We start from the raw sequence: 72089 nt of genomic DNA, 5'->3' as shown, positions 1-72089 counted from the left end.
AAGGCAGGATTCTATGTACAAGAAGAAGAACCCACAGCAAAAGCATGGGATGTCAAGGAAGCCACTAGAGATATGAAAGACATGGATATTGATTGAGTTGCTTAGAGGATGAGAAACACTTTCAGTACGGGGGTGATGATGAGCCTCATCATTGGGTAACTATATGGACCTTCATTCACCTCCTAGATTAGTCAAATCAACTCTTCTCACAACTTATTACATGTTTTGATTATAATTTGTTTAATGAGATGAATCAAAGTGAGATATTATGCCTAGTGGACTAATGTGCATTAAATGTAGGTTTGTGAGAGAAAATTAGGGATTTTTGGCAATATTAAAGGCTGAAACTCGAATGAGACAAGGAAGAGAGATTGTAAAGGTAAAATCCTCCTCATTTACTCCTCCCTCATTCGAATATTCCTCCATCAACCACACTAGCTCGGAGTACAAGCCGCCAAGTCATGGAGATCAAAAGGCAGTGGAGCAAATGATAGTTAAAGAGTTAGTTCATCTCGAGTTTGGGAGATGAGCCTCCCTAGATTTAAGGAAGTCATTGGAGACTTTAGTTGTATAAATAAAGAGGCCTAGAGCCTCATTAGGATTCAAATTTTTGTTCTAAAAACACTAGTTAGTTTGGAGCTCCAGACTTGTGGAAGACATTGCTATGTAATTTTTTGTTTTGATAATGAGAATGATATTTTTCATGATCCAGTACTGAGTTAACTCAGAGGGCTGAAGCTCTTGGGTTAGGGCCCAACCCTAGTAGCAAAGTCTCCTCTTCTTGTATCTGTATTCTTATATTAGTTTCATAGATTCATGGTTAAATTGTCCTTAAAAGTTGTCAATAGGTGTCTTGGCCTCACTTCCTCCTTCAGGGATCATGATTTGAGGAAAGGACCCCTATGCAGCCCCAAAAAGACAGATTTCTACTTTCTCATAGAATTTAGTGTTTATTGTACTTGAACCAACATTTGATCAGTTTACAAGTGTAGGATTTAATTACCATTTCTTCCAATTTTAGTCTTACAGTATATCTCATCAATGACTTCATCTTATTCTGCAAATTTTCCTCATGTATGAAGTAGACAGCTAGCTCATTAAACTCTATTTTTCTAGCTCATTGAAATTATTCTCGTTTACATGATTTTTGGGCAAATATCATTGTTTGATGCAATACAGGTTTTTTAGAAGTAGAGAAAGATTTCATAGCAAGAAACCTCCTTCCAACTTCATCCATCCATAATCATTCCTTGCTTTCACTAAGACCTTCACCAATTTCATCATTTTACATGGAAACTTCTACAAGCATGTTGAGCAAATCCAACCATCTCCCAACTTTGGTTTTGAGTTATGATTGATCCTAGGAATTTTCTCACTCCATTGCATCCACCAACCACCTTCCCTAAGCCTTCCATCACCTCCCGCACCCATCATTTTTCTCTCGGCTGTATCCTGTAGAAATACAGGGAATCATGTAGGTTTTTAGAACATCGTGTAGGTTTTCTTGTAGTGACTTGTTTTGAGGCCGAATTGAGGGAAAACCTCCAGGAAGCCACACAAGGTCACCTAAGGGTCTCTCAAACCTTCCAACCATCCACCAACATCCCTAAGTAACCTACCACATCACCAAAATAGATTAGCTTTCACACTTGTTTTTCCATAAAAATGATAAAAAGAAAAAAATGGATTTAGTTTGGTCCTTTACATGCACAGTAGTGATGTTTGATCTTTTGAACTTTCATGCTTAGGACAGTAGCATTTCATACATGTTAGCTTGGAATTCTTGTAAAGCATAGTTTCTCAGCAGTTAGTTAGGAAATGGTGTGTTTTTAACTTTGGATTTCAATCCTTTTCCTTATTATAGTAGACAAGCTTTCTCCTAGAGTAGATTTCTCTTTCTTTCATCAGTAATCAAGCTTCTTCCGAATCCACAGAAGTCTGGCTTGAAAACCCTAGTGGTCTCTCGCCAGCTGAATAATGAAAAAAGGTAGAACCGTCACTTTTACTTCTGTATACAGCCTTGTCACCTCCAAGTTTGTATGAACCCTGGGTTGATAAAGTAAAGCTGGTATCCCCAGGAGTTGCAACATTCTTGCTGCAATACTGGTGCTCATCATCTACCTTCTTCATTTTGTGGCTCTGCATGACATGCGCTAACCCATACATATAGTTCAAACATATTAGTTTTGTAAAGAATTTACAAAGAACTTGCCTTATCCGCTTTTCTCGATGTGTTATTAGTATTTTTGATACCTGACACTTTCTCATACATTTTTTTATCAATATTAAACTTGTACCATTCAATACAAAAGCCATTAAATATGTTTTATACATAAATCAAATCATTTTTAGCCATAAAGAGCTTTGGTAACCTGTGTGTTTATTTGAATCAACGCACTGATGTGTTTAAGCCATTAGATGCATCAGGCATTTAATTGTTCAGTATCGTCAGCGAACTTTTTTTTAATTTTAAATTATTTTGGTGTGATTTGTAACAATAAAAGCACCACAATGACTTAATGGTGTTATTTGGAAAAGGTGCATCAGCATGTTATACTGTACCAAGAGAACCGCTAAACAGATTGGACATAGCCGACAAGGTTATAATACAACAATGCATTGCATTACACATGGTGCACCAGTGCATTATATTACATTAGCGCACCACGAAACATACGCCATTTTTGTAGATTTTAACCACGTATAGAAATTACCTGTATACGAATTCTAAAAAACAGAAAATAAACAATAGCGAGAGCATAACACATTAAACAAATATACACAAATATTTTCCCCTGGATCCCAAAACTGGGACTATCATATTCATTTTTCATTATGTTCCTTTCAATGTTACAATACATATATATACATGTCGAAGCATCCATTAACCCTAGATTAGAACATAATCGTAGTTCCCTTGACCGGATCTACATAATACCATCGACCGAAAAACCATCGCACCCAAAACCATGTGCAAAATCCATGCACAAAACCATAGGTAATATAGGGTCTGAAAAAAAAAAATCGTGCAGAGGAGACTCTTGCATACCCCCTGACAGGGGGTTTGCCGCCCCTCGCTAGTCATGAAAGAATATAAGACAACCCAACATTCTCCCACTTGTTGTTTTATTTCCATAGGGGGCCACAGGAGAGCTTAGTTGTTTATCCCCTGCAATGCCCATTGTTTCTCTACACCAAGAGAACTTCTCAGAGCTCACAGATTTTGTCAATGCATTTACAGTATTCTTCAAAATGTCCACCTTTACCAGCAACACCTTTTTTTCTTCTATCATATCCCTCACAAAGTGATACTAAAGATCAATGTGCTTTGTCTTTGAATGATAAGCAGTATTCTATGGCAAGAAAATTGCACTTTGGTTGTCACAGTTTATCCTTATAGCTCCCTGTACTAACCCATTACTTAAACATAATCTCTACAACCAAACTTCTTCTTTGCTTTCATGAGTGGTTGTCATGTGTTTTGCCTCTGTAGTTGATAGTTCCACTATAGATTGTTTCTTACTCATCAAAATGACTACACCTCCAAATAGGTTAAACACATACCCACTTGTAGATCTTCTCTTATCCAAATCTCCAGCCCAGTCTGCATCAACAAAGCCATGGATATCCAAAACTCTGTCCAATCTTGGTCTTCCTTGGTAGCACAAACCATAATCACTAATTCCATGCAAATACCCGAAAACCCGCTTCACTATTTTCCAATTCTCCCTCCCTGGTTTTGACGTAAACCTGCTCAATACTCCCACCGCATGTGCAATGTCTGGTCTAGTACAGACCATCGCATACAACAGGATACCGACTGCACTTGCATATGGAGCATGGGACATTTCCTCTTCCTCTTCTTGTTTCTTGGGACACTATTCAGCGGATAACTTTACACCTACACGAATAGGAACCTTCATCAATTTACTATCCTGCATATTAACCTTTTCAGTATTGTCTCAACATACTTCCACTGGTTTAACCAGAGCTTCCTCTTTCCCCGATCTCTTTTAATTTCCATGCCCAAAATATAGTTTGTAGCACCAAGATCTTTCATGTTGAATTTGGAGGACAAATGGGTCTTAAAATCTGGATAATTTCTTTGTCATTTCCAACCAGCAACATATCATCCACATACAAGACCAGATAAATAACACGGTCACCAATTAATTTAAAATACACACCGTGATCTGCCTTGCTTTTGGTGAAGGCAAGTCCCCGTATAAATGTATCAAATTTCTGATACGACATCCTTGGTGACTGTTTTAACCCATACAAATACTTTTTTAACTTTCATACCAGTTCTTTCTTACCCTTCACCGCAAAGCCTTTGTGTTGTTTCATGTAGATCTCTTCTTCCAGATCCCCGTGAAGAAATGTTGTCTTCATATCCATTTGTTCTACCTCAAAATCAAAAGCAACAACAATAGATAAAATTAATCTAATAGAAGCTACCTTGGCAACAGGAGAAAAAATATCACCAAAATCAATTCCTGATACCTGGGAATAAACTTTTGCTACCAACCGAGCTTTGTATTTCTCCACCTTTCCTTTTGCATTTATCTTCTTCTTGAACACCCATTTGCTGCCAATGGGTTTCCTTCCAGCCAGCACCTCCACCAGATCCCAAGCCTCATTTTTGTGTAAAGATGTCATTTCATCAACCGTGGTCTCTTTCAAGAGTTTTCCATCCTCTGAATCCACTGCTTCCTTCACAATTCTAGGATCATCATCAGTAATAGATAAAGCAAAATTTGAACAAAAATCAGATGGACTATACCTTTCTAGCTCCCTTCTTTCTCGAACTGATCTTCTCACAACCGAAGATTGTGGATCTTCATCTTCGGATTCCTCTTTTGCTGTAGAGTCTGATTCTTCCTCCTTAAGCTCAAACTCTATCTTCTCAAGTTCCTTTGGTTGGACTACATGTTTAATAACATCTTTCACCTCTCTGAACACCACATCTTGACTTTACACAACCTTCCTTGTATTGGGTTCCAAAGCTTATAACCCTTTAAACCATCCTTATACCCAATAAAGATGCACTTTTCAAATTTACTGTCCAACTTTGTTCTTTTCTCCTTTGGAACATGTACATATGCATCACATCCAAATACCCTCAGATGTGAAAGAGAAGGTTTCTTACTAGCGCATACTTCTTGTGGAGTCTTATCCTCCAACGCTCATGAAGGTGATCTGTTGACTAGGTAACATGCAGTCTCCACCACCTCTGCCTATAATTCCTGTCCTAACCCGACACCACTAAGCATGCTTCTTTCCCTTTCCATCAACATCTTGTTCATTCTTTCTGCAACTCCATTTTGCTAAGGTGTGTATGGAGTATACTTTTGTTGTGCTATACCACAATTCTTACAGAACTCCTCAAATTCCTTCTTGCAAAACTCTCCACCATTATCTGTCCTCAACACCTTTATCTTCTTCTATGTCTGGTTTTCCACCAAAGCCTTAAATTCTTCAAACCTGTCAAAGACTTTAGGTTTCTTCTTGAGGAAATATATCCATGTATTCTTTGAGAAGTCATCATCTATAAATGATACATAGTACACATACTTACCCACTATTGAAACCTTCATAAGTCCAAACACATCATTGTGCACAAGATCTAATATATGTTTCGCCCTCTTACCACCAGAGGGGAAACTCACCCGATTCTGCTTCCCATATACAAAATTTTCACAGAAATCAAAATCCAAAGAGCTATTAGTCATACCTTCTACCATACCTCTACCATGAAGTATTCCAAGACCCTTCTCTCCAATATGTCCAAGCTTTTGACGCCATAGCATGGTCTTTTCTTTAGAGGCCTCTAGATTTTCTGCTCCACTTTCAGGAACTACAGATCTGTTGCACCCATCAATAACAGTGCTACCTTACATCTTGTACAGAATTCCAATCTGAACTCCCCACATCAATACCAGTGCTCCTCGAACCATCTTTCAGGTATATTTCTCGAACACTGTTTTTACACCTGCATCATCCTGCTTGCTTATAGAAATCATATTTCTCGCCAATGCATGAAAATTCAGAACACCCAGAACTGTTCTAACCCTTCCACCTTGCAACTTCAACTTTACTTTTTTGCGACCAATGATTCTAGCCTTCCTATCATCCCCTAAGATGACATCACGACCATCATATTTGTCATACTCACAGAACCACTCTCTATGGGGAGTGAAGTGAAAGGATGCACCTGAGTCAATCAACCATGCCTCATGATCTAGATGTGTACTTGAAGAAGAAGCCAAGTACACATCCCCACCTTCATCTGAGGTGGTTTTCGCCTCTGTAGAAGGAGCATCATCAGATTCCTTTCCTTTTTCAGGAGCTTAATATTTTGTTGGAAATAATACTGAGACAGGGGGTGAATCATTATTATCAGTTCAATAATTTAATTTTCAAAACTGGTTTGTATACGCTACTCCAGCTCAGTGAACTAGCGTGTATATGCAACTGTACTTAATGCAACCAGCGTATATGCAGAGATCTTTAGATTTACCCAAATTATCATGTATTGAACTTTAATCAGTATATAAGGAATTCATTAGACAGTGTAATAAAATCAGAATAAAGCATCACACATAAGAAACACACAAGAACACCAAGATATAAGGTGGAAACCCAATGTGGGTAAAAACCACATGTTGCTGTCATCTCTGTCTTCTTTTAATAATAAGAAAATTCTATTTACAATTCTTGTACTGGTGCGGTCTTATACCAGTACGTAGGCTTCTACCTACAGAAGGCTACAACCTTCTCTCATTCTCTAGCTTCTACTGTAAGGGAGCTACAACCCCCTAGCTCTTGTACTAACTGATATGTTTACTAGTACGTAGGTGCCGGTCTACAAAAGGCTACAACCTTCTCTTTTCATCCAGGGACCACGTTTCATAAATTTTCAGACTGGATCCATCAGCAACATCATTCAATCATCAAATATATCTACATCAACCAATCTCCTTTTGAACCAACCACAACCGAATCAATCAATCACTCATCAATCTGATCTTTGAGAATGTTGTTACCAGAACCCAAAACACTGCAACAGCAACTAAAACATATTTTATAAGGTATACGCTACTTCCATGTGTCGAACCTGCGTGCATACGTGCTTTCCTCAAAGCGAACCAGCGTACAGATCTGTAAATCAAATTTATGATGTATATGGTCCTTTGATATGCAGAACCAGTGTGTGTACGCTCCTTTTCTAAAGTGAACCTGCGTACAAATCTGTAAATGATGATTTAAACATTACAACTATTCCAGACTTTAGTCATACCCAGATCATCATATTTACAGACTACAACATGCGCCAGTTATTCAGATACATGATCAAACCACATAAAGATAATACACTTCAAGCCTAAAGATCCTGATACACCGTTAGATCTTATCCTTCATCAAATTCTAAGGTTCATCCTTGGTTCAAATCAAGCACAGCACCATAAGCCAATAACCTGCATATTAGATCTCACACTTCATCAGATATTTGATACTTGAACACCTTGGCCTAATGATCTTCTCCTCCTTTTATAGTTTTATGCCTTTCTCAATACCATGGACCAAAACCACTTAGGACCAATACCTTGGACCAAATACCTAGGGTCAATACCTCGGACCAAATACCTTGGATTAATACCATGGATCAAAATACCATGGACCAAATACTTCAGACCAAAAATTTAGTTTTCCAAGGTATACGCGCTTTTCCTTCTGTGAAAGTGCGTGTGTACGTATACGCGACTTGTATACAGTGAACCTCCATGTATACACAGCTTGGTTAATGGTGAACCTGCGTATACCTCTCTTTCTTCATTCTATGAAGACTGATATGTTATTCTTTGTTGTTTACTTGCTATACTGTGATCTTTCATCTGAGTGAGTTGCCTTCTGAACTGATTCAGTGAAGCTACCCTGCATTTAATCACATCTGTAAACACTACCGTCATGCATTCTATCACATCTGATATCTCTTCTATATATTCATCACATCTATAAACGCTACTTTCATGCATTCTGTCACATTTGATATCTCTTTGTTGAGAATGCAACAAGATGATGGAGCTTAGTGGAAAGGAGTTGCCTTCACTAAGTGGGCCCGTAGGCAAAATTATGGCGCAAAGTCTATTTTTAGACTATGTCTATTTTTAGACATATGGATCATGGTCTATGAGTTGCAAGACGCTGTTTATGGATGATTGGTCATGTTGGGAAAAATAGATGGACTTCTATTTCTGGTTCACAGCAGTGTGATCAAAGTCTATTTTTAGACTGCTAGGCTAAAAATAGAAAAGTCAAATATCGTTGTCTCATAATAGTATTTAGACTATAAACTTTATCTTATCCTCTTGGAGCACTTCAGTTTGAGCTACAAATGTGGCACATGTAGCTGTCAGAAGGAAATACGCTTTTCTTATGAGTCAGTTGAGCTATTGCATGCAGGACATCAGTTAGAACTCATGCATGTGAGTTCTGTGGAGTTGGATGTGGAGTTGATGGAGTTGTGTTCAGTTTGACTTTGTTAAACTAGTTGTAATTAGTCTAACTGCAAATAGACTAGTGATGATTTGTGTGAATTTAACTCATAATGCAACTGAAGAATACATTAGTTAACTCAGTGCATGTACAATTCAGTGGAGACAGGTGTTAGAGGTTGATTATCAGTTACATGTAGATGGATGCGCAACAATGGCATGCAAGGCAGAAGGATCGGTGAGCCGGGATGATGGCGAGTTGTGGCACAGGAGATTGGGTCACCTTCACCATGGAGCCTTGAAGATACTGCAGCAGATCACTACAGGGCTTCCTACAGGCACTCTTGCGCAGTCAGATCAGTGCAAGGGGTGTACTTTGGGAAAGTTTGTGAAAGCCACCTTTCACGAGAAGGATAGTCGCGCCACGAAAATCCTTGAGAGAATTCACACAGACGTGTGTGGACCTTTCTCAGTAGCTTCGACAGCAAAACATAGGTATTATGTGATCTTTGTTGATGATTTCTCTCGTAAGTGTTGGATCTTCTTCATGCAGAAGAAGAGCGAGACATACTCAAAGTTCTGTGAGTTCAAAGCACTGGTCGAGAAGGAGTCGGGGAAGAAGGTGAAGGCTCTTAGGAGTGATAATGGTGGTGAATACATCTCTAGTGAGTTCAAGGACTTTTGCAGTGCAGAAGGGATTCGAAGAGAGCTCATAGCTCCCCATAACCCACAGCAGAACGGGGTTGCTGAGCGGAAGAATAGAACGATCGTGGGTGTTGCACGGACGATGTTGCATGATCAAGGCCTACCCCTTCACTTGTGGGCGGAAGCATGCAATACAGCAGTTTATGTGCAGAACAGTTGTCCTCACAGGATACTTGGAATGAGTACACCCGAGGAGGCTTATTCTGGTAAGAAGCCTGATCTTTCTCATTTGAGGATTTTTGGTGCTAACTTTTACATACATGTGACGAAGGATGCCAGGAAGTTGGAGCCGACCGCAGAGGTTGGGATATTTGTGGGGTACACTGATACGCCCCACAACTATCGTGTGTATTTTCCAGACAGTGGTAAGACTGTTGTGCGACAGGATATAAAATTTCAGCAGGAGAAAGCCATGAAGTGTTCGCTTGAGAGGGAGCCACACTTGCATGCAGATGAGGAGCTATTAGTTCCTAAGGATGAGCTTCAGGACGTGGATCAGCCACAGGATGAGGTTCATGGAGTGGAAGAGACCACTCATGCAGCGCCAACCATCAGATGGCGAAAGCGCTTGACAGAAGCTGAGCGACTGGCTCAAGATGCAGAGAAAGTTGTAGGACCACCTACAGCCCAACGCAAGCAGAGACAGTCACCTAATCAATACACTGGATACATGGTTCTTACGAGCAAATGTTTTGTGACTGAGCCATCCACTTTCGAGGAAGCTATGGAGGATCCCGCATGGGTAGATGCCATGGTGGAAGAGTATGATTCGATTGTCAGAAACAGTGCATGGGAGATTGTTCCTAGACCGGAAGGGAAATCAGTGGTGGGTTCGAGATGGATCTGCAAAGTTAAGCAGGCAGCTGACGAGAGTGTGGAGAAGTACAAGGCAAGATTTGTTGCCCGAGGCTTTTCACAGATAGAGGGGACCGATTATGAGGAGACCTTTGCACCTGTTGCAAGGTATTCTTCCATACGGACGATTCTTGCTCTCTCAGCATAGATGGGATGGCACATTCGTCAGATGGATGTGAAGACTGTGTTCCTCAACGGAGTCATTGAGGAGGAGGTGTACATTGAGCAGCCCGAAGGTTTTGAGATCTTCAGCAGCGAGTCGCATGTGTGCAGTCTCAAGAGAGCGTTGTATGGGTTGAAACAAGCACCACGTGCTTGGTACACACGGATAGACAGTTATTTCACCGGACTTGGATTCTCCAAGAGTGAGGCGGATCCTAACCTATACCAGATTGCGGTGGAGGGTAAGTTGCTTATCATTTTACTTTATGTAGATGATTTGATTCTAAAGGGTGATGAGTTGTTGATACTTTCATTCAAGGATGATCTTGTTAAGGAGTTTGAAATGAAGGACTTGGGCCTCCTTCATTATTTCCTGGGATTGGAAATTTGGCAGCTCAGTGATGGACTATTTGTTTCTCGGGGTAAGTATGCTCGGGAGATACTAGAGAAGTTCAACATGCATGGCTGCAAGCCTGTTGATACTCCTCTTCCTGGAGGTTGGAGGAAGGAGGGTGCCACTTCGGCAGAAGAAGTGGATGCCACTGTTTATTGACAGTTGGTGAGGTCGCTTATGTATCTGGTCATACACGACCCGATATATGCTATTCTGTTAACCAACTTTTACAAGCTATGGTTAAGCCAACCAAGCTCTTCTGGAAGGCAAGCAAGCATGTATTGCATTATTTGAGAGGCACATCAGGATATGGTTTGTGGTACAGACAGGAGGATGAGGTGAAGCTATGTGGCTTCACGGATGCAGATTGGGCAGGGAGCCCAACGGACAGAAAGAGCACATCAGGAGGGGTCTTCAATATCAGGTCGACAGCAGTCCCTTGGTACAGCAGGAAGCAGAGATCCGTGGCACTCAGTTCAGCGGAGGCCGAGTATATGGCAGCAATTTTGGCTGCATGCGAGGCTATATGGATGAGGAAGATTCTGGTCGGTTTGTTCGGCTCTCACTTGGATCCTACTGTGATTTACTGCGATAACCAAGTTGCATTAAACTCTCAGATAATCATGTATTTCATGATAGATCTAAGCACATTGACATCAGGTACCATCATATCATAGATTTTGTGTAGTGGAGAATCACGTTACTTTCATACATTCCAACGGAGGATCAGGATGCTGATATCTTGACGAAGGCGCTCACCAGGAGAAAATTCGAATACCATCGAGGCAAGATAGGGGTTGCTGATAATCCATATCTTGTTGAGAGGGAGTGTTGAGAATGCAACAAGATGATGGAGCTTAGTGGAAAGGAGTCGCCTTCACTAAGTGGGCCCGCAGGCAAATTATGGCGCAAAGTCTATTTTTAGACATATGGATCATGGTCTATGAGTTGCAGGATGTTGTTTATGGATGATTGGTCATGTTGGGAAAAATAGATGGACTTCTATTTCTGGTTCACAGCGGTGTGATCAAAGTCTATTTTTAGACTGCCAGGCTAAAAATAGAAAAGTCAAATATTATTGTCTCATAATAATATTTAGACTATAAACTTTATCTTATCCTCTTGGAGCACTTCAGTTTGAGCTACAGATGTGGCACATGCAGCTGTCAAAAGGAATTACGCTTTTCTTATGAGTCAGTTGAGCTATTGCATGCAGGACATCAGTTAGAACTCATGCATGTGAGTTCTGTGGAGTTGGATGTGAAGTTGATGGAGTTTTGTTTAGTTTGACTTTGTTAAACTAGTTGTAGTTAGTCTAACTGCAAATAGACTAGTGATGAGTTGTGTGAATTAAATACTAACTCATAATGCAACTGAAGAATACATTAGTTAACTCAGTGCATGTACAGTTCAGTGGAGACAGGTGTTAGAGGTTGAGATTGCTATCAGTTGTGACTATAGTTGTGCATGAGATCTTGCACAATCAAAGGGATTGAGTAATGCCAATGAAGACTGCATAGTGTGGGCCAATACCAAGTATTATAGCCTATGCTCACGTGATTTCCAGGGTGAGTGATTCTCAACGGGTATTGTGCAATAGAGGCAGGCAAAGCAGCAGAGGAGATTTGAACCTGTGACTTGTTCGGATCTGAGCTAGTTTTGTGTGTAACAGGTGGAGATAGTGCTGGATACTTCTGAGGAGTATTGTACTATGTAATGTTACATGTTCTCAATCATTAATATACAGATAGTGTGGGGTTTTCAGCTGTAAACTTTCCCCGGGTTACATACTGTGTTAATGTGTGCATGCTATTGATGTTTCATTGTTTTTCTGATGCTGCTAAATTGATGATCAACATAGAGGAGATTATGTATTATGCATGTATTCTGAAATAGTGTATAATCGGGATAATATCTGTGAATAAGTGTCATATTATTCAAAATTTCTACACTCTTCTGTAGATTCATCACATCTGTAAACACTACTGTCATGCATTCTGTCACATCTGATATCTCTTCTGTAGATTCATCTAGTTACCATATACAGGTGAGTTGTTCTGCTACAAGTGGGTTGCCATCAAGTACAACACATATATCATGATGCCAACATATTTATATTCCCTTTTGTAGTGCCCTTCCTTTTCGCATTTCCAGCACATCTTTACAAATTTTCCTGGAGATTTAGATCTCCCTCTAGATTTAGATCTCCCACTCGATGACTTATTGTTGTTTATGTTTTAGGACCGTCTTCGTACAGAAAAGGCATCACCATTCTGGCTCTCCATATTTTTCCATTTCATCTCCTTCGTCAGCAAGGATGAAACTATTTCATAAAACTGCAAGGCAGTTGCATTGCTACCTATTGAAATAACCATATTATCCCACGAATCTGGTAGAGAACACAAAAAATTAATGCACTTATCTTCATTTAAAATTTTAATATCAACAGATAATAATTGGCTTACCACAGTGTTAAATGCATTCAGATGCTCTATCACCGAGTATCCATCTTTCATCCTCAGGTTATACAACTTTTTCTGTAGGAACAGTTTATTCACCAGAGACTTAGATTGGTACAAATTCCCTAACTTGTCCCACAAAACCTTCACCGTAGCTTCCCCTGATACATTCATCAATACTAAATCTAAGACACACAATTGTATTGTGCTTTTGCCCTTCCGATCCAACTTCTTCCATTATTCATCAGACACTCCCATTGGTTTAGTACCTGGATGTATCGCAACCCAGTTTTCTTTATCCACCAACAAATCCTCCATCTTGAGTTTCCACAACTCAAAACTCTAACCATTAAATTTCTCTATCTCTATCTTTCCACTGCTCGCCATCTTCTTTCACCACCAGAATCAATCCCGCAAATCTCCCACTGAACAAGGTCTACCACAGGCCCAAGAAAAACCCCTCAGCAACAAAGGCGTCTCCTTGAAGCCAAAACAGCTCCGATACCAAATGTAGGTTTTAACCCCGTACAGAAATTACCTGCATATGAATTCTAAAAAAAATAAATAAACAATAGCGAGAGCATAACACATAAAACAAATATACACAGATATTTTCCCCTAGATCTCAAAATCAGGACTACCATATTGATTTTTCATTATGTTCCTTTCAACTTTACAATACATAAATATACATGGTGAATCATCTATAAACCTTAATCCATTAACCCTGGATTATAACATAACAGTAGTTCCCTTGACTGGATCTACATAATACCATGGACCGAAAACCAATTTGCCCAAAACTATGTGCGAAATCCATGCACAAAACCATAGGTAATATAGGGTACGAAAAAAATGCAGGGGAGACCCCTGCATACCCCCTAACAGGGGGGCTGCCGCCCCCCCCTGTGACCCCCCGCTAGTCATGAAAGAATATAACACAACCCAACAATTTTTTCAAAAAACAGAAAGGGTCAACAAGGTTTGGATCTAAGTCAATAATTGATCCCCTACTTTACATGTCAAATGCCTCATATATAGTAAGTACACAAACCCATTAGATCTAAAATGCTTAAAATGAAAAAAAACCCTAATTGTGTAGTGGTAGAGAGAGTTAAACCCTAAAGTGAAATTTTACAGTCACATAACTAAGAAGAAGCAAGGGTTTAAGGTAAGTATTGTTTTTTTTGTTTTTATTTTGAATTTTAATTAAATCTAAATAGAAACAGAGATCGTAAAAATTTTACTAGTAAAATCAATAGCATTTTTTTTATTATAGAGGGTTTTCTATTTTTTTTCCTGAATTTTGAATAAATCTAACAAAAACTATAAAATAAACAGTAAATTTAAAAAAAAAAATGATATGCAAGGTTTTGTGTGAATAACCATACCTTTTAAATTTTGATATTTCTACGGTTCCAAAATATTTTGCTGCTCCACTGTTCTCCCAGCATGTCTCTCTTGCAAATGATCTCTCTTTTAATTAAACACTAACAGAAATTGTAAACAATTTTATTGGTAAAATCAATAATAAAGTTTAAAATTTTCACTATGTGAGGTTTTGAGTGAGTCACCATACCTTTAAGCTTCTGATCTTTTGAATATTTCTGCTGCCCCAAAATACTCTGCTATTGCACATTGCTCTTATTATTTCTCTCTTGCAAATCACTCCCTTGAAATTTTGGGAAAAATAATGAAATAGTGAATAACTTTTTACTATTTAAAAGACTTAATGAAATTAGATTTCAGAAAATCAATTGCCACTCATTTTTCAATTTAAAAAAAAAAAAAAAAAAAAAAAAAAACTCTCGCTTTTCCTTTTTTACTTAATCTGAACATCAGTGCGTTCAATCATAAAGAGAACTGGTGCATTTACAAGTAAAGCGCACCAAAATTGTCAGGGCACCAAAATTTTTCAACACACCAACATGATAGAATTCATTTTATTTTTTTTTGATTCTGAAATCCCTAAACAGTGCGGTTATTATTTTAATGCAATTTTGTGGTTTGTATTTAGATGCATTAGTGTTGTAATTGTTATAAGAGCACCAACATGGTAGAATTTGTTTTTATTTTCAAAAATCCTGGAAACAAGTATGCACTGGTGTTGTTTTACTTAAATGCATTGGCGTGGTTTTCTGTAAGAGCACCGATATGATAACATATTTTATATTTTCAGAATGACGAACTAGTGCAGGTATTTTTTTTTCCTCTGGAAAAATCCATAAATATTGCATTAATAGTCAAAAATTTACATGAGAGTGTCTATTTGCCAGTATTATCAGTTTTGTTGTTAAGTCGCATTACCACGCAGGGTATGCTCAGCTGTTACAGTGTTCTGTACATCTTTTTCAAAATATCAAAAAACATTCCAGTATGAGTCTATATTAGATCTGTTAAATAAAAGCAGTTCCTAATGAGCTATTTGCTTACCCAAGGTTGGGTATCCTGGGTCTATATACGGTCGATGAAAAAACTTTTGTTCCTGTTGATCTTTCACCTCTGTAATCTCCCAGATGCCTCTGTCCATCAGCGCTGCCTCCTTGGATAATTTGTCGGCACCCTTGTTGTGTTCCCTGTAGATGTGAGAGATAGAAATATTGTTAAAAGCTGATTTGAGTGTCAGTGCTTCATGTAATATAATGCTGAGTGAGTGCATGTGACAAGTAGCTGTGCCATTTATCCAATTTATGATGATCTGTGAGTCCCCAAATATATTGATGCTAGTGCAGTGGTGCCTCAAAGCAAAGTGAAGTAAGTGGCGGAGAGTGATGAGTTCTGCGTAGTTATTGGTTCCAGATCCCAGTCCAGCCTTGATTCTGTAGTGATGATTCTCAGAAATATGAAGGATGATGCCTCCTCCACAACTTTGCAGGTTTGCCGCCCCATCGAAAAAAGCCCAAGGCGTACCAGGGTCGATGGGAGGAGGAGGGGTAGGTTGGCGAGATGAGGGAGGGGGTGGGTCGGGTAGTTCCCTCAGGGCAGCTACAATACTAGCCTCGAGCAGTGGCCATTGTATGGGCTTGTTGTCAAATATCACTCTGTTTCTAGTTTTCCAAATAGCCCAGTTTACAATAATGGGAAGATTAATGGTTTTTGAACCTCTGTTATTCTTTTCCCAAACAGTCCAAGCGTTAATGATATCAGTACCAGCCCAATCACCCGCGTAGTTAATGAATGGCTTGAGGTTTTTCCACAGGTTCAATGTCGAACTGCATTTAAGGAAGATGTGATCTGTAGATTCCGAGTCTGCCTTACATAGTACGCACCACGAGGGGCCATGCTGGGCTCTTTTCATGAGCTGGTCCCCAGTTGGAATTTTGTTCCGCAGTATGCACCAATTGAAGAGCTTAGCTCGAGGGGAGGCGGTTTGTTTCCAGATACTCTGCCACCAATTTGTAATTGCCTCGGGTTTTTTATGAGCAATGAGCTGTATGTAACCATCCTTGGGTGTGTATACTTCGTGTTCTGCCTGGTTCCATACAAGTTCATCCGGTCCTTCTGAAATTCTAATGTGAGCTTCTGTTAAGGCATCTCTGTATTCTTCCCATGCTGTGTGCCATCTTCCAGGGAGATTTAGTTGGCGCGCTGATTTCCAAGCTTGATGGAAGATATCTGAATGGTCCTGGTCCGCAATCTGTGAGATTACTTTAATGTTCCGAGCTGAGAGATGTGCAACCAGATCTGGTGGAAGGGAATGTCTTCCCCCACTCCCTGTCCAGGGGTCAAGTCCTATCCTTGCACTGTTCCCTTCTTTGATACGCCAGACCAAGTTATCTCTAATGAGAGGCATGGAATGTAAGAGGGCCTTCCAAATCGAAGATACTCCAGTTTTATTCCACTCAGGGAGTCTTACCCAGTCATAGATGCTGAGAGGCCATATGTATTTGTGGAATGTAATGCTGGTCCATAAGATTTGAGACGTCAGTAGGGCCCAACCCATTTTTCCTGCTAATGTTTTTGCAAAGATAGGGAGCTCCTTCAACCCCCAACCTCCCCATTTCTTGGGTAAGGCAATCTTGTTCCAGCCGATCCAGGCAAAGATGCGCTTGTCTTGGTTGCCTGCCCATAAGTATCTATTTCACAGCTGTTGTAGTTTAGCCAATATGTTCCGGGGTATCCAAGCCAATGCCATCCAGAACACTGGGGTGGCTTCTAGTACAGATTTTATCAGTGTTAGTCTTCCAGCCCTGGAGAGATATCTATGGCTCCAGCATGATAACCTTTTCTCTATCTTTGATATTAGCCATACCCAATCAGCTATCTTTTGATGTGTCGGCTTTAGCCAATATCCCAGATATTTAAGGCCTCTGTCCAGTGGCTGGGTGATATAAGGAAAATCCTGTCTAGCCACGAGTGCTTCATTTGCTGTGGTTGCCACCGAGGTGATAGAGGACTTTGATCTGTTCACTTCCATTCCCGTTGCTTTTAAGAAGAGCTCTAGGATGCGAGTGAAGGAAGTAGTGTCCTGTACACTACCATCCAATAGAATTAAGACATCAGCTACAAATAGAAGGTGTGTGAGGAAGCATACGTCAGTGATTTTGAGGCCTCTGATAGACCCCTCCCTTTTTGCCGAGATGATAAGCCTGCTTAGAGCTTCTATGACCAAGAGAAATAGAAGTGGCGAGAGGGGGCAGCCCTGTCTCAGCCCTCTTTCGGAGTGAAAGAAATGTGAGGCAGATCCATTGATCAAGATGCTGAAAGTGGGAGAGGTGATGCACGCCATGATCCAATTGATTAAGGCAAGGGGAAAGCCGATGTGAATGAGGATCATTTTTATATAAAGCCAGCTTACGCGGTCAAATGCCTTGGATAGATCAATCTTCAGCAGGATACACTTGAGATGTTTAGTCCAAATGGAATGGATTGCCTCTTGTGCCGAGCCAATGGCTTCATGGATCTGCCTGTTTTCCAGAAATGCAAATTGTTGAGGTGAGATGTGTCTGGAGAGAATGGGCTTGATCCTATTGGCAATGATCTTGGAAATTATCTTATAGAGAACATTGCAGAGGGATATGGGCGAAAGTCATCAAAAGAGGATGGGTTGTCTGATTTAGGGATGAGGGCAATGAAAGTGGTATTAATAGCATTGTAGAGACAACCCGAGATCCTACTTTCCTCAACAACCTTTAAGATATCTCCTCCCAGAAGTTCAAAGAAAGCAATGTAGAACTCTATCGTCCAGCCATCCGGCCCCGGGCTCTTTTCCTTTTGAAACCATTTGATAGTACTTTCCAGTTCTGCCAAAGTGACGGGGGCTTCAGGATCTTCAGATTCCTCCTCCTCTACAAATCTGGGGAAGTGAGAGGCCACATTGATGATTTCTGCCAGATTTGTGCCTGCAGGGTTCTTGTATAGGCCTCTGAAGTGAGAAGTACCCAGATGAGAGAGCTTGTTAAAGGAGTCCGCCAGGCCTCCCTCAGGGAGAGGGAGATTCCATATGGTGTTTGCCACTTTCCTTCCTTTGGCAAAATTATGGAAGAATCTGGTATTCTCATCTCCAGCTTTAAGCCAAGTAGCTCTGCTACGAAGCCTGGTAGATTCCTCCCTACCCTTAAGAATATTATTCTTCTGATTTTCCAGCTCCACGAGGCGGGCCTTGTCATCCTGTGTTATGAACCCTAGGTTTCTCTCGTCCAGTAGGGCATTCAGGTCTTCTTCTACCTTGATGAGCTGCACATCTTCTCGCTTCTTCTTCTCCCTGGCCCAGTTGATCACAATATGCTTGAGCTCAGTCAGGTTTTTGACAAATCCCCTTGCCATGGAAGACTCTCGGTCTATGGGATGTGCTCTCCAGTATTCTGTAATCAGATTAGAGAAGCTAGGGTCTTGTAGCCACAGATGATTAAACTTGTAGGGTGCTTTAGGTTTCAGCTGCGGACCCTGGATTTCCATGGCAATTGGGGAGTGGTCTGAGATGCCTCCATTGCTTACCCACTGTTTGTATGAGTGCAGTCGATGGATCAGAGGGCCTTTCATCAGAAATCTATCTAATCTTCGGGCCAGAGCAGCCGATCCAATCCTTCTATTTCTCCATGTAGGGTGAGGCTTCTGTAGTGGGATGTCAATGAGGTCATGCTGCTCCAATAACCGTCTCATGAAATCTGTGATGGGATCAATCTGGGCCGATGATCCCCATGACTCACTGAATCCCAGGGAGAAGTTCAGGTCTCCGCCTATGATGATGTGATCAAGTGATAATAGGTTACAGCTGAGGAGTTGTCTCCAATAATTTTCCCTCTGTTGGCAAGGCCCATATATGTTGACAATGCGGAGGGAGAGGCCGAGTTCGATAGAGAATATATCTGCACCCAGGAATCCATGACCTCCCCAAGAGGAGTCAAGTCTGATAGAGCTGGGATTATATCCAAGCGCCAGTCCACCCGATCTGCCCATGGCATCAGAAGCAATGAAGTGCCATCGGGCACCTACAGAGGCTAGGGCTCGAGAAGACGACTCTGCAGAACCAAGGGTTTCTTGTAGGAGAATGATATCGGGAAGTTCGACCTCAAAAAGTCGTTTGAGGGCTAGCTTTTTTGGGGTGCTAGCCAGGCCCCTACAGTTGAAGGAGATGCACTTCATGGGGGGCCGATCTTTGGGGGTTTTGTTGCTCTAAGGACCCCGTCGATGGTGGCTTGACGCCCAGCTGCTACTTCCGCACCGGCATGCCTGATGGCTTTATTGAGATATGATTTGCGACCCCGGGTAGTAAGGAACCCAGGGCCTAGAGGGACAATGCCCAGCCCGGATAGGGTTTCAGAGACCTCCAGATGAGATGAACGAGGGCGAAGGGAGTATGGGTGGGATGGGGTCAAACGGGATGATGATGGCGAGGGGGGCGGGGATGAAAGAGGCAGAGTGGGCGGAGCAGTGGATGGCGACGGAGGGGGAGGGGGGATAACACATTGAACCATAGTGCAAGCAGTCGAAAATTCAAGTGCAGATGAGATATTAGATGATTTAGAGAAAGGAATAGGAGAGATACCCGACACTTGCGCGGTCGCTGCTGCTGCCCGAGCTCTGGTCAGTGGGGGCGAAGGCGGGGCAATCTTTCGCTTGTCCAATTTTGTAGGTTCACCATGGGGTCCCGCGCTGCTTTGTGGCGAACGAGGGATGGAAGGGGGAGCTCCGCTGGAGATAGCAGGTGTCGGCTTTGTAGATCCATCCTGATTGTTGTTCAATGGGCAGTCCATGAACAAATGACCGACTTGGTGACATCGGTTGCACCTGAAGGGAACGCCCTCGTAATCCAGTATCTGCATTCTGCTGAAATTTCCCCATCTTAATGTCATCTTTTCTAGTAATCCCTCCCTGGTATCCAGATGGACCAGGATTCTCGCCAGTATTCTTTTGTTGGTCTCCTTGTAGGATCAGTCGTGGTCCAAATACGTTCCTAACGCATTCCCAATCTTGAAGAAAGCTTCCTCAGACTAGTATTGTAGAGGCAACCCCGGTAACCTCACCCAAAGAGGGCCAGCTCCAATCTGTTTGCGCTCCGGATCAAATAGAGGGCTCCACCTTTTCAATAGCACCGGTGCCATTTCTATGTGCCAGTACAGTATTCGTGTGATCCTCTTTTGAGAAGTGGAGTGAGAACCATCCCCTTGGGAGTTCTTGTACTTCCGGTAATTCAGAGAATAGCGCACCCCAAATTTCTTTCACCCACATTTTTAATCGCTCCACCGTGAAGGTACGCCCCCGCACATGTCCAACCAAAATTGTTCGAGCCAGTGCCATGGTCTCCTCGAAGTTTGTGGGGTCGCCGAATGATACTGTAACGTCTTTGACAGTTGCTCTGATGCACTTGGATCTCTTCTGCGAGCGCGGAGCGGTCGGATGATCTATGAGAGGATTTGTGACCCCGACCCCCGGGGAGGGCTTTGCGGGCTGGGCATTGAGGGCCGGCGTGCAGAAGCTACCCGAGGGTCTGATCCCTGCGTTGATCGAGGGTTTATCCGCTGCAGCCCTAGATTCAACAGGGGGTATGGTGTTTACTGGCGCTGCCTGGTGATCAGACGGTGTGATGGAGGGTTCTGCTGCAGCCCTAATCTCAACCGGGGCGGAAGGAGGTGCGGTTCGTGGAGGAGATGGCAGATCGAAGGTTAAAGCGTCAGGTGAATATTGTGAAAGGAGGAGGGCGGTACCAGGTGAAAGGGGCGGTGCATCCAGAGCAGGGGATGTGGGCGGAAACGACAGAGAAACCACAGGAAGGATGTCCTGTGCGGCGGGGTTTCCAACAGCTGGTGCGGGAGTATCGTTAGGGTTTCCGAAGATGGCGATCCCTTCTAGTGGGTCCGCGGAGTAGTCTACCAGCTCCGTAGCTTCGAGGCCCTCCATACCGGTCAACCGTAGATACCTCAGTCACTGTCTGCAGCCGGAAACCGAAACCCTGTTCCCTGATCTATGCTATTCGTTCCGGCGGTCTCCCGTTTTCCTGCAGCTCCCTGCAGCTAGGTTACCCGAGGCCCATGCGATCGCGACGTGTCTCCATTACTCCCTCCCTTTCATCTCCCCTCTTTAGCCAACTAGTGCAGGTATTATTTGAACGCCCCTATGATATTGTGATTTAAGTGCATCAGTGCAATTTGTCCTAATAAGCGCACCAGTAGGGTTTAAAAGTTATCTGAAATTTTATTTTCACATAAAATGGCATATTAATCTCAAATTATCCTTTAGGACACATCCACATGAATTACAATAGTTCATAGTATACATTTTCCACTTAAAGTCGCCTTATTCTTGAAAAATGGTTTGAAAACTATATTGAAATTCAGATTGTGGTTATATGGTTCTTGAAATTAATTTTAGATATGCACACAAAATATTATTTCTAATTTTGCTCAAATGCAAAGAAAAAATCTCAATAATATCAAAATGGTCAATCCTTCAAATTCCAACTCATTCCATAATATTGATCAAAGTCATTCGCAGAGTTCTCCCTTTCCATCTCCATTAAGTTCAAATTTTATTTATACTTTGGTTATCTAATTGAATTTATTTAGTTTTTATCCATGTCAATTTGAATAAAAATGTATCCAAATTTGCAAGATCATGTTTCAGAATCGAGTTCCGATGTAGAAAATATTCCTCCATTTCAAAAATGTCAGAATTTATTATCAGGAGAAGCATATCGCAAGAAATTGGTAAATGAAAACGGACAGCCTCTTCACCCTCCTAATAGGAACATGGCATCTTCCAACCGCAATCTTGGATCAATGATGGTAATAATTGTTTGATATAATGTAATTTCAACAAACCAATTACATTGGCATGATTACTAATATCATTGATATTGTACTAATGACGTTCAATATTTTTTGAAATTAGGATCCTAGTGATGATGAGCGACCTACTACCATCTTCCGATGCACCCCACTACAACATCAACTTGAGAGAAGGTTGCATTAAGAGTGAGACTTGGAGAGGAAGAATACAAAGAATGGTTGAATCAACCACTATTCAGTTCCCATTAAGCCTAGATTCGCCAATTATAAATGACTACAACAATAGTAGTTCTTCATCACAAGTTGGCAATGGAGGCAATCAAATAGAAGTTGGTATGGATGATTACTTATGAGATAAGACTACCATGGAGGTAATGTTGTTAGATGAATTCCAAAATGATGAGTTAGGGGATGATGCTCATATCATTGATACCTTATTTGAAAGCTTGAAATCCTCTTCCACCACATCTCTCTTTGGACCTAAAGGCAATTCAAAGTCTACTCAGCTAGGGACAACGATGTTGTTGTACAATTTGAAATCAAAGTTTGGAATGTAAAATGCATGTTTCTCAGAAATATTGAGGTAATTCACTTGCATGATCGATCAATTCCCTTATATTTTTAGAAATCTTGTCACGCAATTAACATTAAAAATGGTTGATTTTACGAACATTAAATTTTGACATTGTACAATTATATTACCCACCAATCGCTAGTTATTCAAAGATAAGGTTCTTCCAAGTGATAATGTATTTTCGGGTAGCTCCAAAGAGGCAAATCAGTTGTTGAAAATGTTGGGTGTTGAGTACATATCATATTATGCATGTTTGAACGATTGCATTCTATATAGAGAGAATATGCAGACAAAGAGATATGTCTAAAATGTGGGCATGAAAGGTACCGTAGTTCAAAAAAAATGAATAAATCGCATGGTCCTCCTCATAAGATATTAAGTAACATCCATTTAATCCCAAGGATTCAAAGGCTCTTTCATTGCAAAGAATTAGCTATGTTCCAAGAATGGCATGCCTCGCACAAAAGTGAGTCAAGATCTATGTGAATCCCAATAGATTTAGTAGCCATGAAGCATATAGAGGATACATGGCCTGAAAAATTCAAGGATGAAGTACAAACTCTATGACTTAGCATAGCCATGGATGGTGTCAACCCATATTCCCTCTAAAACACCAACTATTTTGTTTAGCCTATAGTAGTGATCAATAACAATATTCCCCCATGGTTTCCATGGAGAATTAGCCATGGATGGCATCAACCCATATTCACTCTAAAACGCCAATTGTTTTCTTTGGCATGTAGTAGTGAGCAATAACAATATCCCCCCATGGTTATCCATGAAGAATTAGCCATGGATGGTGTTAGAGTCGGTCTTGAGCCCTCCATCAGCGATCAAAACTCTTTGCATTTGCATATGTAGGTGTCTCATCAGTGTCAATTTTTTGCATCCCATTAGGCATACCATAACCCTGATGGAGGAGCTGGTATATTTTTCCCCTCTTGGCATTGCTGGTTCAGGTCATTTCAATCATTAAGCTCTCTCAAAGCTTGTCTTGTCTTGTCTTGAGGTCAATTTCCTAGGTCTAGGGTTTTGGTCAAAAATGTCTACAAGGTCATGTTTTGAAGGTCAATAAGTGCTCAGCAAGCCAGAGGGATGATTGTAAAGATATTTATTCAATATTTTTTATCCTGTATAGTTAATTTTCACCTTGGATTTAAAAACTCTGTTTTTAAAGCCAAGGTCATTTTTCAAATGTTTGTAAAAGGTGATGAAACTTCAAAAGACTTCAGTGGATAGTATGCAACCCTGGTCCCCTTGCCAAGATCCCTCAGATGATCTACCTGCAAAAAGAATCAAGTCAAAGCACTAAATGAGTCAATTTCAGGACAAAGGAAACCAAAAAGTCAATTTTATAAAGTGTCAAAGAGAAACATTAGAAAGTGGGTTTGAACATGAAATTTTTTCAAATGAAACTTATAAAAACTCAATCTCCCTCCTTTCACTCTCATTGTGCATCCAAGACACTTGCAAGAGAAGTTTGAGTGAGTGATAGAGTGAAAGGAGCGAAAGCAGAGCAAGTTCGGGCGAGTGACAGGCGCGCGACCCGTCAGGCTAGGCGCGCGACCCGTCAGAGGGTTCCCTGCAGTGCAAATTTTCAACGGGCGCGACCCGTCAGGCCCGCGCGACCCGTTGGGCGAGGTGCGCGACCCGTCAAGCTGTCTCCCTTCAAACCTATTTCAAATTTGCTCAAACGCCTTCCAAGCCATCAAATCGCTTGAGGTAGGTTCTCTAAGCTTGGAATGATTGCTGGTTATGGTTGATGGATATTATGAATGTGTTTTTAATGATCAAAATGTTCAAGAGCAAGACCTCCATATGGTTGTATGTTACATTGTAAAAGAGTGCTAGGGTTTAGTGTTGTTTCATGGTTTTTCCCTTGTAATTATTTTCCTCATTCCCATTTCATTTTCCCTATATTTCCATGTCAATTTCCCTTATAAATTTGTAAAGAAAATAAACCCTACCCCTTTTCCCTTTAAAAAACAAAAAATCACATCCTAACCCTATCTCTCCTTATGCCCATGTAAACATATGAAATTTGATGATGTATATGCAATAATGTTTACAGTGTATTTCCCTAAATTCCCTGCTATATACATGTATTCCCATTTTCCTTGTAAAAATGCCCCTCCCCTAACATTTCCCTCATGTTCCTTGTCCCCTTGAAACAGCATACAAATCAGCATTTTATAAAGCAGAAGCAGCAGTACATTTTGTCCACTTTGCTCTTTTAAACATGTCAGAAACCGAAACCTATGAGCAAAGTGATGAACAGTCATCAGCTTCAGAGATTGAGGTACAGAGGAGGCCTCATAAGGGCGGTAAGGGTGGACATCATAAGAGAGAGGAGCCCACCTCTTTAGCAGAGTTACAGGCTTGTCCTATGGCAGTCACATGTTTTCAGTATATGTCTTATTATGAGTTCTGTGAGAGGATCTCTCAGATTCAACACCACAGAGAGTTGGCTCGCCTTTTTGTTTTACACTTGCATGATGGACATGTCAACCTTGCAGGGGTGGACTTCACATTGACACCTGAGGTGATCTCACATGCCACAGGGATACCTAATGTTGGGGAGGTGTGGAATAAGCGCAAGGTGCTGGATAATGTTCACTTTGAGCCTTTTGTCCGGCCACCATTCATGAGACATTTGGCAGGTGTGTTTCCATTCAGGTTTCTCAAGAGTGAGTATGCTCCCATGATGAGGCTCATCATACACTATTTTACCTGTGAGGGCAGATTTTCACAGGTGTATTCATATCATATTCGCCTCTTGATGCACTTCACCCGAGTGAGGATGATGAACATCCCTATTTTCTTCTATCAGAACATTCAGAGGATGGTGCCCATGTTACAGAGGAAGAGCCCGGCACAGCAGTACAGGAGCCTTTATCATTATGGTTTGATTCAGCTAGTAGTATTGCATCAGTTGACTCAGCAGGGCATCTCATGGGAGGAGTTCATCTCTCGTGAGTTTTTCACAGCACCACCCTCGCCACATCCTGAGATTATTCATGAGGAGGGAGGACCATCACAGCAGCATGACATCCCTGTCACTAGACATGTCAGCTCCTCACCTCTGGTTACCTATCAGAAAGGCCTGAGGGCCTTATTTGCAGCAGCTAGGCGAGTACTATCTCCACAGCAGGTGGAAGGGGTCTCGCCTTCATCATCAGCTCAGCGAGTGTTATCTCCACATCAGGTGGAAGGGGCCTCGCTCTCTTCAGCAGCACAGGCATCATAGAGGGGCAAGCAGCCCAAGATTGATGAGGGGCCATCAGGAGTTCCAGATATTGAGTTTGTTGATCTTGAGGCCATTTCTCCAAGCCAAGAGGCAAAGGAGGTCATTCAGCATCTCAGAGCTGAAAATGATGCCTTGCAGAGGAGATTAGAGGGTGCACAATGGACCATCACATACCTGGAGCAGCGCAACAAACAGTTGGAGGAGGAGAAAGCACTTGATGAGCTGTGGAGGATTCGTAGTGACCGAATCTTGAACCGAAGAAGACCCGGTGACCCATTGCCCGCTGACCGAGAGTCCATGCTCATCCAGGTAAATACACACGTGGAGAGGCTGTTGGCTAAGGCCAACCAAGAGAAGAAACTGCTGAGGAACATGAAGAACCACTACTGGGCAAGGATGCATGTGTGCAAGGCAAAAATGAAGATGTTTCAAAGGCGGTTGACCGAGGCACTAAAACGGAGAAAGAGGCCAAATCCCCTCCGTATCTTGGTTGAGGCTTCACTCAAGGATCAAGGCACTAAATAGCCTAGCCACAGCACAAATCCCAAGAAATTTTGAGAATTTTGGGTGAATTTTGGCATTTTTTGGCAATTTGCAGGTTTTTCCCATTAAGGGGTCTCACCCCCCGCGTGACCCTTCATCAGGGCAACTCCTTTTGACCAAAACTCAGCATTTCCAGATTTTTCATGCAAGGTTACATATGCTCATGGATGGACTTGAGATTTGGTGAAGTTTTGGGCCTCCAGAAAGTCAAAAAACTAGTAAAAATTGACTTTCTGCCACTTTTTTGAATTGCAGAAAGCAGTCTTGGGATATTTGAGTTTTGACAGGGCAAATTAACTCCAAATGCAGACATTCTAGTTGGGTTGGAAAGTAGACTCACAGACCTTTCCAACAAGCCCACTTTTTCTCAATTTGGCCACCTGCAAGTGCTCCAAACATAGCTCCAAAGGCGTGCGACCCGTCAGGCAGGGGCGCGCGACCTGTCAGGCAGTTTTGTCCAGAAATGCACTGTACAGCCCAGAAAACGCAGATTTGACTTAGTTTGACTTTTTGAGATGAAATGTGATTCTCTTTGATGTAATTATTGTACTTTTTAGACACTTTTACTCTTATGTAACACTTCTAGAACATTCATTCATGAAAAGGGTAAATATTAAATGAATGAATTGGTTTCCAAGTTTATAGAGGCAAGTTGTTTTGACTGCCTAGTTTGTAGTGCTTAGTTTAGAAGTGGTTGAAACAGCTCCTAGGATAGTGAGCTCGACCCATGGAGGCAGGGAAAGAGGTTAGATCATCTATATTATGTACTTTCTTGCTCATTTTCATGGTTGGACTCTTGAGGGAGAAACTATCATTGTATTATTTCACTGTATCTCTGCAATTTTTGGCTAAGGAAGACCAGGGTTTTGTAGTCCTCTTTGGGATTCTTGTGGACTCATGTGTTGATGGTGTGTTTCTCAATGTACTTGTAATATTGTTATGTGATTCATTTCCTTTCTTTTACTTCTGCACATTAAACAAATGAAGTGTTAAAGTAAGAATTCATGCTTGCCATGCTCTGCTTTTAAGTTTGTTTAATTTCAATGTTTTCTTCTGTCTAAAGAGAATTCAAAGTTATTGTTTGCTCTCTTTAGCTCTTTATCTTTCATTCCTGACCATCCACCTCAGTTAAAGGCATCAACGCTGTCTCCTACCTCGCCCCAAGGAACCCCCTGCAGAAACTGTGTCCAATCCCCGCACCCAAAATTGCCCTCTCCCCAATTTGCCACCAAAAACCCAAAAAACCCCAAATCAAACTCTTTGATCAGTTTACTAGCCTAATATCAGTGTTACCTTATTGGTCATCTCTTTTATTGAAGATTTCATGAGATAGACCGGAGAGAGCCTTCTCCTGCCCCGTAGGGCTAGCTACGAGGCTAAATGGTTTGATGTTGCCTTGAGGTTTACCTTTCTCAGCCTGAGGTGAAATTTCAAGTGCTAACAGATGGCATCAACCCATATTCCCTATAAAACACCAACTATTCTATTTGGCATGTAGTAGTGATCAATAACAATATCCCCCCATGATTTTCCGTGAAGAATGAACATCTTATCTTGACTCTCATAGTCCCTTATAGAACACAAGTGAAGAATATGGATGTTTGCTTACGACCATTGGTAGATGATTAAAGAAATTATTGGAAGGGATACATGTGTATGATGTATCAAGTCCCATCGCAACAAAGAGGAGTTTTACGTTGTATGGCATATGTGCTTACACCATACATGATTGTCTAGGCTTAGGAGTTTGCTATGGTAAATTACATTTTTATTAATATGTTTATATACATAACAATATTGTTCCGAATATTAATTTAATTCGTTGCAATTAATCTGATCTTCATGGTCGCTAACATTTCATCCTGTATACAATAATTTTGTAGGTAGTGTAACAAAAGGGTATCATGGATGTAAATGTTGTGCACCTTCTCTGAAGACTTGGTGGTCCAACCACCTACGAAATCCAGTGTATGACTACTCCAGCGTATTTCTCCCAGAATAACATCCTTACAGAAGAGAACCATCCAATTTCAATGGTAAACCAGATAGAATCCACAGGCCTGCAATAATGACACCAGATGAATGGCTTGGATCATATGAGAGAGAGAAGGAGAAGGATTATCATAAATGTTTGATTCAAAAGGGGAGCCTATGTTTGATGATCCAGAATCCTTTGAAACCTATGTTGGGAAATTTCCCATTGGGATGAAAAGGAAATATGTCTTTTATGAGCTCCCACATTGGGAGCATCTTAAGGTTTCCCACTTAATAGATCACATTCATATATTTAAAAATAGTTCATCTTCTTTATGGAGGCACATATCATCGAATGAAAATGACACATTGGTTGTTAGGAGAGATATTATTTCTTCAAAAACTAAAATAAAAATTTGGTCAAGACAAGAAACTAGAGGAGAGGCTTGTCCCTCTTGGTCTTTCAAAGAAGGTGATGTCCCATGGATTTTAAAGAAAAATGATATTTCTTTGGCAAAGGAACTTATAATCAGTGTGAGGGTGCCTTCTTTATATGGGTCTTCACTACAATGCTACTTCACTGTGGAAGACCGTTTGTCAGGGTTGAAATCGCATGACCATTTGAACCTTCTAAGAGTACATATGTCAAAAATATGATTTTGTTATTCATTATTTTATTTTTATGAAATGGGATATTTTATGATTAATTTTTGTATAATGTGTTATTTACTGTGTAGTGCCATTATCCTCTGCTCATGTGTGGGTGTGTGAACCATGACCTCCCCCAAGACCTACGACGTGCCATATCTAAATTATATGCATGTGTATGTTTTATCACATCAAAGGAGATTCATATGGCTATTATTCCACGATGGCATCAAGAGATAACTAAGATTGTTTGTGTGTTTGAGAAGGAATTGTCGACGAGTTTCATGGACTTGCAGGTTCATCTTCTAATTCACCTAGTAGATGAGGTTGAATTAGTTGTGGTGGTTTCTTGTCGTTGGATGTTCTTCTTCTTAGATAGGTACATGAATAAATTGAAAAGTTTTATTCGACAAAGGGAAAAACACGACGGGTCTATGGCAGAGGGGTATATATCGTATGAGTATTTCTATTATGCCAGTGAGTACATCAATCATATCAATAACACACCATGTGTGCCAATTTGGGATGACAAAAGGGATGGATACAAAAGAGAAGGGGAGCTTCTTGGAACGAATGGAAAGAGACACCTGATAAAGAGTAAGTGGCTTATCATTTGTCAAATTTATACACAATAACTATTCACACTAAACTTGATATTAATGCATATTTTGATCTCATACGTATTATATATATTGGTTTGATTTCATCAACAAAATCATAAATTGAATCCATCAACAAATTCATGCTTTACAATATGGAAGTGACACAACCATGGATCGCATTGTATGAGTAGAAGAGGAGGAAATGAGACGATGATAGGAAAGGATTCAAATGGTTGAATGGTAGAGGTGTGCCTTATCCTGATCATTTAAAAGAAAATATGTCAATGACATGCCCTAACAGTTGGGTTTCTTATCAATTCAGAGAGATATGGTGCATCTGGTCGTTACCCGTGTGTTGAAGAGGATGCACTAAACATAGGGATTGGGTGCAACAACTTGGTAATAATCTCTTTTTGTACATTTTTTACTTCATACTGCACCTTTGAATTGTAACATATATATATATATATATATATATATAGATATATATATATATATATATATATATATATATATATATATATATATATATATATATATATATATATATATATATATATATATATATATATATATATATATTAATATGTTTGTGTTATTAGACACATGAAACTTTGTTTTTTTCACTTTTTTATAGGTGCATTTGTTCCCATCTATGTGGGCATATGGACATCAATTTTAGAAAGAGGATGTCAATGACGGACGCATAAATCAAGATTGTGGAGTGGAAGTCGAGTTCGACCAATCTAGTTGTGCTAGCCACTGCGATCAAATTCTAATGTAGTGGATTTTATGTTACGTTGGAAATATACAAGAGATCATTTAAGTGGACTTATCTTTGTTCCATTGTGTTATTTTTAGGTGCAACTGGTGGGACACCTTTGATCAAAATAATGTAAAGGAATATCACGATAGTGGGTTGATATCTATCAACTCTAGAAAGTTGTGGCATGAAGCTAGGGAGCCTTATGTTTCCCCAAAACACTGCAACCAGGTGTTTTTAAACCTAGATGTGTTGGATAGGGATTGGTGGTTCATATTAGGACACGATCTTAGATCAAAACAATTTTTGTTAGAACAACTGCGTTATCATGCCAAGCAAGGAAGATAATGAGGGTGATGACAACAGAGAGCGATATGTATTTGTGTTATTTCATCATTTATACTATTGTTGTACGTTTTTGTTTTCTTTATTTTGCTAATTATATTGTTTTTTATTTTCCTTGTTCGCATTTTATATAATTGGTAAGATTCACACAAAAAAATTACATGTTTTTTTGCAGTGGAAAATTTTTTACACTTAAAACTAAGTATTTCCAATTGTGTACAATATCCATGATAATAAAAATTCAAGGTCACGTTCCTTCTCAAATAGGAAAATGAGAAGAATATAACCAAACTGAGAAAATAATGAATTTAGAAACAACATTGAAGAGGTATTCTCAATTTATACTTATTGGTTTATTAATCAGTTCACATGTCTTTCTTCTTGTTTAGTTCAAAATCAATATAAATCATGTAGTGATAACTCTATGAGGACTTTAACAATGAAAAATATGTGTATTAATATGTAACATATTCAATTCTATATGTGTATTAATATGTAGTGATAACTCTATGAGGACTTTAACTCATGTTTACTATATTTAAATTTCAGTTCTATCAACATTATGTAAACTAAAAGGAGGTCTTATGCATGTATAAAATGGTGATTTCATCTTTTTATGGACCATAAGGGAAACAAATGGGCTTACATGGATGCATGAGAGGTTTTAATTTTTTCTTCATGGATAATGGAACAATTTTGACTTTTCGGTAATTATAAATAAAATTTGAATTAATAAATATTTTATGGCTAAGAATAAAATGATAAATAATTTGATGGTCATTAAGAGGCATTTGTTTGACTTTCTAATGGGCTTGGTAATGAATTTATCTTTCCTATTTATATTGTGTAAAATAAATATCTATTTTTATGTATTTATAAGTAAATTATTCAAAGTAGACATGCCTTTATCATTGTGAACATGATGTAATATTAGCTAGGAGAAATGTAAAACATGAATTTTAGTTAATAGTGACTATATCGTGATAATTATGTGGAAAAAAATAGTAAATAAATAAATAAATCTTGAGTTATTCATTAAGAAATAATCAAATATATTATTTGTCAAAAGCTTAAATCTAATATAGTATGATTTTTGTATTATTTAACTCATATTTATTATTAAAAAAAATTAAACCAATACAATAGCAAATAAAGAACCAAAACAACACCAAAATGTTCTATATTTATTACTAGAAAAAAGTCTACTTTCCTCTTTAACGGAGAACTTCCAATAGAGTAAATCCCCAACTACAAGTAACTTCGCAAGCCTTAGTTTACATTTCTTGATCATCATCCTTAGAGAGAGAAATTTCTAATTTAAATTGGTAAGAATTTCTATAAATATTAAATCTAAATTGCTTGAAAATCTCATAACTTTAGTGATAAATTAAATTTTATTAAAATAGAATTTTTTAAGTTATATTAAATCTAAATTAATTATAAAAAAATTGACTTAAGTTTTTTAAGTTTAACAATAGATTGAATTTTATAAACCAATATAGATCCATCTTAAAAACAAATCTACCAAGAGCCAAGAGGGATCAAATCTCATTATGTGAAATCCTTTTTTATAATGTAAAACGTGAAAAAATATGTACATGTCAAAAGATTTAATCTCTTTTAGTGATTGATAAATCTATGATTAAAATGGATCAATATTATTGGTTTTCTATCTCTATATATAGATCGATCATAGTGTAATTTCTCATTGGTTAAATTGTATTTTTGAATAATTTATTATTAATATTTTATATTAAAAATTGAATGAGTTACACATTTTCGTCTTATTAAGAACTAACTAAATCATTTTACCTTTAATAATTTTTTCCTTGTGAGTATTGAAATATTTTACTAATTAGGTTAGAATGAATATGAATGAACTATCTAAGAAATAGAAAAAAAATTATGGTCATAGTTTCAACCATACTAAAATTTGTAATTTATAAAATTATCTTTGCATTTTTTTAAAGTAAGTCGTTTTGCATGCAACTTCACATATAAAATTTTGATATAAGTTACCAATACATAATCTATAATAAATATTATTTCATAAAAATAAACATCATGATGATAATCATTTAACAAACATAAACATAATCTAGGATACACATTCAAATTCACTACCATCATCTAATTATAGCACACAAATCTAATAATCTAACAAGGCATCATCATCATGATCACATCTAACAAAACACAAGCATTGTAATATAACATCATCACCACACACATCCTCAAATTAATGTACATTTCATGTCAAATAATTGTTATCACATACACATCTATCTACAAGCACATTAAATGAACATATGTAACATGACCTAACAATATACACATCAACACCAACTTGTAAATTAAGTACATAAACATGAACAAAATAAATGCACCATGTATATATATATATATATATATATAAACAATTCAAATGATTGGTATCAAATATCTGATACAACAGACGTAGTAGTGGTAGCATGGTCTGTGGCAGAAGACGATAGATGGTCAAGTATTTCCTCAACTGCTGAACTCTAAGATGGAGGAGGAAGTGGATGGTTTGCCCTCTTAGGAGAAACATGAGGCACATCCTCTAACTCTGGCATGTGATCATTATAAAAATGATGAGGAGGTGTACTACCAGAAGGATCACCGACACCTTGACCATTATATGATGGGGTAGTACTACCATAAGCATGATCATCGCCCTCATCATCATGATCTGACGGGGTAGCATTGTGTGAAGGCTCAACTGACGTATCTGGTGTTTCATGCCGTGCATCCCTCCTCAATGCCAATATTCTGCTAACTCCGATGATATGGCACATAAGATCCATCATCTTGCACAGGCAGTCCCACAAGAGATCCATGAACCTAAGATCTGTGTTGAAGTCTCAAGCCCTCGCAAGTCAGAATCCCTCCTCAACCAGAACTTTAGACAATTTGTCGCAATAGTCCATCATATATCTCAGACCAGCTCTACAGACACAAATGCCCATGCAACCCACCCACCTGAGGATGTGCCTCACCCTCTTGGGCCTTGCCCATCTCCTCATCTACTCCCTTAGGTGGGGGAGGAGGAATGTCCCCAACTGTCTACAAAATATATAGTACACAACAATAATTAGACAATTTAATAAAACAATTTAAATAACGTGCTATAATCAATTTAATTCTAGTTAATTAAGACAATAAAATGAAAATATTAATTTAAAGAAAACATTAATATTACATTTATCATCTGCAGGCTCATCTTATGTAAAGAGGATGTTAGGACACTATCTCCAATCAATACTCGCATATGGAAATGAAAACAAGATAAATGTGTGGTCATCCTTATTTGCCAGTAGTGCGAGTGCTTGAGCGGAAATCCTAGCTGAATACTCTGGCTGACCCCTGTTGGGAATCATCTAGCCCCACATGCACATCTGCACCTTAGTCATTGGCCTAGGAGAGCGATAGTCAAATGTAGGCCTTGTTTCTAGAAACCTCTCAAAAGAATAAACAAAAAAGATTTGAAGTGAAATGGAAGCTCGCCCTCCCATGTATCACCGCACGACATCTATCTAAAGCCCTACAAAATTGCCTCAAAAAAATGGCAAACCATCTGAACATCGTGGCGGCTTAATCAAAGAATCGACATAATACAACAGAGGGAAAATAATGTGCTACCCATCACTATTATAGTGTGCAATGGTGGTCACTAGTAATGAGAAGCACCTAACCTCCTATGCATCAAAAGAAGCAATACATAGTTGTCCACCACACACCTGAAAATATGTTGGATGGATTACATGAGCCCCAACATATCTCTAAGAGTAGACAAGCACACTCTCTGTTACGAACCCATGGGGGACATGAGGGAACTGGGGAAAATCCTCCCCTCTCCTAGATAGGCTAGTGATAAAATATATGTCCTCCTTAGAGGGCTTATACCACGTCTAAGGGCCGACATGAAAATCCTACTTCTGGAAACTCCACCAGTGGATCAGATGTGCCAACAAGATATAGTGCACCTTCAGGGATGTAGCCTCCTCATAATACTTAAGGAGGCCTATATTCTTCAAGATCGCTCAAGTCGTTGTGCTAATAGAGCAAGGGTATAAACCCCTCTCCCTCTCTCAGGCCTCCCATCGTCGGAACACATTGTATTGGTCTGACATTTGCTCCCTCTCGCTCTGTTGATGTCTCTGCTACATGATTTACATATAAAATGCATTAGCCTCATACATAAAACATATTCTTTATTATTAAATGAAAAATATATTTATAAATATGGAAACATAACTTTCAATTAGAAAAAAAAAAAAAAAAACCCTGGTGTGCCTAAAAAATAGCAATGCAACGGCTTCGATGTGTTATCAAACAAAATCACACCAGACAGTGCATACATACATATGACGCACTACATTTGGTTCGCATATATACATTTTCATCATAGTGTGTCTCAAACTTAAGCACCGATGCGCATGTATAACCTTTTCGCACTGGTATGGAACGTTCAGGTTATCAAACGCACTGAGTTATATTTTTTAATTTTATTTGTGTGGTGCTAAATATAAACACACCAGGTGCAACCTAAAAATGTACACACCGACATACAATTTATAGCTTTTCCCAGTGTGTTTTCATTTATGAAACACACCACAAAAATAGTGGTGCATTAGGTTCATACACTGACATACAATTTATAGTTTTTCCTGGTGCATTTTCATTTATGAAACATGCCACAAAAATAGTGGTGTGTTAGGTTCATGCACCGAACTGCAGTGCACCTTGTAAATTTATAGGGTGTAGCGCTATCGATGGGAGTCGAAGCTGTAGAAGGCACCACGCAGGAAACAAAACAAAAATAAATAAAATGTGCATCTTTTGACCTGTTTTGCAATTCTAATCTGCTAAAAAATTAAATTAGAGAAAAACATAGACATTACCAAGACATTTGGCCATCGGGAAGACATTATTGACACATAATCGAGAAAACCAAATTTCACCACCATTTCAGAAAATTGGAAAGCCACGCACTAAACATGTTATGGAAGGATGGTGAGAAAGAGAAGCATCGATGTCAGGGAACTTGCATCAGGCAAGAGTGGCACCGATGCTTCATAGCTCTACAACATTGTAGATGATGAAAATCAAATTTACAGTCGATAGGTTTTTTTTAACCCTCTTTCAGTGTGTTATTACAACTACATCGGTGCATCAAACATCCAAGATCACCATTTTCTTTTTTAAAAATAAAAACACTATAGTGGTGTTTTTGCTAAGACGCACTGGGGTGTTCGAATAAATGTACCGCAACAATGCTTTGTCAGACTATGGCACCACATTTTTTAAAAATTAAAAATTTCCTAGCGATGCTCTTTCGAAGATGCACCGAGGCATTTTAATATATGAAAAGCATTGTTCTTCGTAGAAAGATAACACCACTTTAAAAAAAAATAAAAACACTATAGCATTGCTCTTGTTAAGATGCACCGGTGCTCCGTGGGAATATAGCACCGCATTTTAAAAACCCCCTAGCGGTGGTGTTTCTAGGACGAACAGGGACATTTTAATACATGAACAACATCGGTGCTTCATTGGAATATAGCACTACACTTTTTTTAAATCAAAAACTATAGCGGTGCTCCTTCTAACTATGCAACACAGCATTTTACTACAAGAATGACACCGATGCTACGGGTGTATATAATGCCAACAATTTTGAAAAGTTAACCTTCATTCAGTGCTATCGATTATTCAAGCACTAGTGCATGTTATATTGTGCATGCATCAGGGCATTATAGTACAGGTTTAGCATTGGGTTGTCGTCAAAGTATAGCACAGGATTGGGAAAAATAAATTTTACGACCAACATTTTTGTAAATTTAACCCTTTTCCAGTGTTATCAAGTAGTATACGCATCGGTGCTCTTTGTTATTTAGCGCACCATTTTTTTAAATAAATTTGCCATGGTGCACCATTTTTTATTCGGCATCGGTGTGTTTGTATATTGTAGATGCTTCGTAAAAAAAACATTCGCTAAAACATCCGCCCGCCCACCTTTTTTACAAACAGATTTTAGGGCTATTTTTATAAGGCCTTCCGCAAAAACCTCCGTTAGAAGGTATTTTCCTTGTAGAGTATTATGGTTAGTGTCATGAGATATGTACATAGGTTGATATAAAGTGTCTTATTCTATGTCGGTGCAATGGTTAGGAAGCTCCCGTGAATCTAAAGTTTTACTCCCCGTGTGTTTGTTGTGACCGAGCGCAGAATTACTAATAAAATTACTGATCTTTGTTTAAAAAAAAACATTTTATTCGTCCCTAGATATTGAATGATTACTTTTCTATTCTTATATTAGTATATAGGCTAGAACCTCTCATGGTCCCATTTTATTATAATTGTACCCCTTGTCTCATATATATATATATATATATATATATATATAAAGGAGACCTAGTCTTAGAATAATCAAATATTATCTTGTACATTGTATTCATTGTAACCAATAACAATATAACCAATATATTAGTATAATTTATTATTGTCATCTCACCTTGAAAACTAACATTTTACTCATCCCTAAATATTGAGCGATTACATTTCTATTGTTATATTGTTATGTAGGCTAGAACCTCTCATGGTCCCATTTTGTTATAATTGTACTTGTCTCCTATATAATACTAAGGAGACCTAGTCCTAGAATCATCAAATATTGTCTTGTATATTGTATTCATTGTAAAATGATGTTTCCCTCTCGAAGAGGATTGTAGCTATTGGTTTCTTATCATTTTTAAGGTGCAATGATCAGAACAATATAACCATTATATTAGTATAATTTATTATATTATGTCAACTCACCTTGAAAACTAACATAGAGTTATAAATCTAATTTAATAAAGATGTGTGCTAGTTATTACTTATCCTAGATTGAAGGATGTAGATGAGACACAAGTTGTTGTTGTACATTATTGTAATAATCCTTATTATTATTAATGGCAAAGAAGCCCTAATTGAATTTTTGAAGCCTACACACACAAAAAAAAAAAAAACATCTTGTCAATATCAATGTATATTACATAAAGCAATTATAATTTCAATGTGTTGGCTATAATGTAGTATATTGAGCCTACCTCATAAAGGTAACAACTTTATCTAGTTCACATAAAATACAAATCATATCAAATTTTCCACATTTTCAATTATTTTTAGGAGCTTTATATAGGAGTAAGAAGGAATAATCTATTTCTTCTTTAATTCTGAATTTGTAACTGATGTAATCAATTACATTCAGAGTTTTAGAATGAAAAACAAAGAGATGGGGTTTATAGATATTCCAGACATCCAAATATTCATTCAAACCCTATCCTTCATCAAGATCTATAGCATGAGAGTTTCACCTTTTTTAACCAATATCTGACCATGTTCACTCATAAAGGGTTTTTAAATTGTGAAAAAAAAGAATCAATACATTATAGTATCAAGGTGGGGAGGATGTGGAGTAAGGGGGAATTGTAGGTATTGGGGGGGTATTAAAATGGGCATTCAATAAAAATGGAGGATGTCTATAAAAAATATGGCTCATTGTTATTATATATATGTATTGGGAAGGGTTACCAAAAGGATTTTAAGGTTTTTTATCAATGTCTAGTGCGATTAGGGGTGTTCTTTAATATCCCAAAAATGAAGATGTTATGACATAGGTTGACTAAACAACGACGATAGAAAAAGAAATCAATGCTTTTTTTAGTAAGGATAGATAACAAGTTATACACTCAGATTCGACATCCTAGGGTATTTTTAAAGTTCCATCTACATTTTTATAGAGGTGGTACTCCTCTTTTACACTCAAATTTTCCATTTAATTGAAATACTAATAAATTAACCATTCAACACATTCACACCTATGAGTGGACCAAGTTGTAAAGTATAAGAAATAAGTAAAACTGAATTAAATAATAATTTCACAAATGATTCATGCCATCATATCCATCCATTCACACATAATGAGGAAGATACATTTGAATCAATATGCATAGATAGAAAATAAACAATATGATTCAAGTATTTCCAAGAGGTTTAAATGATTTCATTCCCTCAAAGATCATAAGGTTCATATGAGAAATTTCACAAGGGTGCATGCTTAATAAAGGTCTGTGAAATCACAAATTTCATGAACTCTTGAAGTAGCTCTTGTGAGAGTCAAAAATATTACGCAATGGATTTCAAGCTTGAATAGGGTGTGTGCTTAATACTTTAACGAAAATTGAATGCATTCATCCCTAAGAGACTATGATGAGGATTTGGTGGACCAAATAGATAGTACAATAACCTAGAAGAAAGAAAAGAATTATAGTCCAAGATGAACTTTACAACTAAACAACACAATTCATAAAGCTAGATGATTTGATATTGGGATTGAAATGAGATGGGGAATTGCTTCAAACAAAAAACAAAACACTCAAAAAATTGCAAAAGAATGACTAATGGAATGAATCCTCTCTCTTGCAACATCAAAATGTTGGAGCATAAGTTGGTTTCAAAAGTTTTTTTTATTTAAATACTTTGGCTAGTTATTCAAGATAAACAATTTCAATTAATTACCTTTTAATCCAATCATCAATGTACTCCTTTGTGGGAGGAATTGTTATGTCCTACTTTACATTGAGTGCAAATATTTCTTCCTCAGTTTATTTTAATTTGGAGTGTGATTGATCAATGGTCTCCATGTGGTCATCATTATCATTAACAAATATGGCTAACCATTTCTTGATTTCCTCTTCTAGCAAAGTAGTAATATTGTTGAAATCAATGGCCCAATATGTTTCTGATAACATTCAACTCTTCCTTTAGTTTCTCCTTCAGAATCAACATAGAATCTTTGATCAATTGTTTCCCTTCAAGGTCTTGAACAAACTTGATGGTTTTGAATAAAGCATTAGTTCTACAATCATAAATATTTTCAAAATCAATCATGGCATTCTTTAATATTTGAATCCTTGCAGACCATATTTCTCATATATTTTTTATTCGCTTGACTGGTAGAAGTCCCTCTTGAGTCTTTTGAAAATAAATTATAGTAACAATTTTTGTAATCAATGTATTTAAATCATTTTTCGCAAAATGGAAGTCATGGCCAAGGTACTTTTGCAAATAATCAATAAAAGAAGAAATTATCTACAAGATATTTCTTCAATAGAAGTAAATGTCCCATGCTTTATAAATGATACTTAATCATTTATTGATGCTCTTTATGACATAAGTCATGATTCCACTAATTATATTTGCTAACTTCTTTATCATATTGGAGGTGGTGCCTAATTTTGAGTTATAATAGCCAAATGGTTGTGAATAGAGGTATAGGGCTTGGGGCTTCCTCAATCTCACATATTTTCCTCTCTAACCATATATTTTTTTATATCTTTCTCCATGACAGAGTGGGAGAGAGCATCCCCTGTAATCATTTATAACTTTAAGAGTCCAAAAGGTCCTAATCCTGAAACATCTACTTCAAACCTCCATTTCTTTATAACCTTTTATTTTTAACATGAACCTTTTCAATTTGTAATTTTCTTTTGACCTTATTATAATGGGCATTGTGCATAGTCAGTGATTTTTCTTCAAATGTTATTCACTTTTCAATAGGCAACTCCTCTATTAACTTTACCATTATGTTATTCATAGTGCCACCCAATTGGGCGTTATGGAATTTTCTACCTCCATATTTGTGGGGCCTTTAGATTGTTGGGATCCTTTCTTGCTAGAGCTTCTCTTACATTTTGACAATGTAAAAACAACAGAATTTTCCATATCGAAAAGTAGGGGTGGTTCTTCGCCATCATAACAATCATTATTCTCTCCTCCAGTTGCATTTATTTCTTATATTTTATGTGCAGTGGAGGAACTCCTATGTGATGTAGGGATTGACAAAAGTTGCACATTAGTGAGATTATTCCCTCTTTGTCTAGTCTTACTCTGCTACTATGAATTTGTACAAAGTTGTGTTAGGCCATCATTTTGTACATTTTTTTCTTTCTTATTTCCTTTTGGTGTTTAAATTTCATTTTCTCCCATTTCCTTTGAAATCCTAGCAAATATGGTCCTTCAAATCAAATGGCTTAAGTGTCTTAGATGTCTCGGCTAAATATGAGAAATTATTTACAAAAGTGCTTGCTATCTTGAAGGGTAGTGAGATCAATTGTCTTTTGTTTTTCCTATCAAACAAAATTGACCACGAACAATATTGTCTGCATACTTATACACAAAGTATCTATCACAAATCAACATAGGAAACAACAAAGAATTTCCTTGGTATCCACACAATCTCATACATGTGCAAGTCTCTTCCTATATGAAAAACACTTTTCCTTTCAAGAAGTCTTGTGCTTCTTTAGTTAACTTTTACGATTTAACTATTGTCAATATATGTTTGAATTCCTTAATAAAATTATCTTAAAAAAGGCCAATATGAAAAAATGTCTTATGTCTCCATGGATTAGGATACAAAAACTTAATTGTTTCAACCTTAGGATTCACATTATTCCTCAAATGAAAACCACTAAATACATTACAATATACTATTGCTAATACCATATAAGTCGTCATGAAAAACCTTTGAGCCTTTAAATATTTTTCCAATTGGAATGGAATCTCGTTGGAAATCATTCTACGTAGTCAAACATAATTTCCTTTCTGCATGAGAGGTATATATTGTAAAGGATTGGCCTAGGCCTGTTGTACATTGAATCTTGTTCCAATGTCCATGAAAACAACTAGGAGAAGTCTTGAAAAGGATCTGCTAATACAGAGATATCTCGATGGGATATTTGTTGGCATGAGGGTCGATTAAGCCATGAATTCCTTGAGTATGTTTACACTCCCACCTTGAGAATCTAGGAAAGAATCTACTTCGAGTAGCTTGAGTTCAGGTACATTCTATTGAAGACCTTTCAAGTTGAGAGTACTAGGTTGTTTCTTGGAGAGCCACCTGATTCTGATCTTGGAGTCGAAACAATGAGCACACTAGGAAACAAGTTATTTGAAATTGAAGACTTCAAGAATGCCGTTAACATTTGCTAGGTTAGTGGTCTAGATTTTATTCTTTAGCCTCTACTTAGTTGTCAAATTCAAATTTCATTGGTATGCCATTGACTAATGGAAGTTTTTATCTTGGAAGGAAAGAGAGTTAACATTATCTCCATAAAACACCTCCTTCTCCCTTTTACTCATCATATTCCTTTATTCTTCCTATGCACTTTGATATACATGACAAGTAAATTGTTGCATAAAGGAGATTTATGTTGTTTAAATGCTCCATTCATAAATAGAATTAACTAAAACATCCTTTCGTCATGTACCACTTTCATCTGGACATGCGAGAATCATAACTGGGAATTAAATGACAAACGCATGTCCTTTATGGAAATATGAAGGATTTGATTCACATAATTACCTTGAATATTGGGCTTTATTAAATGTACCTTGAGTTTCCCTCAAAAGGAGAAAAAGGGGTACTTTCATGAAACCATTCTTTATTTAAATAAGCGATACTACTACGCGGAACATTAAAAAATGCAAAGATGTGGAAGTGAGGAGGTATGAAAATTGTAGGAATCGAGTGTGTGGAGAAATGGTTTTGTGGAGGAAAGGGAATAGAAAATAAACTAAGTGTGGAAAGCAATGACGATAAAATAACATGCGGTGGTGCGACACATAAACTAAGTAGGGTGCAAAGAATTTGTTCAGACCTACAAGTTGCACAAGAGTTGAATATTTAATTATGGAATACCCAAGAGAAAGGGGAGGTATGTATATTTTGTTTGATTAATGAAGAATGAAGATGGGTGTGCCTTGCTAGGGTGATACAAGAAAATATATCAACAAAAGGATAATATTTTATTTTTATTTTTTTGACCATATGGCTTGAAAACTCCTCATTGATGAACTCATACTTCCAAGATCGTTTTTTTTCCCTTATGTCGTTGCTAATCATTGTTTTATAGCATAAAATTTTGAATCTTTGGTAAGGGTTTGTTGCTTCCTACTTTATCCTTATTAGTTTTTACTTTAATCTTCCTATTATATGTTCATTTTAGTTATATAAATATGAAGCATTGTAAAGGTTGTGTGATATTCATATAATAATATAGTATATTGTAATGAGCTCATGTTCAAGACTATCATTAATGGTCTCGATCATTTTATTTTATTTTTAAATATATTTTATATTTATAAAAAATGAACTTTTACATATATATATATATATATATATATATATATATATATATATATATTGAAAATTATAGTTTTTTTCCTTCAATAATTTCAAAAAAAGAGATCACAATAATAAACTAATCATAATCTCAAAAAAAAAAATGAAATAAAAGCAAATCCTCTAATCAGTTTTAATAAAGACAAAAACATATATAAATCAACAATCTCTAAACAATACTATGCACCAATGATGATTTTCCTAAAAAACTCTCTAAATAATAATCTTGTAAAACTTATAAACCTTAAAAAATGCTTCTCCACCACATAACATACTGGTGAAGGCCACACTTAGACAAACTCCCATGATACATCACAAACTCAAAATTGATAAATAATATACTTATCATATATTGTATTTCTACATCATCATCATCATCATCATCATCATTATTATTATATGGACTAAGACAAGTTTTCCAAGTAAATTATTTCATTGTGATTCACAAGTTGAGAGATCATGTATTTTAATAACAAAGATGATGGTGGTGTTCATGGTACTAGTTAATGTTGTCCATATGGTTTGCTATGTGCTTTAACATAATGGAAAAATTATTCCTTCTTTTAATTTCACAAACTAGATAAAGAGTATTTTTATTGAATGATTTAAAATTCAATAAATTTTGACTTTTTATTAGTTAAGGATAGAGGTAGGGAGTGGTCGAGCTGAGGAGGAGCAGCGGTGATTGTAGCTTTTGACTTTTTATTAGTTAAGGATCGAGACAAAGAGTTTGAAAGTTAAGGGGAGCAGTGGTGATGGCAGACGGAAGAAGTACATCAGTGAGGATCGAGATAAAGAGTGTGAAAGTTAAGGGGAGCAGTGGTGATGGCAGACGGAAGAAGTACATCAGTGCGTAAAGTGTAAGGGATGATTCCCCAATTTATTATTTAGTTAACTTAGTTTGTTTATTTCCTTTTTCTTTTCTTTTTTGTTGGCTTGACCTAGGGATAATTTGAACCTTAAACTTCATCGTTCACATAATACTTTATAACAATACGATTTATTTTTTTATTTAATTTAAATTATTTATTATTATTATTATTATGTTGTTGTTGTTGTTATAACATTTTTTTAAATTAGGTTTTGAATTTTTTACGAGTGTATTTTGAGGGTTATTTTTCAATTTTTTCAAAGAAAGGTATTTTATTTTTTTATTTTTTTAAACTTGTGCTTTGTTGTGGTTTTTTTTTTTAAGGGTAGTTTGTTTTTTTCTTCCTTGGATCATTTTTTGGGGGATTGTTTTTAAATGATTTTTCTATTGTAAATTATTAATAAATAAATAGATTAATTTCAAAACGCAAACTTTTGTGATTCATAATGTTATGAGATACACTACAACAAAACCTTATGATTAGCGCCCCTTTTTGCTTCCTTTTTTGCATCTAGAGCCCATTTTTGGTGCTATTTGCGTCCATTTATCAAATATAGTGCAAAACTTGATGCAAAATTTTCACCGAGTTTGCACCAAGTTTAGCACCAAGTATTGCAATAGGTTTTGCACCGGGTTTTATTCCAAGTTTTGTGCCATCCTTTGCACCAAGTTTTGTTCCAAGTTTTGCATCAATTTTGGCACCTAATTTTGTTTCACCTATTTATGCATCCTCTATTGCATCTACATTTTGTGCCTACATTTGCATCAACTTTTGCATAATATTTTGCATCCCTTTTTAAATCACTTTTTTGCATCTAGTTTTGCAACCTTTTTTGCATTCCCTTTGTGCCAAGTTTTGTGCTGAGGTTTGTGTCTAGTTTTGCATCTACTTTTGTTGCATCCACTTTTGCATCTTGTTTTTCATCCATATTTACATATTCTTTTGTATCTATTATTGTGTCCACTATTGCATCCAATTTTGTTGTGCCACAATTTGTGCTTAGTTTGGCACCTCCCTTTGTACCTACTTTTGCTTCTAATTTTGCATCCATGTTTGCATCCTCATTTTCATCTAGGTTATCACCTACTTTTACATATATTTTTGCATCCCTTTTTGTATCCATTTTTGTGTCAATATTTGCATCGAGATTTGTGTCTCATTTTGCATCAACTTTTGTTGCATCCAGTTCTACATCCAATTTTGCACCCATGTTTATGTCCACTTTTGCATCCATTTTTGCATAAAATTTTACTTATTTTTTGCATCTATCATTACATCCAATTTTACTGTGCCACAATTTGCACCACGTTTTTCACTTACTATTGTACCCATGTTTGCTTCAAATTTTGCATCCATGTTCATGCCCTCTTTTGCATCAAATATTGCATCCACTTTTGTGTTAGGTTTATGCATTGGGTTTTGCGTCTCATTTTGTATCTACTTTTGCATCTACTTCCATTGCATCCAATTTTGTTTTGCATATTGCACCCATGTTTGCATCCACTTTTACATCCCTTTTTTAATATTGTTTTGCATCCAAGTTTGCATCTTTTTTTGTGTTTATTGCTACATCCACTTTTGTTGTGTCGTATCTTGCACCTATTGTTGCGACCCATATTTTCTTCCACATTTGCATCCTCTTTTGTGTCCAAGCTTGCATCGAATATTATGTAACTTTTTTCATCACACGTTGCATCCACTTTTACATGAGGTTTTGTGGCTCGTTTTGCATTTACTTTTGCATCCACTTTTTTGCATCTAATTTGTGTCCATTGTTTCACCCATGTTTGTGTCCACGTTTACATCCCTTTTTGCATCTTTTTTTCATCCAAGTCTGATTCCATTTCTACGTCTGTTGTTGCATCCACATTTGTTTCACCACAATTCATACCAATTTGTATGCCTACTATTGCACCCATGTATGTTTGCACTTTTTCATCTACGTTTGCATCTTATTTTGCATCCAAGTTTGCATTGACCATTTCATATGCTTTTGAAACCACTTTTGTGTCATGTTTTGCATCTACTTATGTTGCGTCCATTGTTCATACAATTTTACATCTATTTTTCCCCCATTTTTGTGTTCACTTTTACATCCCTTTTCCAACACTCAACATATTTTCTACATTGATGATATATTAGGACATTGACAATTATGAACAATTGATAACGGTGTCAATAATCATGATGATGATGATGATGATGATGATGATGATGATGATGATGAAGATGGTGACGATGGAATGAATTGTGATTATGATAATAATGAAAATTATGATAAAGACGATGGTGGTTACGATAAAGATGATTATCATGATGATGATGTAATGAACTTGGCCAATCTTCCAAATTTTTAAATATTATCACTGTGATTATCATGATGACGATGCTAATGACCTTGTCCAATCTTCCGAATTTTTAAATGTTATCATTGTCATAATCATAATCATTCACTTTGGCGTCATCATTCAAGTTATCATCATTTTTTCATCATTATCATCATTGTCATATAGGTCATCATCAACAACAATAATCGTGTGAATGATGATGACGATGTAAATTATGATGATTTCCATGACGTCAATGACAACAACTTTCATGTCCACATTAGTATAATGCATGATAAATAATACATCATGTGACACCACATTCAGGTTAAAATTCTAGTTTACAAAGTAACACTTAACATAGAAAGGCCCTATAGTACACTTTATGTACAAAGTAGGGTGTTCCACTATGATCATTTCCTCATCGGTTGGTGACTTAAGAGGGTCAAAGAAGAAATGATCATAAGACAATGAATATACATTTTATCGCTATAATTTCATAGGGCTAGGGGCAAAGCTACTTGACCTAGAAAGGAGATCAAGGGGTACTAACAATATGGTTGACCTAACATGACTCAGTTGTATTAAATATGTTGAGAAATCAATGCTAGTAGTATTAGGGTTAGATTTCTCTTTCTTGATAATTACTTGTGAATTATGTTGGCTTCTTTTACTTATTTGTTATATTATATTTCATAAATCAATTACCAAATTATGTGTGCATGAAGATCACAAAAACACAATACACAAGATGTAAGCACTCTGTTAGGGAAAAACCCAGTCAAAAATTTCTTCCTTCAATAGTTTTCCTTGAAACTCTTCAACCTAGACAAAGACCTCCTCCACACCAAGCTAGCCTCTCCTTCTATCCAACCTTTTACCTAGCAACAACAGCGCTTTGACCCTATCAAATTTGACTTGGCAGCTTCTAGCATCAGCAACAACTTCAACCTTGACAAGGAGACTTTGATCTCCTAAACCAACCCACATGAGAGAAAGAGAAAGACACCAAAAATTTGATTTTCTTCTTCCCTTCTTCCTTCACCAACTCGCACTCTGTTTAGCCCCTTCCTTCAACTTTGCACTTTTCCCAGCTTCCAGCTTCAAATATCGAACTATGCTTAAGAGAGTGAGATGCTCCAAATGAAGTCTAATTTCCTTGTATATATAGCCTTCCAATGAGGTCGAATAGCCTTCCTTGAGGCCGACTTAATCTTCTTGAGGCTGAATTGGTGTGGAGATTACATAATTCATTTTTGACTAAAAAAAAATGTCTTTATATATCATTCAAAAGCCCAAGAAGGGTTTCATAAAATATAAAATGAGTCTAATGACTCTTTATTAATCCTAAGAGTCCACAATGGGGACTTTGAATAATAAAATGATGACCTAATCATGAAACCCATGCTTTAATAAGTCATTGTAATAATAATAAAAATTATTTTGACAAATACATTTTATGAAGACCGAACCTAGTTACATTTTTCAACACTCCCTCTTAATTAGGGAGGTATTCATACGGAAGATATCAAATTATATGAACTATGAAGAGTTTAGGCACCAAAAACCCATTGAATAGATTCCTCACCAGGGAAATCTATCTGAGGTCTCTCAATAGTTTAGGCACCGCAATGCCAAGGACTAGATTCTGACCAAAGAAATCTATCCAAGTGGGACTAAGATGGACTAAATTTTTCACCTCTCTAGGTACCATCAGGCTTACTTTGTAACCATCAACCCAAGGATATAGGTGTGTATCTGAGGTCAAATTTCCATGACCAACGCCACCCTCCCTATTTCGAGAACTAGGCATCAACACATAGTGTCAGCCAGATGTCCTCCTAGGAAATGTGTCTCACACACAAGGCCTCAACAAATCTCTTCCAAACTTTTATCATCATCAACAAAATCAGAAATATCAACTATACCAAGCATGCTTCTAAGATATTCAAACTTCTTATTAGGAAGATACTTTATTAGTATATTAGTTACATGATCATCTATCAGGACATAATGTAGCTTCATGATCCCATCCTGCAACAAGTTCCTAATATAGTGGAACTTATTTTTGATATGCTTTGTCATAGCATGAAACACGGGATCTATAGACATCTTGATACAACTTTGATTATCATAATTAATCACAGTATGATCTATAGGCTTCTCGAACAAATTTGTCATAAGATTCCTCAACCATATAGCCTCCTTTCCTACTTCACATGCAGCCACGTACTCTGCTTCAGCACTACTCAAAGCAACAAGATCTTGCTTTCTACTCATCCATGAGATCATGGCAGATCCCAAACCAAAGAATCCTCTAGTAGTGCTTCTTCCATTGGTATCACTGCCACCCCAATCAAAATTTGTGAATCCAATCAACTTGACTTCCTTTCTATTGTACTTTAGCGAGTAATGTATCGTACCACGAAGATATCTCGAGATATTCTTGGCAGTTATTCAGTGATCATGACAAGGCTAAAACTGAAACTGATTGAGGATTCTCATAGAAAAGCATATATCTAGCCTAGTATTTACTAGATACAACATAAAACCTACCAACTGACGATAGGAGGTAGGATCCATGAGACTTGAGTCAGAGCTCCTCAACTTCTTGAGATTGGTGATCATAGGAGTAGTCATGAACTTGGAATCCATCATCCCAAATTTCTGTAACAACATGATGAAGTACTTTCCTTGCCCCAAATATATCTCCCTGGGATTTTTCCATACTTCCAGACCTAGGTAATAGTGCATTAGTCTTAGATCCTTCATCTCAAATTCAGCTGCCATCATCTTCTTGGACGCTTGTATTCTTCTCTCCACACTTGTGATGAATAGATCATCCACATACAATATAATAATGACTAACTCATTATTCACAACCTTGATGTAGAGATTAGGATCAACGAAACTCTTCATGAACCCAATTATTAGAAGGTACGCATCCATTATTGCATACCATTTCCTGGGAGCTTGCTTCAAACCATACAGGACCTTCTTGAGTCTACAGACATGAGTATCCCTACCATTTACTTCAAAACCTTCAAGTTGCTCAATGTATACTTCCTCATTGGTGGTCCCATTTAGAAATTTTGTCTTCACGTCAATTTGATGGATTTTCCATCCCATTGTAGTAGCAAACAAAACCAAAGATCTAATGGTATTATACCTTGCAGTAGGTGCAAAGGTTTCTTCATAATCTATGCCTTCCTTTTGAGAGAAACCCCTTGCAACAAATATGGCCTTGTATTTATCTATGCTTCCATCAACAGCATGTTTGATCTTGTAAACCCATTTTTATGTGATAACCGATTTGTCACTAGGTCTAGGAATGATTTCCCAAACCTTATTCTTCATGATGGATTGATATTCTTCCTATATAGATTTCTTCCATACTTCTTGATGAGTAGCTTCTTCAAATGTAGATGGTTCTGCTTCATTTAGTCTAGTCATATATGCAACATATCCAATATATCTCTTTGGCCTTTTTCTTTCCCTAAAGGTTCATTTCGCAACTCCATGCCCTTGATCAGCGCCTTCAAGAGTGGCTTTTAACCAATTTGGCCTCTTCCTTGTGCTTGGCATGACCACAGGTTGAATAGGCTCACTTGATCCTTCTTCTTCCTCTTGAATTGTAGAAGGGTTGTCGGGTTGTACTTCTTCTTCTTCAAATAGGGTATATCTCCGTCATCAGAATTAATAGGAATGTCCTTCAATATTTTGTAGGCTTGATTCTCATCAAATATAATGTCCCTTATTACTTCAACGTGTCTCCCTTCCTTGATGTAGATTATATATGCCTTTGAGGAGAGATTATAGCCAACGAATATCCCTTTGATGCTTGTAGAATCCAACTTCTTTCATTTTTGCATTGGAACATGGATATATGCAGGACTCCCAAATATTTGGAGATGATCCACACTTGGCTTATTTCCTATGAATGCTTCCTCGGGTGTCATATTATCAAGAATTCTATGAGGACTTCTATTTTGAATAAAATACAGTTGTCAGTGTTGATTGTCCCCATAGAAGCTTTTGCAAGTCTGGATCAAGTAGCATTATTCATACACCTTCTTCAATTGTCCTATTCTTTCTTTCGGCCACTCCATTTTGTTTGGGATAGTAGGTAACAATAAGCTACCTCTTAATACATGATTCTTTACAATATGCAATAAATTATTTAGAAGTGTATTCCCCACCATTGTCGGATCTCAAAGTTTTTATCTTTCTTTCGATTAGTGTTTCCACTTCTCATATAAACTCCTTGAATTTCTCAAATACTTCATTCTTTTTTTTAGAATGTAGAGCCATGTCTTTCTAAAGTGATATTCAATAAATGTTACATAGTAAAGATCACCTCCAAGCGATTTTTCAGACATGGGCCGACACACATCAAAATGTATGAGGTCTAATATTTCTTTACACCTTGTTTCACTATTTGCAAATGGTTTTCTTGTATGTTTTCCCAAATAGCATCCCTTGCAAACTCCTTCATTATCTTGTTTGATATCGTGGATGCCATGTGTTAGCGCTTGAAATTTCACCTCAAGCTAAGAAAGGTAAACCTCAAGGCAACATCAAACCACTTAGCCTCGTAGCTAGCCCTACGGGGCAGGATAGGGCTCTCTCCGGTCTATCTCGATAAAGATCTTCAATGGGCGAGATAACCAATAGGATAACACTGATTTTAGGCTAGTAAACTGATCAAAAGGGTTGATTTGGGATTTTTAGGGTTTTTGGTGGAAAATTGGGGAAATGGCAATTTTAGGTGCGGGGATTGGACACAGTTTTCGCAGGGGGTTCTTTGGGGTGAGGTAGGAAACAGTATTGATGCCTTTAATAGAGATGGATGGATGAGAATGACCGGTGAGGAGTTAAATAGAGCAAGCAATAACCTTGAATTCCCTTTAAACAGTCGAAAACATTGATATTAAGCAAACTTAAAAGCAGAGCATGACAGTCATGAGTTCTACTTTAACACTTCATTTGCCTAATGTGCAGAAGGAAAAGTAAGGAAATGATTCACATAACACACTTACAAGTATAAATAGAAACACACCATCAATACATGTGACCACAAGAATCCCAAAAAGGACTGCAAAACCCTGGTCTTCCTTTGCCAAAAATTGCAGAGATACAGTGAGTAATACAATAAGAGCTTCTCCCTCAAGAGTCCAACCATGAAAATGAGCAAGAGAGTACATAATATAGATCATCTAACATATTTCCCTGCCTCTAGGGGTCGAGCTCACTATCCTAGGAGCTGTTTCAACCAATTCTAAACTAAGCACTGAAAACTAGGCAGTCAAAACAACTTGCCTCTAAAAACTAGGAAACCAATTCATTCATTTAATTTTCACCTATCTCATGAATGAATCTTCCAGAAGAGATACATAAGTGTAAAAGTGTCATAAGTTTACATCATTTACAACAAGGAGGATAAAAATCAACTCCAAAAAGTCAAACATAGTCAAAACTGCGTTTTGCTGAGCTGTAGGCTGAAATCCTGAGCAATTTGCCTGACGGGTCGTGCGCCAAATCCTGACGGGTCGCGCGCCTTTGAGAGCACTTTTGGGGCACTTTTAGGTGTCCAAATGAGGCAAGAGTAGGCTTGTTGGAAATGTCTGTGAGTCTACTTTCCAACCCAACTAGAATTTCTGAATTTGGTTGTCATTTGCCCTTCCAAAATTGCAATCTCCCAAGACTGCTTTCTGTGTGTCAAAAATGTGGCAGAAAGTCATTTTTTGCTTGTTTTTTGACTTTCAGGAGGCCCAAAACTTCATAAAATCTCTTGGCAATGGGTGAGCATGTGTAAATTTTCATGCCAAATCCAGAAATGCTGAGTTTTTTGAAAATAGAGTTGCCAAGTGAAAGGGTCGCGCGGGGGGTGAGACCCGTCAAGCGGAAAACCCTATTTTTTGCCTTAAAAACCAAAAATCACCCAAAATGCTCAAAATTTCTTGGAATTTGTGCTGGGGCTGAGCTATTTAGTGCCATGCTCAGTCAAAGAGGCTTTGGCCAAAATTTGGAGTGGATCGGGCCTTTTCCGTCGTTTTAGTGCCTTGGCCAACCTCCTTGGATCCGGCGATTGTAATTTTGACATTTCTCTAAAACCATGACACCTGTGCAAAAAGTGGAGTTTTTTCTTCTTTGGCATGTTATGGACAAAAAACTCTCTTAGTTTTCCAAAATTCATCTTTTATTGCTCTGGAACATCATTTGAGTGCGACTTGTCCCGATGTGTGAAACAAGGAATTTTGTCGAAATGGAGCGAAATGAAGGGGATAGGGGGCTTCTAAATTCTTAAGGAAATTTAGGGGAGTAGGGAGGGATGTTAGGAAGCAGGGGAAAGTGGAATCTCAGAGATTGAGTGAGGGGAAGGGGTCCAAAAGGGCAAAACACAGGCCCAACCTAGAAAATTGCCAGGTTGTAGCTAGAAACTAGGGTTTGTGCAAAAATGAGGATTTTGGGGGATCTCAGTGATGGGAAGCATTTGGTAAGGTATTTTAAGGATAGGGGAAGGTGTATGAACATCAGGATACAAGTTTTGCTAATGATTTTACCATTCAAGAGAAACTAGCTTTCAAAACCCTAGGAGAGGGAAATGACCCTGCCTAGGCGCAACTGAAGCATGAACAAGGTGTACAATGACTCATTAGACACTGAGTTGATAATGACAACCCTATGAATGATGATAGAATCAGCTGAATAGTGACATAGATTGACATTTGGGCAACTTTGAAAAGAGTGAGAGCAAACCCTAGACCTAATGCCTAGTAACCAAATTTTGCTTGAAGATTCACTGAAATGACAAAATTTGACCTTGACACTCTGAGACCACTTTGTAAAAGCATATTTGATCACTAGAGGAAGGCTGGAAAGACTGACACTAACACCATGAACTATATGTTGAAGAGTGAGAATTACCTTATATTGAAGATGACCATATCTTCTATGCCATAGCTCAATAGGAGAGATTTCCATATGAACTAGGGCTTGAGGAGGCAGTGTAATAACTCTATACAAACTTCCTTCACGAACTCCAATAACCCTAGCTTTATCAATACTTGAATCCTTTCCCAAAACCAATGCCTTTACATCAACAAAATCAACTCTATCCCCTTTATCTTCTAAGAAAGAAATTCAAAGAAAAATCTTTTTCAAACTTGGAACATATAGTATGTTGTTGAGATGTAGTTTTTCTCCATTCTCCAGCTTCAAAGATGTTGATCTCAGGCCTCTAACAGCATAGCTTTTGTTGTATCCCAATTCCATTGCATGGGAATATGGTTCCTTTGATAGATTTTGTAGTTTCTTACTTTCCCTTATCATATGCCTCGATGCCCCACTGTCAATGATCCATGCATTATCATTAGTAAGTGATCTTGTAAGTGCAGTTAACAACATTTGAATTTTGATCTTGTTGAATAAGTAGTAGAAAATATTCTTGATTCATATTCCTATAGAAGTGAATCCCATTCTTATCATAGAGGGAGTAATCATTTCCGTCAAGCCCACAATGTGATCTTCAATCTTGTTCTACCTTATCTCTGAAACCATGTTGAGAAATCTATGTTAGTAGGATTAGGGTTATATTTCTCTTTCTTGATAATTACTTGTGAATTATGTTGTCTTATTTTACTTATTTGTTATATTAACTTTCATCAAGCAATTACCAAATTTTTTGTGCATGAAGATCAAAAAAACACAAGACACAAGATGTAGGCACTCTACCAGGAAAAAACCTCTATCTAGGGGAAAACCTAGTCAAAAAATATTCCTTCAATAGCTTTCCTTAAGACTCTTCAACCTAGACAAATACCTCCTCCACACAAAGCCAGCCTCTCCTTCTTCGATCCAACCTTTGACCTAGCAACAACAACACTTAAACCCTAGAAACTTCAACTTGGTAGCTTTCGACATCAGTAGCAGCTTCGACCTTGACAAGGAGACTTCGATCTCCTAAACCAGCCCACACGAGAGAGAGAGAGAGAAAGACACCAAAACTTTGATTTTAATCTTCCCTTCCACCTTCACCAAACTCACACTCCTTTTATCCCCTTCCTTCAACTTCGCACATTTCCCAGCTTCAACTTCATATATCAAACTATGCTTAAGAGAGTGAGATGCTCCAAGTGAAGTCAAATCTCCTTGTATATATAGCCTTCCAATGAGTCAAATTGCCTTGCTTGAGGTCAGCTTAATCTTCTTGAGGGTGACTTGGTGTGGAGGTTACATAATCATTTTTTACTCAAAAAATATCTTTATACATCATTCTAAAGCCTAAGAAGGGTCTCATAAAATATAAAATGAGTCTAATGACTCTTTATTAATCCTAGGAGTCCACAATGGGGACTTTGAATAATAAAATGGTGACCTAAGCATGAAACACATGCTTTAATAAGTCATTGTAACAATAATAAAAATTCTTTTGATAAACACATTTTATGAACACCAAACCTAGTTACATTTTCAACAGAATATAGGTGTATAAAGTCCTAGGGCAAGGCACATTTCCTCTACTAAAGAGTCACTTAAGGTGGGAAAAATTCACAACAACTTCATAATAGAGATGTTAGCTGGAAAAAATTTCTACTACAGAACGAATATAGGGGAAATACCCTTGTATGGGAGGTCTTCCCATAGGTATCTAATAAGTTTCTTATCAAGAGCTAGAGGGATAGTGGTATTGGTTTCCTTTTGGTATACAAGTGGGCTCTTATTGGGTTACTATAGATTTAGACTGGCTGAGAGCGTGTAACTCCATCATATTCTCTAGCTCTTGTGGTAACATTGACATAAAATTATACTACTTCTGTATAAATTCAACAATGAAGCAAGCTCTTGAATTTCCAACTAGATTGAGTGGGAGAAGTAGGTGGTTGACTATAAAAAATCTCTTGGGAAGAAGTGGAGGGTTGTGAAGGATGACTAGATGAAGATGGATGTTGAGGGAATCAATTACAAAATATTTCCAATGGGGAATTTTTAGTGGGGATAAGTCTCCTTTGAAGTGATTATACTTATTTTAAGTGCTTCACCCTTTGGTATATAACAAATTCTTCCATATAATGCCTCGATATCTTGTGATAATTCTAAGACTTTCTAGGATGAAAGGGAAAATAAGAAATGGATTCCTTCTAAGCTTGTCAAAATGTTGTTCGACTAGTTATTGTGGAGATGGATCAATTAGAGTTGGTGGAAGTTGAGTGGATGGTTGTATAGGTAGAGGCTTTAAAGAAGATGGTTGATCCTTATTTTTCAAAAGTATCTTTATGGGTGGATTAGCACAAGTGGAAGAAGTGGCAGAAACAACTTCATACACTAAATTGGTAAGACCATCCCCTGCAACATTTCTATCCTTTTTGTTTCCTTTTGGCTTAGTCACTCTTGATTGTGGGTCACCTAAGAGAGAAGCTACTTCACTAGCTATAATAGGAGGATAATAAGTTCTTAGGTGATGTCTAATGTTGATAGTTTATAAGTCCAACACCTTATTGATATCATCCTAATAGGTTATCTATTTATTATTAGTACATTATGGTTGTAAATCTTCTCTTATACCTTCTACCAATATTTTCCTATGCTTGTCTAGAGAGAACTTGGTCTCACATCTAGCTAATGAAAAATAGAATCTATGGATGAAATAGGTCATAAATTCCCACTTTCCTTGCTTTAATTATATAAGACAAACCACTTAAAACACATCGATTAGTTTAAGAGCATACATTCCCAAAAAATTATCACATATTTTATCAAAAATATCTATAGCATTACTAGGAAGGTTTTCAAATCAGTAAAAGGCTAACCTACTAAGAGTGTGTGGAAAGAATTTGGCCATAACTTCTAGCCATATCCTCAAGTATTTACAAATTCTTATGAACTTGGACAAGAGAGATAACCATATTGCGTTACAGAGGCCTGAGCACAAGTGTGCTACACAAGAGATGCACAAAGATATGTGCCCTTAGGCATAAAACACTTTATAAGAGAGATAAAGAATATCACAAGATGATGGAATACAAATGCGAGTTGTGGTGTACTTATACACAAGAAGGGCTCTTCCTAGGGGTTAATGAGCCTACATGTACAAATTTTACTAGGTTGCCATTAACCTCTCCCTTCTAATACAACAAATGATAAGAAATGATCGAATGATGGTCTTAGCCATGATGAAAAATACATTAATGATAGATGTAAGTGTTTTGAGGTGTAAAGATTACACTCATAATTCAACATATCTAAAGAATGATTTCATCTAGTAGCAATCCCTCCTGGTTTTTTTACTGCACTTAAAACAACAAACTCCCACCCAGAAAACAATTGAAGCAAAATTATCCTAGTTAATCTTTTTCATGTTTCTTAGAAAACAAACTATAACCATTGCAATATTGGAAAGGAATGAACTTTGGATCTATAAAGATTGATTTCATGGGCAAGCAATCCTTCCTCCCCCTTATGGTGTTTAGGCCTTACTAACCTTGGTTGTGCATGTTGAGGGGAATGTGAGTTGTTGAAATTTCTGCTAATGTGTAACACCTCTCATTTCACACCAAAAAAAAAAACCTAATTGAAGATTATTTTAATTTAATCTTATGGAACTCTATTATCAATGTGAATTTTTCTTCCTTTGTAGTGCATTAAATATTATTAGAATTCCTAAGAATGGTATTGAACCATAATTGTATTCTTGAAAGGTTCATAAAATTTGAAGTCGCCAAAATTTACATTTTTAACTAGAATTGACTCATTTCTTTCATCTAATACTTAGCTTTTAATTCAATTTGTGTTCTTTGTATTTTAAATTTATACAATATGTGTGACAAATGTAACTCTTATATATAGGTTTATAACTTATTATTTTATTCTACTAAATTAGATCATTCATTTATAATACCTTAGAGTTTACTTAATTTTACATTGGTCTTAATGCCAATTATGGTCTCTAATCAAATTTATCATCCTAATTGCACCTCCAAACCATAGTCTTGATACACTACCTTTTTTTAATTAATCCTTGATGTTACTTATCATGGCCGATTTATCACCTTTGTTCGTCCTTAATTGATTTTAATATGTTAAAATCTTTTTCCTTTCAATTGATGTCCCAACAACTATTATGTCACCAATAATTAAATACCTCCTGCGAAATGATCTTCCAAATATATGATATGAATGGCAGTTAGTGTTAAGTTTACATGGATCACTCACATTCCTCCATGTGTGCTAGATACATGTGAGTTTCAAGTGATGACATAGTTTGTGGTGTTTACGAGGTGTTTTTACATGAACTGTTTTGGTTTCTCCTCAGGAAAACAATGATCCACAACATTAGGTTTTCATTAGGTTTTCTTGGTTGTGTCCTTTCAGATTTTGTTCTGTTAAAATTGGAAACTAGGGCCAAACTCCATGTGGGTCATCTTATTTATAGCAGCTGATATTTTTATTGGATCCCTCTCATCGAGAGGTGTAGGATTGATCTAAAGATCATCCGATTCCGACAAGTATTCATGGAGTTATGAATTTATTTGTGTTATAAGACATATTGTCAAGTCGGCTGGCATCTTATGTAGGCTGAGAAGCCCAATAGACATGTCTATTCATCATCTACATTTTAGTATAAATAGAGGAGTACTTGAAGTCATTTTGACACACTCTTCATGTGATCTCCTCTCCATGTCTTGGGTTTTTGGAGAAGGAGAGACACTAAAGAATACGCTAGCTTAGTATGATGTCCTAGATACAGACAATGCCCTAATCCAACGCAGTCATGAAGATATCTATACACAGTCAAAGTGATGCTCTAATTCATTGCTAAGGAGAGGCCTAATACGCTGGTCATTGAGACACTAATACGCAATTCATAGAAACACATGCACAGATCATGGAGACACATTTATATGCTGTTCATGGTGACGTTCATATGCTAGTTATATGTTGTTCATGGTTACGTTCATATGTTGGTTATACGTTGTTCATGGTTACGTTCATATGCTGGTTATACGTTTTTCATGGTGACATTTATACAGTCAATGTGATGCCCTAATTATACACAGGGCAGAGATCCTTACATGCAGTTAGACTCTATACGGACGCAACGTAATCTATGTATTGGGTCAATATATGAAGCCGCAGTCAATGCACGTAGCCACAGTCATGGTGATAAAGCCGCAGTAAGGGTAACAAAGACCGTAGTCATGGTAATGGAGTCACGGTCAAGAGAATGAAGTAGAAATCAAGGTAATGGAGCCGCAGTCCAGGCATGGAGCCGCAGTCATAAAGAAAATGAATCTGCATTTTTATGTGGGATAGATCTAGGGTTCGGTTGCATTCTCGAATGGGTATAAGGAGCAGCAGAACCTAGATCAACCTCCTCTTGACATCCCTGTGATAAAGATGATGCCCTCGGATGGATAAAGTAGATAAGTTAGTGTGTGATCTATTGTTGTCCTCACTATGACATACCTGTAGCAACCTCAACGTGATGTATCACAGAACCATGGAAGAAGTTTTCTCTCAGATTTAATTATGATGCTAACTTGAAGTGCTACAAGGGACAGGGACAAGGATCACAGTCTTGATCCTAATATCACCATAATCACAGTAATGAACAGTAGTGATAGATTGGTGGCATACATGTAGCAACAATGAATACCTGTAGGTAGCATATTTGTAGCAACCCTATCAAAATGAACAGCAAAGGATGAACAGTCTCAGATCATGATGATGAAAGATGCAGTATCATGGGCATGCTAGTAAAGGGAAGCACAATGATGAATGAGACAGCATGATGTAGCATGATGGTGATACATAGTAAGGTGCATCAAATGGACAAGATGCAACACTAAGATAGGTGAAGGAGTCACCTTAGAGAATTAGTTGAAGCAATATATCTTCAACTGATCTCATGCGATATCAAAAGTCAAGTATGGACTTCTATTGTAAATGTACTATCTCTCTCACTTTCTCTGCTGAACTATGAAGAACATAAAAGAAGAATTGATCAAGGGTTTCTTGATCCGGATTTAAACAGGAACGCAACAAATTACAGAGATAACCATATACACAAAGATGCAGCGGAAATAATACTTCATTTCATTAATGGAAAATACTGAAATATGCTTACAACCAGAAATGGAAATAAAGCAGCTAGGGCGATGGTAGCTTATCTCTGAGAAGAGATGTGATGGCTACATGCCTCTGAACTGTGTTACAATGAGGCTCGAAGGCCTATTTATTGTTGAGAAACAATGGAAAACCCTTAACATTCCAAAACCTAACCCTAGGAGATGAAACGCCAAACTGTGGGCCCCGTTTGGGGTAAATTGGTACATCAACTTCCCGGGGTCGTAACTTTGGCATATGATCTCCGTTTGACGCATACAATAGCTCGTTAGAAAGATCTATCCGAGCACTACCATTGTTGGAACGAGCAACATCGGTCCATTCCATGGACCCATGTTGCCCCAGGATTCCCCAAAAAACGTAGTTTAGGGCCTCAAAACGGCTCCGGAAGTTCAGGACCCGAAAAACTGCTAAAAATAGTAAGTTGTGCTACAATTAAGGAAACTAAAAATGCTGAGAAAGACAATGGTGGGGGTCTAGGTGGACTTGGCAGGTGGCCACCAATATCCACCTGGATCATTCCTCCCCCCTTAGGAAGCAATGGTCCCCATTGCGTTGAGCTCCTCCATGAGATGAGGAAACTTTTGCTGCACTTGTTCCCTGGTGAGCCACTTGCCCTGCTGAAGGAGTTGGCCTGCTTTGACAACTCGATATAGTTGGATATTCTGTTGGTGAGTGTTCTTGATCTGTGTGTCCATGATCCGATCAGTTGCAACTTGTTCCATGCAATCTGGATTTAATTCTGTGGGTTTGAGTTGTTCTGCAATGTCGGATGTGTCTAGCAATGGTGGGAAGTATGGCCGAAGGCGGTCTACATTGAACACTGGGTGCAGGCCAAGGAATGGGGGAATGCTGAGCTCAAATGCATTGTCTCCCATAGCCTTAGTAATGGTGTAAGGACCATATCGGAGTGGTCTCAATTTCCGATAGGCTCCAGTAAGGCGTTCCTTTTGCAAATGCAACCAGACTTTGTCGCCCACCTGAAACTTGTGTGGCACCCGATGTTGATCATGTCGCTGCTTGTACTTGGCATTTGATTTCTCAAGAATGTCATGGACCTGCTGGCGAATATGTTGGATGCGCTCAATGAAGCTGGTGGCCTTATCTGTTTCGGACTGGACATGAGCTGAATTCATGTGAGTAGCTGCAAGTGGCATGGTCACATCAATGGGGCATAGTGGCTGGAATCCCAAACCCACCTGAAAAGGGCTATGGCCAGTGGAGCTGTGAAGAGCTCGGTTGTAGCTGTGCTGAACATAGGGGAGGCTCTCGTCCCATGTGTGTGGATGCTTTGAGTTATACATGCGCAGAATGTGCATAATCATCCTATTGACAACCTCTGTCTGGCCATCAGTTTGAGGATGGAAGGTTGTGGACTTCGTGAGTTTGGTGTCCAGCATTGATCAGAGACTGGACCAAAATGTGTTGAGAAACCGATTGTCCCGATCTGAGATGATAGACTGTGGGATCCCAAAGTGCACCCACACTCGTTCAAAGAAGAGTTTAGCAGTGGCTTCTGCTGTGATATTCTTCTTGCAGGCCACCATAATGGCCATCTTCGAGAACCTGTCGACGACCACAAAAACACAGTCATTTCCATGCTTAGTGGAAGGAAGGCCTGACATGTAATCCATGGAGATAGATTCCCAAGGTCGACTAGGGGTAGGCAACGAGGTATAGAGGCCGTGCTTCTTAATGGTCGGTTTGGCAATGGCACAGGGAGTACATGATCTGATGTACTTCCCAACATCCTGTCGAAGATTCGGCCAATAGAAATAATTTTGCAGTACTGCCATTGTTTTCTCGACCCCGAAATGCCCAGCAACCCGACTGTAGTGTGCTTCCCAAATAATCTTGGCACGCTCGCTTGAAGGAACACAAAGGTGACCGAGGTGGCATAATAGGGCATCCTGGAGGTGAAAATCTGCAACATGCCGACCCTCCAAGAGTGTCTGGTATGTGTGGCCGAATTCTGGGTCGCTTTTGTAGAGAAGTGGCCAATCAGAAGTCTCGTGCCCACAAGAGTTGAGCATGGTGGTTAACGCCATGATCGGTGGTCAACTGAGGCAATCTACAACATTATTGGTGTTGCCCTTCTTATACTTGATATTCAAGTGGAACTGTTGCAGGTATGTAGACCACTTCTGATGGCGATCATCCTGCAATTTCCCTTGGGTCTGTATGAACTGCAGGGGTCGGTGGTCTGTGTGGATGACCGTTTCCTTCCCCAAAATGTAATGCTTCCATTGTCGGCAGGCCTGTACAATGGAATACATCTCTTTATCATAAGTGGGGTACTTCCGGACTGTGTCTGAAAGTGTTTCACTGTGATATGCCACTGGATGTCCATGTTGAGTAAGGACTGCCCCAATAGCATAGTCAGAGGCATCTGTCTCGACCTCAAATGGTTGTTGTAAATCTAGTAACGCGAGCACTGGTGCCGTGCAGAGGCGATCCTTCAACTCCATGAATGCCTTCTGTTGAGATTCAGACCAAAAGAATTTTGCTTTCTCCCCCCCCTTGGTGACTTGACTCAAGGGCCAAGAAATATGAGAAAACCCCAACACAAACCTGCGGTAGAAGTTGGCAAGACCTAGAAAGCTGCGGAGCTCTGTTAGAGTGGTTGGAGAGGGCCAATCTCGAATGACTTGGATCTTGGCTGGATCGACATGCACCCCTTGTTCATCAATGATGTATCCCAGATACTGAACCTGGGTCATGCCAAAAGTGCATTTCTCCAAATTGGCACATAGCTTGTGTTTCCGCAGTGTTTGGAGAACCTGTCGAATGTGGTGGAGGTGCTCTTCCCAACTCTGGTTGAAGATCAGAATGTCATCCAAGTATACTACTACAAAGGAGTTGGTGAATGGCCGCAAGATGTCATCCATTAGCCTCATAAGGTTGCAGGAGCATTCGTCAATCTGAAAGGCATAACCAACCATTCGAAGAGGCCCTCCTTGGATTTGAAGGCACTCTTCCACACATCAGAGGGTTCGATTGGTACCTGGTGATATCCTGACTTCAGATCGATCTTGCTGAAATATTTTGCCCCCTTTAGTTGGTCTAGGAGGTCATCAATCTGTGGGATCAGGTACCTATTACGGACAGTGATCTTGTCAGCGCCCGATAGTCAATACAGAGTCTCCACGTCCCATCCTTCTTCTGTACCAACACGATCGGGCTCCCACAGGGCGATGAACTCGGACGGATGTGACCTTTCTGCAGGAGCTCCTGAATCTACCTCTTGATTTCATTGTTCTCCAGAACGGAGCGCCGATAAATTGGTCCATTGGGTAGCGGCGCACCTGGGGTCAGATCGATGGAGTGCTTGACTTGACAGTGCAGAGGAACCCCTGCCGGGGAGGTGAAGATGTCCTCGTACTCCTCCACAATCTTGTCCATCTGTAGTTGTCGTGCAGAGGGACCCCGTCTGGAGGCCGCGGCCACTGTCTTCTTCTTTCCTTGAGGGCGTATCATCAGGAAAACAAATTTCCTGGTTTTGGAAATGATCTTACTGCATTGTTTTGCAGTAATCAAAGAGATGGCGGCAGGTGGTGCTACCTCTGGTATCCTGAACAACTTATTTCCCAATGTAATAATAACAGCACGGGGCCTTGATTCATAAACAGCATGTCGCTTCCACAAGTATGGTTGTCCTAGTAATAAATCACAAACTTCAAGGGGATCAATTTCACACAATACCTCATCCGTGAAGGGCTTGATATTGTATGGAAGGCGACACTGCTGGCTCACGCGAAGATCTCGTCCTTGGTGAAGCCACCCAATGGTGTATGGTTATGGATGTGCTGTGGTCGGTAAGCCCAACCGCTTCACGACCTCTGCCGAAATGAGGTTCTTTTGACTCCTGCTATCAACAATGAACTGTATCGGGGAGCCCTTTACCCACATCTGGGAGTGGAAGAGACGCTCCTCCTCCTCTGGATCTTCGGGTTCATTTTTCTGGATCTTTGCGGTAGCAACAGTGGCGCTGGGATCCGCATCAATGATCTGCTTCCCTTTTTCATACCCCTTATCGGGTTCTGACTCAGAGTCGGAACATGCATGTGATTCTGAAACCTTTAGCTCAGCCACCCCTGACTGCTTGGCCCGACACTCACTTGTGTTGTGAGTGGAGCTCTTATGGAACTCGCACCATTTTCCAGTGTCCTTTCTCGGCTTCGCGGCGCTGTTCTTTGCTTGCAGCTTCGGCTGGTTGTCTTGGGTTGTCCCGCCTTGGCTTTGTCCTTTGTTCTGTGGTTTAGGGGCACCTTTCCCCTGCTTTGGATTCGCAGATCCAAAGTCTCACTTCTTTTGTTTAAACTTCTGCTCGACCTTGACGGCATATCGGTATGCTGCGCCGAGCGAGGGGATGTTTAGGAATTGTATTTCTTCCTGGATGTACTTGTGCAGGCAGCCACGGTATTTGAGTATCAAATGTTGCTCCGAATCCTTGATACCCAACTTTGTGCGAAGGGTATGGAAAAGATTGGTGAACTCTGGCACGTCTTGGTCCCTTCCCTGCCGCAGCGTGGTCCACTTTATGTATTCATCCTCATAGCTTCCAACAGGGTAGTACTGCTCCTTGATGGCATCCTGGAACGAATCCCAGGTGGGTGCGGCTGAAAATAGTGAGCCAGTACTTTCATCCTTCTGCTCGCAGTAGGTTTCCCACCAGTCCTTGACGTGGGGGGCTTCTTTGAGAAGAGCAAAAACAATCTTTTCCCGACTTGAAAATTCATGAACAAAAAAATAACCCTCTAGCAGATTTAACCATTTATCTACGGCATCTGCGTCTATCTGACCCTCGAATATGGGGATTTCAAAATTAGCTTGTACCTTAAAGGGTGTGGCGTTTCCAGAGTAGCTGTTGGAAGCCGATGCGTCGCTTCTGGGTAGCCGCTGAAGGATCTGGGCAAAGTTGTCCATCATTGCGTTTCGTTGTCGCTCGAGGGCTTCTTCGAGTAAGATTTTGATGGGATCTCCTGCCCCCTCGTCTTTCTTCTCATCCGCCATGGGAGGCCGTCGGGATTTGCGAGGCTGGTCTTGCAAAGGTTCAACCAGTTCAAGCCCTAACTCCTTATATCCCGACCTTGTTGGGGACATGCAAAGAAAAACAGAGAAAAAGCAGACCGCTCTGATACCACTGATCCAGATTTAAACAGGAACGCAACAAATTACAGAGATAACCATATACACAAAGATGCAGCGGAAATAATACTTCATTTCATTAATGGAAAATACTGAAATATGCTTACAACCAGAAATGGAAATAAACCAATTAGGGCGATGGTAGCTTATCTCTGAGAAGAGATGTGATGGCTACATGCCTCTGAACTGTGTTACAATGAGGCTCGAAGGCCTATTTATTGTTGAGAAACAATGGAAAACCCTTAACATTCCAAAACCTAACCCTAGGAGATGAAACGCCAAACTGTGGGCCCCGTTTGGGGTAAATTGGTACATCAACTTCTCGGGGTCGTAACTTTGGCATATGATCTCCGTTTGACGCATACAATAGCTTGTTAGAAAGATCTATCCGAGCACTACCAGTGTTGGAACGGGCAACATCGGTCCATTCCATGGACCCATGTTGCCCTCGGATTCCCCAAAAAAACGTCGTTTAGGAACTCAAAACGGCTCCGGAAGTTCAGGACCCGAAAAAACTGCTAAAAATAGTAAGTTGTGCTACAATTAAGGAAACTGAAAATGCTAAGAAAGACAATGGTGGGGGTCCAGGTGGACTTGGCAGGTGGCCACCAATATCCACCTGGATCATTTCCCCACATTGTGGGGTTTGTCCCTGGCTAGTGCCACATCTTGTGTCCTCTTGTCTTGGCTTGTCTTCTGTGAATTATATTTATGTTCTATCTACAGTTTACTTTAATGTTGATGTGATTGCAGATCAAGAAAAGATATTGAGTTAATTAAAATTGAAATAAATTGCTCTAGCATAGAACATACCTTATCTTAACATGGTATCGGAGTTGAGGTGAAGACAATTCCTAAGCAAGAGTGAAATAGCAATCACCGAAGACAGTTGGGACAAGACAAAAGCATCAATGGGTTCCTCATCCCTCTTCTAATTCACCAAGGGTAAAGTCGAAGCAGAGAATATTATCAGAATGGCGCAGCAGAAGTTTCTGATGGCCTACCTAAATATCACCTCATTGGGAAGTTCGGATCTAAGGGTGGAAGGAAAGGTGGATTCCTTGGTTGCAATAAGTTCGGCCATTATGCGAAGGAGTGTCCGAATGGTAGAGACACATCTCTTGATGAAGATAATAATCATTCCAGGGACATCTTCAATGATCAGAGGAATGATCAGTTAATGCACATAGCCACAGTCATGGTGATAAAGCCACAGTAAGGGTAACAAAGACCGCGGTCATGGTAATGGAGTCACAGTCAAGAGAATGAAGTAGCAGTCAAGGTAACGGATCTGCAGCCAACGTTGTTGGAGCCACAGTCCAAGCATGGAGCCACAATCATAATGAAAATGAATCCACATTTTTATGTGGGATAAATCTAGGGTTCAGCTGCATTCTCGAATGGGTATAAGGAGCAGCAGAACCTAGATAAACCTCCTCTCGACATCCCTGTGATAAATATGATGCCCTCATATGGATAAAGTAGATAAGTTAGTGTGTGATCTACTGTTTTCCCCAATATGACATACCTGTAGCAATCTCAATGTGGTGTATCACAGAACCATGGAAGAAGTTTCAGTAGCTCTCAGATTTAATTATGATGCTAACTTGACGTGCTACAAGGGACAGGGACAAGGATCACAGTCTTGATCCTAATATCACCATAATCACAGTAATGAATAGCAGTGATAGATTGGTGGCATACCTGTAGTAGCAATGAACAGCTGTAGGTAGCATATCTGTAGCAACCCTATCACAATGAACAGCAAAGGATGAACAGTCTCAGATCATGATGATGAAAGATGCAGCATCATGGGCATGTTAGTAAAGGGCAGCACGATGATGAATGAGACAGCATGATGGTGCTACATGGTAAGGTGCAGCAAATGGACGAGATGCAACACTAAGATAGGTGAAGGAGTCACCTTAGAGAATCAGTTGAAGCAATATGTCTTCAACTGATCTCATGCGATATCAAAAGTCAAGTATGGACTTCTATTGTAAATGTACTATCTCTCTCACTTTCTCTGCTGAACTATGAAGAACATAAAAGAAGAATTGATCAAGGGTTTCCCCACATTGTGGGGTTTGTCCCTGGCTAGCGCCACATCTTGTGTCCTCTTGTCTTGGCTTGTCTTCTGCGATTTATATTTATGTTTTATCTGCAGTTTACTTTAATGTTGATGTGATTGTTGATCGGGAAAAGATATTGAGATAACTAAAATTGAAATAAATTGCTCTAGCATAGAACATACCTAATCTTAACATGTTCAGACATATGCCAAGAATTTTGGCTCAACTTTCTTCACTCTGCAATTATCTAAAATTTGTTGATACAGTAATCTAACATTAATTTACTACACCCCACATTATTTTCAATGCTTATATATCCAATGCTAAAAACTAAGGAGCTACTGTATATATCAAATGGTAAATTTCCACAATAGGGAATTGATCCTCTGCATGGTGTGTCAAAACTAGGAATTATAGAGATAAAGGTGTGTCAAAAGAGTCTTACTGGGATCTCTCCCTCATATAACTGTGTCAAACATTAGCCAAATGGGTGTCAAAGAAATAAATGGAGTTATAGATCTATTTCTTGCTTCATATTCCTGAGACCTATATAGATACTAGTATACAAGGTCATCATTACCTCCTAAAGAGTCAAAGGAGTATTATGAATTTCTTATATCCTACTAATTCAATATCTAGTAAGAGTCTTTATTTGGGAATTAGTTATAAGTTTTAAGGTTATATAGTGAGTATATGATTATAGGTACCAATTATATTGATTTATATGGTCTTTGTCTTATTGATATATAATTTCTAATATATTTGAAGTTATTAATATAATTAGAAATCTTGGATAAATACATAATGAAACATGAAGCTTCATGATATGGAAATATAGTGGAGTTGGTGTTGGCCCTAATTCCTATCGGGTTACCTCCATTACTTAGACATGTATTTGTGTGAAAATTAATTGAATTGGTTTATGTTTAAGGATAGGGCTTCCAAGGCGAGGTTAGCAAATTCAAAAGACACTCATCGCAGTGGTTAGAAAGGGTTAAAAGAACTAATAACAACTTTTGTAAGTATACTAAATATGTGATATTTTTTAAATACATTTTATACTAGATGAAAATCTTTGTTATCTAATTTCTCCCTATTTACTGATTGATGGGAACTAAAATATGGAAGACATTTAAATCATTTGGAAAAATATATGTTGTGGCAAAAGAGATCAGTTGATTTTGTTGTGTGGATGGAATCTGAGGTATGTAATCTTAGCTAGATTTCCAATATACCTTTGAATCATATTTTAATTTTACTTTTTAGCACTATTAGATATTATATCCTACCTCATTTTATGGTTAACAGTGTACAACAAAAATATACATTGTGCTATGGAATTAATACTAACATGTAATATTTATTTTTTTATTTATTTTTTTCTAGAATGATATAAGTAATGACCGCCAAGATGATGATCTAAACTATGTTGAGAATACATAAAGAGATGAGGAGGGGGAGGATGGTGATAGTTTTGGTGATAATGATGTGGATGAGACTGATTTAGGATGACCTGGATGATGATCATGGCAATGATCATGAGGATGATCTTGGTGGTGCTAGCTAGGCATGCACATGCATTGTTTTTGATGAAGTATTATTGTGTAGAATGAAATTCCTATTTTTAGATGGATGTTGTGAATTTACCTTAGAATAATGATATTTATGAAACATTTGGATTTGGTAATCATACAATGACTTTGATTTGATTAAAGATGATGATGATATTATCATTATTATATTTTTATTTGATGTATATATTGGAAATTATCACCATTATTTTGATGGAGAATTATTATGTATGATGATATTACCATCTTTGGATGTTTGTTGTGAATTTATCTTAGAAGAATGATATTCATGAAATATTTTTATATGGTAATCACATTTGAATTTTAGTTCATTTGATTAAAAATGATAATCATATTATTAGTATTATGTTACTATTTTATGTATATGCGTTGAAAATTGTCAATGAAACATTATGTACAATGATATTGGTAGCTACTCTACCTGCATAACTTAGCACAACAGTGTCTCCTATTACACCGCCTAGTTTGTCTACTCTAAGTTTCCATGATTCAACTTTTATTCACTAGAATTTATAATCTGGTTATATGTCATGTGGATCTCTAGGTGTATGTGCATTAATTTGATTTGATCATCAATGGGGGTAGCTCCATGTTGAAATCAAGATGTAGCCCTAATTCAAGAGGCATATCAAGCTCATGCATTATCTTAGATCTTCCTTACTATAGTGTGAGTCCATATTAGAGTGGGAAGAGTAATTTACAAAATGTTCTTTTGAGTTGATCTCTTTACAAATTCAAAAGGCATATCAAGCTCATGCATTATCTTAGATCTTCCTTACTATAGTGTGAGTCCATATTAGAGTGGGAAGAGTAATTTACAACATGTTCCTTTGAGTTGATCTCTTTTCAAATGCTTTGTCTCTCAACTTTTCAATTTGCTTGAGACTTATGCTTGTCATATATCATTTTACACTTATGTTATATCCTTTGTATAATGCTTGAAACTTCTAACTCAGGCTACAACGGAATCATCTGTAATCCTCCCCGAGTGTGGGTTGTTGCGGTGTTGTGAGTGAGAGAGAGAATATAGAGTGTCTTGTTCTAGATTGAGAGATATATTGATCAAACATTGGGTGAATAAAATTGGACAAATGATCACCATGATCACCATTGAGCTAAGAACACAAGGCTCCTCAAGGTGGCTTCCTCATACATCCAAGAGAAACATCTGGTAATATGACTACATATCTACTTGTATTTCCTCAAGTGAAAGTGTAAATTTGGATCCTCCTACTCCCACCCCACCTTTGGTCCATACTCCTCACTTAGTGTTTACACCTTTGCAATCGATCAATGTTCCACCGGTTACCCTAGCAATAGTGTAAACACCCATTGCACAACCTAAGTAAAAAATATAAGATGTGGAAAAACTAGTAATGTTATGGGAACCAATGTTATGGGAACCAATGTTCCTAGCTAAGCTTCTATATTTAATGACGTGATATGTTAGAGTTACATCCTATCTTGAGATAATCACTAATGATACCATATATGTTAGATAAGGAAGAGATTACTACGAGATGTGTTATACATCCTTGCTTTTCCTTGTACTAATATGAGTCATATAAGCCTTGCTTTTCCTTGTACTAATATGAGTCATATAAGATTTAAGAACTAAGCTAATATCCATAATAACTCTACTTGTTTAAGTTGTTGAGTAGTCATTACCAAGAAAGCTTAAATTAGCTCATACTATGTTACATTACTCTGCATTATAGTTATAATGCATATACGAAGAAGTATTGTCTCCATTTATTCATATTAGATAAGACTAACCATAGGGTAAGTAAGGAACAATGAAACCATTGTATTCCAATGATTGTGTATACCTTGGATCCAATAATTATGGATTTATTGTGTCATAGCTTTCGTAATTGACATGAGGTTGTGTAAAAGGGATTTCTTGCAATTAGAGAAAATTTTATTTTAAAAGGTTAATATTGAATTTCCTCATCATAATGTGTAAGCAAATTAAAATCCTTTAAAATTTAATAGAAATACACGCATGACTATGCACCTAAAATGGCATTAAAAAAAAATTATTATTTAATTTGGGTATAGGTGAATTTTTTTAATAATATGACTTACCTACCTGATGTGTGAATGGTGCCCAAGTAACCTAGAACTATATTAAATATTAAAAATAAAATTAATATCTCAATATATATATATATATTAGAATTTTTTTAATGAACGGTAAATCATGGGTTGAATTTGGTTTTAATGAAGCATAAATCATGGGTTAAGCATTAATTAGAAAAGGAAATTAAAAGCTTCAACCCATATAATATTAATAACATCTATGCACCAATATTTAGAAACCAAATGCCAAAAATTAGTAATATTTTTATTTTTAAAATATTATTTTTTAAATATTATTTTTTTTAACATTTAAGAAAAAATTATATGCACAAATATTTAGAAACAAGATACGAGCGAGTTAGTAATATTGTTACTTTAAAACTCTCATTTCAAATTTATTTTGATATTTTTTTATGTTTTAGAAATTTGTATTATATATATATATAATGTGAATAAATATTTTTTTTAATATTTGCCACTTTTTCATTTTAAGAAATATATTTTTCAAAATAATTTCATCATTTCTCGCTTTTTGTATTTTTTGGGAAGAAAAATACAAGTGAGGGGTGACTTCATTTAATTGAGAATATCATTTGTTTGCAGCTGAGCAATAGTGCCACAATCGAAGATCATTTGTTTGCAGCGGGCATTAAACAACAATGCCACAATCGAAGACCGCAATCGCCACAACCAATAGCAAAACCTTCCTCGACCACACTTTATTTGTGTTGTAATGGGTTTTTCTTTTTCATATCCTTGAATAAATTGTTGAAGAGAAGTTGGGTGACATTAGAATATTTTGAAAAATTCAGCAATCAAAAGTTTTCAGCTAATTTTTTCCATTTCTATGAAAAAATTGGGTAAGATTATTTTGAAAATGCAGCAATCAAAATTTTTGAAAATGCAACAATCAAATTTTGGGGCACACTTTTCATTTCACTCATGATCAGGAATCCCTCTTGGAAATTAAGAAGCTTGTCACCAAGGATCCTCATAATTCCATGGCCTATTGGTGTGTTGAAGTCCCTTTGTACAACTCAACTAGTATTCCCTGCAACCATTGCCATCCACGAAGAGTGATCACTCTCGACCACAGTTCCAGGGATATGGAAGGCTTTATTTCTTGTCCCCTTGTCAATTTTTCATATCTCCACTCGATCGTTCTAGCAATGTATTCCACCCTCATATCCCAGCTCAATTGAGACATCTCTTTCATTTGAATAAGCTCAATTTGTTCGACAATCAATTAAAAAGAGAGATACCCTGTCAACTCAGTAGTTGCAAAAATCTAACATTCTTAGAGATCTCGTCCAACATTTTGAATGGAAATATCCCCATGGAGCATCAAAATGTCATCTAGAATATTTTATTATTTATATAGATCACTAGAATAACAAAACAACAACTTCAATCTACTCAGTGATGTCGTTGATCTATTTTTTTTCTAATGTCACTTTTTCTCTCTTCATATAATAAGAGTCATAGTGTGTGTTTTACATTATTATATTTTCTATGGTTGATCAATTAAAAAACAAACAATATTGTTAGACTATTTAGCAACACATGGGTCTTTACCTATTGGATGGTGCATTAGAGAAATTTGGATCTTGAATTTAGTAGTAAAT

This window comes from Pinus tabuliformis, chromosome 2_2 (assembly GCF_031772625.1).
Source record: "Pinus tabuliformis cultivar Carrire ecotype Pingquan chromosome 2_2, CPIR1, whole genome shotgun sequence".
NCBI lineage: Eukaryota > Viridiplantae > Streptophyta > Pinopsida > Pinales > Pinaceae > Pinus > Pinus tabuliformis.
This window is presented reverse-complemented; position numbering follows the sequence as displayed.